The sequence below is a fragment of the Cryptomeria japonica genome, chromosome 3 (assembly GCF_030272615.1).
Source record: "Cryptomeria japonica chromosome 3, Sugi_1.0, whole genome shotgun sequence".
NCBI lineage: Eukaryota > Viridiplantae > Streptophyta > Pinopsida > Cupressales > Cupressaceae > Cryptomeria > Cryptomeria japonica.
The window spans coordinates 810,695,609-810,767,697 of NC_081407.1; the positions used below are offsets into that span (position 1 = coordinate 810,695,609).

The 72,089-nt window shown below is 35.2% G+C and overlaps 2 protein-coding genes across 8 annotated transcripts; one reads left to right on the plus strand and one right to left on the minus strand.

Annotated features, from left to right (window-relative positions):
• The first annotated feature begins 41,475 nt into the window (after positions 1-41,475).
• On the plus strand, positions 41,476-51,589 carry LOC131054384 (serine/threonine-protein kinase AFC1). Of its 7 annotated transcripts, none has more exons than XM_057988886.2 (13): positions 41,476-41,860; positions 42,041-42,221; positions 45,133-45,159; positions 45,298-45,451; positions 45,630-45,678; positions 45,814-45,928; positions 46,239-46,330; positions 46,568-46,715; positions 46,853-46,917; positions 47,031-47,128; positions 47,739-47,844; positions 47,979-48,121; positions 51,036-51,589. In XM_057988886.2, exons 1-13 carry the CDS (start codon positions 41,777-41,779, stop codon positions 51,139-51,141), a joined length of 1,368 nt encoding a protein of 455 aa, XP_057844869.1. In that variant the 5' UTR covers positions 41,476-41,776; the 3' UTR covers positions 51,142-51,589. The 7 variants fall into 7 exon arrangements, with proteins under 7 accessions (XP_057844869.1, XP_057844870.1, XP_057844872.1 ...); XM_057988887.2 differs by lacking the exon at positions 51,036-51,589 and adding an exon at positions 49,281-51,028 and having other exon boundaries at positions 41,477-41,860; XM_057988889.2 differs by having other exon boundaries at positions 41,478-41,860; positions 51,050-51,226.
• A 10,371-nt stretch (positions 51,590-61,960) lies between these two features.
• Positions 61,961-62,481, minus strand: LOC131054356 (uncharacterized). Its single transcript, XM_059217727.1, has 2 exons — positions 62,180-62,481; positions 61,961-62,021 (listed from the first exon to the last, which is right to left on the minus strand). The coding sequence occupies exons 1-2, from the start codon at positions 62,479-62,481 to the stop codon at positions 61,961-61,963; spliced, it is 363 nt and encodes a 120-aa protein (XP_059073710.1).
• Positions 62,482-72,089: the final 9,608 nt, after the last annotated feature.

Below are 72,089 nucleotides of genomic sequence, written 5' to 3' on the forward strand. Positions count from 1 at the left end.
GAAAGGATCTATTGCTATTGGGGATAACTCCTTCAATGATGTGTTGTGTGTGCCTCATTTGATGAACAATATTCTTTCCATCTATCAAATCACTCATGGGGCAACAAGGAAAACTGTGGAGTTCACACCTGATTCAGTTATCATTAGAGACTTGGAGACTAGAGTTTTTATTTCTGTAGGGGTGGTGGATCATGCCTCTCGATTGTACTCCTTTGCAGATTTTGTTTGTATTGATGAGGATGATTCTTCACATGATGATCACACTTATTGTGATGATTCAAATATCGAGAAGAACTTTGGGTACTTGAACTTGAGGATTCTCACATGTGACCCCATTCTTGAGCCTTGAATTTCATCTCCTCCTATTGATATCACATCTCCTCTTGCACCTGATGATGTGGGTATTGCAATAGTTTTGCCTTCTTGTAATTCAGTGTAGCAAGGTATTTCTTGTCTTCCAACTTTAGTTCCTTCGGATGAATACTTGACAGACATTGCAGGTTTATTTGTGGAGTCCCACATTGCAAATTTGGGAGACATCATTGATTATATTCATCTTCTCTTTGATGAAGATGATCCTTCTTCTATTTTTGTGAGGGAACACTTTGACCCTCTTGTTCATTCTCTACATGATCATTCTTTCGAGGTTGATATGATTGTGGATTCTTATGTACAACACTTGGAAGAGGTCTCTTTATCCTTAGAGGAGACATGAGAGTTTTTGGATCTTGTTCTACATTCATCTCCGCTAGATCTTGGAGTGCCTTTTTCAGTAGAGTGGATCAGTACACCTGATTTGGAGGGGGTAACTTTTAGCATCAACATGGGGAAACTTTAGTAGTTTTCAGAGACTTCATACATCTTGAGTTTCTTTCCTACATCTTCCCTTCATGATTTGGGAGATTTCATGGATACACATTTGGTTTTGTTTCTTCCCAAGGGGAGGAACGTTGTTCGACAATGGTGGAGCAGTTTTTTCATTCATTTTTTAGCTTCTACCATTGGTGCAAATTCTACATTTAGGGGGGGCTTCTTGGTCTCTCTTCTTCTATCTTATGGGGGGAATTTTTCCTCACATGGGGTTTTGTCCTTCTCGTATTTCTTTGAGAGTTATTTTGTATAGTTTCCATCTCTCTTTTGGGTTAAGTTTTTTCCCATTGGGGTTTTCTCTCTTTCTCCGTTTGTGAGAGATTGCATTGGTTTGTGTGCATTTGTACATGGGTACCTAACATGGCCTAGTAGCTAGGACCCATCTTGCATTGTTGACTTAAGTCTACATTCCCCTAAGTTGCACTTAAGGGGGGGTGTTGGTGTAAATTATGTCTCATAATTACACTTTACTTAAGTTGACTTAGGGTAATGCATTCCATAGTAGTTTGGATATGAGACATTTAGGGAAGTGTGCACATAGGAATGATGTATGTAGGAGAAATTCCACCCTTGTGGTCTTATCTTGTTGCTACATTCCACCTTTAGTGGGTGATCCACCTCTTGTGGAATATTTTATTATTTATCCTACCTACCCTCAACTACCCTTGTATCTCATTGAGCCACATGCCATGATTGTGTCCTCACATATCCATATGGTCTTGCCTTTATAAGCAGGCTCATCTACATTTTATATAATTTTTAATGATCAAGCTGATCGGTATTTTGCATCTTGATTAGAATACAGTCTATTCTTCTCAAATCTATTGTCTCTCTTTTGTGTTATTCAATGTGCTCTTGATCTTGGCTATTTTCAACAAATTCTTACAATTTTCATTTCATTTTCTCATCTTAGTTTTGTTGATTCTTTCTCCTCATTATTCTCTCATCAATCAAATATCTTTTTTTCGAATCAATTCTATCATTTCATCTAACATGTTTTTTCATCAATTCTCTCTTTCAGTATTCCAATAATTCTTCTATTACTCACTAGCATGATATCGTTAAATTGGTCTCAGTTCCACAATTTTTTGACCAATTTTTTAGGGGGCATAATTATGCCCTAAATGTCACTGGGGCATATTGGGGCAGATTTTTTTTTTGTTTTCTTTAAAAAAACGTTGTTTCAACATTATCTCAAAGAGGGGCAAATGTAGACACCTAAAAATGTCTCATTGATAACAAGTTAATTATTCGTCTTATTAGTTTAATAATTATTTAATTATTTAATTAATCCAATTATTATTCCTCCTAATTTAATCATCGCTCGTCATCATATTACTAATTATTCAATTTCCCATTCTATCATCAATTAATCATTTAACCTCTTCCTAATATTAATTAAATATTTATTACTTAATTAATCATGATTTAATTCCTTTAATTGAATAATCTTTATTATTTAATTATATTAAATTTATAAATAGTTAAATAATTTCTTTAAATTATTTAATTTACTAATTTATTCTTCTAATTCAAATTTCAATCCCCCAAATTATAATTCTGTCTAATTCCAATATTCTTCTAATTCTAAATTGAATTTCCTCAAATTCCAATTTCAGTTAATTTCAAATACATGTGCATTTCAATTTCGCGATTTCGAAAATCTAAATTAAAATCAAATTGAATTTCTAAATCAAATCAATATCATGCAAAATTCAAATTGAATTCCCAAATCTAGTTCAATTCACATGCAAATGGAATAGAATTTCAAATTAAATATCCTACAACACATGCTAAATTTATAATTAATTGATTAATTAAATCATTTTCTCAATTCTCCTCCAATCATTATTTTTCTATCTTCCAATTAACTTTTTTCTAACATGTCATTAATTAGTTCTCTTTTATCTATTCAATCATCAATTCAATCAATTGAGTTCCACCTCTCAATCAACAATTCAACTATCAAACAACTTTTTAGCTCACTTAAGTTCCACCTCTCAATTAATCTTCTCCAAAAATCTATAAATTCAACATCAATTCTCTATTTTCAACAATCACGAACTTTGAATCTTTGTACCATCTTTATGCAGGTTAGCAACGCAATGTCTGAGAGCCAGCATCACTCAAGGAAAATAAGGACAATGGAAGCAATTTGCATTTGTGTAGCAGGGGATTTTACTTGATTATTTTACATCCTTGTTGTTATGCATGCACGTTTTCATTAATTTATTACAATTTGCTAACTAGAATAGGATTTGTGATTTCATATTTTATTTTAGTGAAGCCATGATGAATTTTACTGATAAACAATATGTATATAGAATGAGTTATTATAGAAGCTTAGTTAAAGAAATAATTGAAATTGAGTTACTTGTAGGATATGCATGCTTGAGTTGTTAGAAACTTGATAATCTTTATGGTTAGATTTACGTATATGTATGTGATAGTTAGGATAGTGCTATGCTATGATATGTATCTTTAGTATGCAGGAATAACTGATTTGGTTAATCTCAGGGTTAGGATTATTCGTGGATGGGAATAACCTAGTGAGTCATTCTATTATCAACCTTATGGGAATGTTATGGAAATAGAATAAATGGTCAGCTTACCAAATAGAGAAATGAAGTGGGTGGACATACAACTAACACTTGAAGTACTGGGTGATTAATTTTTTGGCCAAAGTAGTGTAGGTTGCCCTTGTCTACATTGTTGGTTCATTGTGATCTAGGTTTACATAGTAGATAGGGAACATCATACATGTAGGTTGTAGCCAGTATATGGTAGCTCTAGTTGTGTGGGACACAACATTGTGCTCATAAGGCTATTATTTTGATGTCACTATTGGTCAAAAGATTTGTCACTTTAGTTTTATACTTTCTTGCCCATATCAATGACAATCTGACCAACAGTTGAGTAACATGCAATAGTATTTGTAAGTGCTCTCTGCTTATACAAAGCGCAACTACCTTCGAAAGATATGCAATGAATGAAAACAAGGTATACTTTTCACCAGAAAGCGGAAAAGGTAAACTGACACCTACTCCTAACCATGAAAGTAGATGCAAAAGATTGGACTTAAAATGAAGTGAATATAGATAAATTACACAAAGGTTATTTATTCCACACCCATAGATGTTACCCAGTAAAAGAAAGAATAACAGACTCTTTTCAAAAGATAAAAGATGATTTAATCTGAATTCAAAGCTCCAGAATTAAATACATATACAATTCATTATAGCAGAGTAACATTAAAGAGTAACTACAAAGAAACACGATTCATTGCAATTTATAGAAAACATTATAAAAAAATTAAAGATTTAAAAACATCTTCTTTATTTATTCACTGTCAAAACATGAGTTCACAGACTCAGCTCTCTATACAACAAGATTGTATCAAAATATAAGCTCCTTCCCCCCTTTGCCCACTCTTTACTATTATCTAAAAACCCCTTTTTATAACTAACATCCATTTGCAGTTTCAAAGTAACGGTTTCTGGGAAGGTACCAGTCTTGAAAAAGACTATTTCAAAAATTACCCTAAGCAAAGCAAAACTCGTCAAAAACATTTTAAATACCAAACCCATACCATAAATAATCCTAATTTTCTACTTCTTCATCGGGTATTGGATTCCTACCCACAATTTGATTTTTAATCATCTTTGCCTTTGCCTCTTCTTCAATCAACACCTAGAGAACTGCCACAAATTCCTCTTCATTATGTATGTATTCTCAAGCAAAATTGGTCAAATCGAAGAGGATGTCCTCTTGCGTAGACTCAACATCAAGTTGTATCACTAGAGATTTCCCTTTGAGCACTATCTTCCTTGTCATCTGAAAAGCTAATTACTAGGGTTTCTTCTCATAATTGTTCTTCTTGCAACCGTTGTTTGTGATTTTTAGCCTGTTTCGCAATTTTACCTAATAAGGAGATTGTCTTTCTAAATTTTGCAAAACCAGTTTGTTGTTTCCATGCAAGGGCATGCATCCCTTGGATAATATTCTCTTGTTCACTATATGGCCAATTTAGGTCAAGACCAACAACCGACAATTGGTTATCGCAAGACAAAACCATTCTGACAAAGGAATTTCACTATCAATGATAGTGCGCGTTACTTTGGTTAGCTCAAAGGGTGGTGCATTAAATTTCATCTGCAAAGGCGACAATATCAAATGCTATGACTCATGCCACAACCTTTATGTGCCTTTAGCTGTTTAATCAACCATTAAAGAGGGTACTTGCAAATCTTCATTTGATTCATTTCTTGGAAATTGTGTAATGTACGACTTCCAGTTGACCTGGGAGCTGATAGAGCATGCAATTTTTTTTTGAACTCTCTGATACCCTGACATCGGCCTCTAGTACCAATCATTGGGAAGGATCGAACATTTTGAGTAGTGTAGATTTTCTGTTGTCACCTGATCACCCGATAGATAATGGATCCTCCTTTGGAATCGCGACATCGGGTCAAACTAGAACTCAAGGACGTTTAAGGTTTTACCGATAAAGAAGACTACCAATAAAATGAAAGCAAGGATTTTAAATTCAAAAATGGAGGGGATGCTAACAGTCACCAAACCAATCTCTTCGTCGAAGGTTCAGGTAGCTTCTATTAGAAGAGGCACAGGGGACTGTAATGTCTTGGTTGGGTGGAAAAGTGCTTGAGTGATGCTCTTCCTCATGCAGTTGTCAGTTGATATTTGAGGATGTATGCCAACAAGGACATTTGGATCATTTGTATTACTTATGTTTCATTAAGCTCATAGAAGCTTTGTATGTATTCAAATATTCCTAAAGTAAATGGGACCCCTTTTGATGATTCACCGCTATTGGGTGAAAAGGTGCATTTGTGTGGTATAAAAGAAGGTGTGTGGGGAAAGAATGAGGCACTCATTTTAAAGAAATATCTTCCTAGTTTAAAGCAGATTTGAAGTATAATTATGAGTAGATTTAAATGAGATTTATGTGCTGATTTAAAGGAGAATTATGAGAAGATTCGAAGGAAATTTATGAACAAATTTAAAGAATATTTATGATTAGGTTTAAAGGAGATTCATGATTAGATGTGTTATCCTTGAATTTAGTTCACTCAAATAGTGGGATGACCCACACGTAATTTATCCATTTCATTTCCCACATCCTCTAAGCCAAACCCCCTCATGCGTAGTCAGGTTCCTTGAGAAATTTTCTCATTTGGATTCCTTAATTTGTCTTACGAAAATTTGTTGAAAGTTTGTTTTTGAGAGTAGGTATTTTTCCTCTTCATGCATTTCGGGTTTTAAAACCTGAAATGCACTTTTTATTGTTTGCATGTGTATTTCAGGTTTTGAAACCCAAAATACATTTCACCTTTGTCATAAATTTAGGCATTTTGTTTTTTAAAGCCCAAAATACATATCCTTCTAGCATTATGTATTTCGAGTTTTAAAACTTGAAATATATTCTGCCATTCAACCTTCATGCATTTCGATTCTTAAAACCTAAAATGCACATCTCTCATTGTACATGTACTTTGGGTTTTAAAACCCAAAATACACATTCATCACCAATGAACATGCACTTTGAGTTTTAAAATTCGAAGTACATGTCTTGAGTCCATTATTTGCCACATGTGAATTGAGTTTTAAAACCCAATGTGCACCTTACCTCTACATCACACATGCACGTCAAGTTTTGAAACCTACTCTGCAACCTTCTGAATCATTGCAACTTGTTTGTGTAGGCTGGGTTTTGAAACCCAACCAACACATGATCTATCTACAATGCATATTGGGTTTCAAACCTCGACCTACACTGTAAATATTACACTCGGATTTTGAAACCCCTTGAACATGTTTTGCACCATAAGTCCATCCTATGTGCAAATCGGGTTTCAAAACCTGACTTGCATAGATAGTCTAGTTTTAAGTGCAAATCAAATTTTGAAACTCAATTTGCATGTTTTGCGCTATGCTTTTTGTAAATCGGGTTTAGTATTACAATTCCATTCCAAATGTCTGCTACTAAACACTATGACCAGATGACTCTGAAACACATGCTACCTTGTAATGATATGAAGATTTTCTAAAGAAGGATGATGACAATGAAGACGTGTCTTCAAACACTTGGTTTATTTTCATGTTGTTAGTTATGCATTATGTAATTTATTTATGACATTTTACATGTAATTTGTAAAATTATAATTACATGTAACAATGACACAATTCCAAAGTCAAATAGGACTCTGTTATTGAATAAGTAAAAATTACTTGCAACTTTCCCTCTCTTTTCTCAATGCTTTCCTTTATATAAAGAGGAGGCCTCGTTGCAAATAATCATCTTTAATTTATGCATCGAAACTCTGTTGGTCTAAGGAGCAATTTGAGACTTTGAGCTTAAAAATTTCAATCAATGTATAAAGCAGATTGGCATCAAATCTTTGTTTTGGATGAAGTGAGATTGTTCTTATGTCATTCTTGTTTCGTTGTCTTATATTTTTTAACATGTACTTTGTGGTGAAGGTAATAATTTAAATATAACCAAATCAAATATTGTAGACTTTGAGCTACTCTATTATGATTGAAGATATTGTTGCGCAATTGATAATATTGGAAGATTTTGAGCTATTTTCTATTATCAAATTGGAATAATAAAACTGGGTCATGTGTGTAAGTCTTTGTTCAGCTCATATATTGCAATATTGTTAAATTTAATCAAGTGGTAGAAAAAGTGAAAGACTTTGAGCTTGCGTTAGTTTCTTGTTTCTAGTTATTTAGGATTTGCTGGTACACTTTTCAGTTATTCTTACGTCTAGTTGTTTCGAATATTGATTATTGTGGCCCAAATTAGTATCAAATTGTAACAAGGAGGAAATCTATTCTGAAATAGGAGAATAGAAAGAATACCTATCTTGAAGAAAGAGGGTAAGGTGAGTGTATTGCCCATTGAATAGGTTAGATAATATAGTGTAGTTTTAGATACTAGTTATTGAAACACCACAAGAAGGCAGTCTCCCCTTTGTGAGCAGAGATATAAACTCACCATAGTTGTGGCTAAATCTACCATTTTGTAATCAATTACTTGATTACAAAATATTCACCCAACAAGATGTAAACAATAGTTACGAGCAAATTTAAAGGAGATATATGAGCAAGTTTAAAGGAGATTTATGAGTAGATCCACAAGTATATTTTATGAAGGAGGTCAACATGATTATCATGCTTTGAAGAAACAATATTGAAGAAGAAGATTTGGAGGTTGGCGCCTTGTAATAGAAGAGATCGACATCTCTTGCTAAGTTGGTGCTTAGTGGTGGGGATTGGTGTCTCTAGTGGGTTGGTGACTATGAAGATTTGTAAAGAGAAATTTAATGTTTTCTGGGTTCGGACAATATATCCAAGTAGTCATTTCTTCGTGGTTTTCTTCCAAAAGGGTTTCCATGTAAATCTTGTGTCTCTTAGTTGGTAGATCTAGCATGATTGTTTTTTCATGGTTATTGACTTTTAAAATAAGTAATTTTTTATCTTATATTGATTCACCCTCTCTTAGTGTAATTGTATGTGCTCATCAGAAGAGGGTCAATAATGAAGTGATAGTGGAAGATTAATGTTCTAGTAAACAATATTGTAGACCCCATAGTTTTAAGACACAAAACCATCTCAAAGATCATAAGAAACTAGGCCTATGATAATTCAATAACAAAAATACAAAGACAAAACAATGTATGATGACCTCACCTTCTATTTACAAACATACAGATGACTAAGATGATAAAATGCATGAAGCATTACACTAAGCATTTTACAAACATATATGGTACCATGTAAGATTATATTAATCACAAAAAATAAAGAACTCGACAAAAAAAACACAAAGCAATGCTTGGCAACCTCACTTTCCATTTATAGCTACATGGAGGAATGAAACAAAGAAATACATGAAGCATTGAATTGGACATTCTAGGAACAAATAGAGTGCCTTTGAAGATTATAATAATCCTTAAAAAAAAAGGAATAAAAAAAAGAAAGACACAAAGCAATGTATGGTGACCTCACATTCCATTTACAACCATATAAAGGACTAAAGCCTATTAATAAATATATATAACCCCAAAAAATGAAGATCAAGCAATGATTGACAACCTCACCTTCCATTTAAATAGTGAAGTGAATAAATGTCTCTTATAAAAACAACATATTAAAGCTAAAAAAAGTTGGTTCATTGCCTCAGTGTGGTTTAATAACCTCACCTCCAATCACATACCCATTCGCCTTGTGCAGGCATTGAGAAAACACTTACCAACCATGAGCGAAGGCAAGTGGAAGTGAACAAGTTCTAGTGCCAAACCAAACAACATATTGTGAAGAAGAGAGTTAGTAATATAGTGGTGGTGTAAGATTAATGTTGTAGTGTACAACATTGAAGGTTCCAACATTTTAAGATTTGGTGCCATCTCAAACATCAAAATTTAAAGGAGTGCAAAGTAAATATGATGGGTTGGCAATAGAGACTGAAATGATGTACGATAAATGTTACCATATATGGATGAAAAATTTCCGCCTATTGTTTGATCTAGTTGTATGGTGTACAAGTATGGGGCATATTGGTCTTTGTCATCAAGGACCACATGGTCCACCTTCAATCAACATTGAATTTGGTATAAAATTATGAGACCTCCTCTTCTTATTGTCCTTGGAAGAATTTGTCAAATATAGCAAAGATCTAGAGCACAATGAATAGTACAAGAGAGAGACAAAATATTTGATAAGAATAAACTATATTATAATCAAGATGCAAATACTATCAACTAGATCATTAATGGATCATTAGAATTACATACAATATAGATGAGCCTTCTTATAAAGGTAATACCATATGGATATGTGAGCACATAATCATGACATGTGGCTCAATGAAAAACAAGGGTAGGTGAGGATAGGTAGGAGAAATAGTAAAATATTCCACAAGAGGTGGATCACGCATCAAAGGTGGAGTGTAAAAACAAGATAATACCACAAAGGTGGAATTTCTCCTACATACATCATCCCTATGTGCACACTTCCCTGAGTGTCTCATATCCAAACTACTATGAAATGCATTTCCCTAAGTCAACTTAAGTGAAATATAATTATGAGACATAATTTACACCAACACCCCCCCTTAAGTGCAACTTAGGGGAATGTACACTTAAGCTAACAATGCAAGATGGGTCCCGACTACTAGGCCATGTTAGGTACCCATGTACAAATGCAAATGCATGTAAATCAATTGATGCAATCTCTCACAGATGGAGAAAGAGAGAAAAACCCAATGGGAAATAACTCCCCCCCAAAAGAAAGATGAAAACTATACAAAAGAACTCTCATAGAAGTATGAGAAGGACAAAACCCCATGTGAGGAAAAAGTTCCCCCCATAAGAGAGAAGAAGAGAGACCAAGTATCCCCCCCTCAATGTAGAATCTGCACCAATGGTAGAAGCTTGAAATTGAACAAAGACATTGCTCCATGATCATCGAACAACGTTCCTCCCCTTGGGAAGAAAAAAAACCAAAGGTGTATCCATGATGTCTCCCCAATCATGAAGGGGAAATGTAGGGAAACAACTTGAGATGAATGGATTCTTTGAAAACTACTCAAGTATCCCCATGTCAATGCTAAAAGTTACCCCCTCCAAATTATGTGTACCTATCCACATTGCTGAAAAAGGCAATCCAAGATCTAGTGGAGATGAATGTAGAACAAGATCCAAAGACTCACATGTCTCCTCTGAGGATAAAGAGACCTCTTCCAAGTGTTGTACATAAGAATCCACAATCATGTCAACCTCAAAGTAATGATCATGTAGAGAATGAACAAGAGGGTTAGAGTGTTCCCTCGCAACAACTGAAGAAGGATTCGTCTCCTTCCCCTTCCTCGTAGTCAAAAGGAAAGGGACAATCTCGTTGATCTACTACAAGTATCCAATATCTAGAGCACAATAAATAGTACAAGAGAGAGACAAAGTATTTGATAAGAATAAACTATATTTCAATCAGGATGAAAATATTATCAACTGGATCATTAGAATTGCATACAATGTAGATGAGCTTGCTTATAAAGGCAAGGCCATATGGATATGTGAGCACACAATCATGACATGTGGCTCTTTAAGGAATAAGGGTAGGTGAGGGTAGGTAGGAGAAATAGTAAAATATTCCATAAGAGGTGGATCACCCACTGAAGGTGGAATGTAACAACAAGATAAAACCACAAAAGTGGAATTTCTCCTATATACATCATCCCTATGTGCACACTTCCCTAAGTGTCTCATACCTAAACTACTATCAAATGCATTTCCCTAAGTCAACTTAAGTAAAGTGTAATTATGTGACATAATTTACACCAACAGTCCTCCATGTGACAGCTGACTTGGACACCTCTTTATTTTTTTTGAATTTATACTTGATCACATCCCTAATGTAAAAGAAATTAATTATGTTGATAGGTTTTAAACAATCACAATAAAAACCTTGGTAACAAAAAAACTCTTCAACATAAAATTGACATCCTCTTGCCATCATTGAAATAGAAGGAAATAGAATGTAATGCATGCATTAGAAGCGTATTGGCAATAAATAAAATCCTTGGCAGGTGTCAAAATGTAATTCATAGAGGCAGTGAAAGAATCGCATAGGGTAGTGGAAGAGTGGCGTTTGCAGTATATGATGTGATGACTTGTTTCATTGATATCCCAATAGAGGCAGTGTAAGAGTAAATCTTGAGTTGGATTCATGGAGCCCAAAAGCTCTACATTAGAAGAATCCTCCAAGTTATCAGTTGTGTGCGGAGACACCATCAAAGAGAGGCTGCCCCTACTCGTGTTTGGAAAATTTGTAGAGAGGTTTAGGGAGATCAAGGAGGAAGTCACATATGCCATTTGTTTGAACTCATTCAAGAAAGATGACGAAATAAGAGATATTTATAAGAAAGAAACAAATTTTAATGTCCATGAGGCCAAGGATAGCCTATCCAATCAAAATCAGCTTTTGCAGGTCGGTTCTTTGCTTATGCAAGTTGATGATGAGTGCTCCCAGCTTCTCGATATACTCTTCACTAAATAAATTAAACCACGTGCTATCGGTCAATATATTGACAAACTTATCCCTATTGTCTTTAAATGCATCACACTCTAAGATAAAATTCTTTTTAGTTTCCACACTCTCAAAGTTACAAAATGTGCAAATTCTCTTCCCAAATTTCTTTTGGCCTTTTCCATTGCCTGGTCTCACATTGAAGTTGATGAGAGTTGGTTCTAAGTTGAGCAATAAGAATTTTATCTCTCCATGATATATTATCCCATATGTAAACTTTTTGAAGATGATCGTAAGTGGGGTTGAGCTCATTGATATAGTATTGTTTCTTTCTTTCTAGCCCAAAACCCCAAATTCTCTTGTAGAAATTATCCATAACAAAGGCCTTTATCTCCTTGTTATTTGTGGGGCATGAATTCAAATAAATGTTCCATTTATTCAACTATTTGATGTTTTGTTGCATCCATGTCTTCTTCCTTTTGCATAATATGTCATTAACAACAACCTTAGGCCATCTACCTTCTCCCATTTGCTCGGATCTTTTTAGATAACTAATGAGATGTGCCATAACAATTGCTTCAATTGGGGTAACTCTCATTTTGCTTAACATGACATCATGTAGAACTCTACTTTTAATTTTGAACTTGCTTGTGATTAAACGTTTTTGAATTCTCTCAATTTGCTTCCATTGTGAGATTGAGGTACTATTGGCCCAAATTTCACACCCATAGAGGACAACTGACAACACTAAAAGCCCGAAAAAGAGTTTGGAGCGTTTTCTAGTCTCATAACTTTGCCTCCCTGCATCTAGTTTGAAGAGCATAAAATGCCTTCCAACGTCCAAAGGTTCTTTTCTTCCTGCAGCCTTCCCAATTAAGATTTTTATTGAAATCAATTCCAAGGTATTTGTAATTTGTAACTTCTTCAAGAATGTTGCCTTCAAAGTAAAACTTATGTTGATTTGGTTTCCAACTATTTGAGAAAACCATGACTTTCATCTTGTTGATGTTGACTTGCATTCCCACCATGTTGCAAAAATGCTCAAGAGAAAATAAATGCTCTCGCAAACCAAGGGCAAATTTAGCAATCAAAATGAGGTCATCCACATAAAGGAGTAGCCTTATCACAAATTCACTTAGCTGAATACCCTCACCATTCTACATGTTTAACCATTCCTCAAGCTTGTCAATATATAAGCCAAACAAGGTGGGGGATAGAGGGTGACCTTGTTTGACCCCAATATCACTCCTAAAGCTATTAGAAATTCCATCTGAAGTTCTGATTTTCACTTTAACCTCCTCATAAAGTCTATCTCTAAGATGCACAAGAATACCAAGTTCTTCCATTCTGTTCCAAAGCTTATATATAGGGACCATGTTAAAATATTTTTTAAAATCAACAAAGCAACAAAATCCTTCTTCCTTTTTCTCCCAGACTTTTTCAATGATGTGTCTTGAAGTAATACCTAGTCAATTTGTCAAGTGTTTAGGTCTGAAACCAGCTTGACCTTTTGCAAATTTATGATTTTCTTCTGCCCATTTACTGATTCTACTTTCAATCATGCTACCAAATAATTTTTCAAACAAAGGATTGATCATAATTGTCCTATAATTGGAGGGATTATTAACATCGTTGCTTTTGAAAAGAGGTATAGCTAGACTAGTTGTCCAATCTTTAGGGGAACCTTGAAGGATGATGTTGTTGAATATTTTTGTAATATGAGGAGCAAGGAATTTCACGCTCCAGTTGAGATACTCTACTTGAAGCTCTAGTAAGTCTTTCACTTTACCAACACCCAACTTCTTAATACCCAACTTGACCTCTTGCACGGTGAAAAGATTTGTGGCAATGTTGACCAAGGGTGAGGGGACCACCTCCAAATCATGTTCATAAAGTTGCCTTGCATAATCAAACTATTGTGTAGTTGTGATATTATTTGCAATCTACTTCTTTCTTGGTTGAAGCTCTTTCCAAAAAAGCTTGGGATTTTTTTGCTAAGAAAATTTAACTCTTCTCTCCTTGTGATCATAAAATCAACTTTCTTTTTCTTTAATATCTATTTGTAAGCTTTGATGTCTATCTCTTTTTTATTTGACTCCCTTAAAATTCTACTAGCCATTTTGCACTCCTTATCAAACCAAGCATTCACCTGGAAACAATTTGTCTTAGATTTTTTTGTTTTTTGTTCTTTTACACTATGTGAGAGCCACATGGATCGGATTTGTTAACATAAGATTATCGAGACCATGAAATGAAGATTTCTCCACCTTAAAAAGCCTCTCCAATGTAGCCTTGAAGATACTAGCATTTTATTGAGTCAAAAGAATTCTGCCCTTTGAATGAGGTTGCTGAGATGGTTGAGTTTTCACCTCATATTGCTTATTTTATGCCCACACAAGACTCAAATAAATCAGTTTGTGGTATGATTTTAGATCCCATAAGTTCTCACCAATCACAACTTCCTCTATTTTTTCGCATAAGTTATATGAGCAAATTGCATAGTCAACCACACTTGTCTCGTTGTAAGTGTTGTAAGTGAAACTACCTTATTTTTCTCATCTAATCAGACCATTGTAAATAATTACATAAAAAGTGCCACAAAGTGTAAGCAACTCTTCCCCAAACTAGTTGCATCCTTTGGTGTCTTCTGACACTCTTTCCCACTGATGTTTTTCCTCTTCTATGAGTCAAATAGGATTACAATCACCTTTACAACTGAGAATGCTAGCTTGTTCACTTGTAGTTCTAGCATTAAACCCCCCCACAAGGAGGACATCACCATGCCGAGAAAACACATCAATGTCCCTGTTTAAGGCTGCAAAGAGGTCTTTGTTATCTAGATCATAATTTTTATAAGTTTTAGGTCTTTGTAATTGCTATCTTGTATTTTATATATGTCACTTGTCATAGTCGAAGAGACATGAAAAGGTACACAAACAAGTAGGTGGGGACACCTCATGACCAACCATCATAATTTTTCACCGTTATTTTGGCCCTAGTACTTCTAAATATTAAGGCGTGAACAGTTTGACAGAATGCCCCTAAGAGTAGTGGTCTTATAAAATTTTAGAATGCACGAAATGGATTTGTAGAATAAGCTTAGAAACTTACAAGAAAATGTGAATGACATGTGTAAAGCTTGTGCCACGATTTATGTCCACATCCTCACCCTCTTTGCACACCCTTGCAAATGGCAAGTCTCCCCACACCAATTTCTTTGCAGCCCTACAACATGCAAGCCAAATGTGTAAAACTTAGACCAAGCGCATGGACAGTTTTTGTAGTCCAAATGCATGCAAAATCTAGAAGCATAGACAAGGCATGTGAAGTGTCTTGCAAATTTCATGTACTTGACTATAAGCCCGTATAGGGATTATTATGGCTGGAGAGAGGCCACGATAACTGAAATTGCTATAGTTGTTATGAAGCGGGCATTCTAGGTTATTGAAAATCTCTCAATTTCATTTTAAGAATGTTGTAAGAGAAATGGGTTATGGACCATGCTAGATCCTTAAACAAGGTCTATAATAGAAACTAGAAAGTGGTTCTCTTTCCTTTGCCTTGAATGGAATGTTGGCCATCAAAATTGTTTGGTAATGAAAGGAGGGTTGACTTAATCTCGTGACATTGATGCTCAATGCATTGATTTAGTTTTAGTCAATGGACACCTCTGCAAATGCTATTAGGGGAAGGGCATGTTACAAGATTTGTTGCTTTTCCAACTTCCTAACATAGTTTGCATTCTCTCTCGTGTGTATTGTCCTTTCGTTGTTGGTGGATATATATTTGCTATGTTTTAATATTGGGAACAAGGGTTAGGATTTTTTGTTTGCATAATTATGTCTCTCTATCTAGATAGGCTAAAATTAAATGTTAATTAGCTTTTCTATGTTTCTTTAATTCATCGGTCCAAAATTTTATTTTGGGGGTGTAGAGATTATATGCAAAAGATGGTAAAAAAATCAGTAATTTTTGTTTTAATTGGTGAGAAGGGAGTTGACTGTCATTAGGCTATTATGAAATGTGCATAGATCCATATTGTCCTCTTGGAATGTAAAAGAAGGCCTCTCTTTTACAAAAGTTTTCTTTCTTCGACATTGTGACATTTGTTCACTTTGTTGTTGAAAATTTTATTGGCTTGTGACTATCAACAAAGTTGCGAGGTTTTGGTATGTTGTGGTTGTGAGTTTTGTATCAGGGATTTGCTTTTATATCATTTATTTTATTAAATTATAGATTATGTTCTTTTTTGCCTTTTACTTTTTGATTTTCACATTTTTTGTTTAACACAAGTCATAATAGCAACATTGAGAAAATGAAGTGATATTGATAGACTATTATTTTTTGGGTGTAGAGATAGTCATAAAAAAATTCATTACTGAAATGACAATACTAAAAGTAAAGGTTTATGATTTTTTAATTTTCCATCTATGAGATGTATGTCTCATGAAGATATGTCTCATGATTATGAAATTGAAATGTCTTATAATAATACATTTTTATTCTCTTCTCGAGCGTAAGAACTCTACATTAAGTCTACAAGCTTCCCCTCAATTGCTTTTGGCTTTATTATGAGAGTAGATATAAAACTTTGTCTATAAAACATTGCACAAAATATTGGAATATTGTCATCTAATGGTTTTCATTGCGTGCATTCAATTTGTTTGATATTTCTCTTAAAATTTTATATGTAGCTAAGGCTTTCAAGAACACACGCACATGCATTTTAATATTCAAAAAAATTAAAATTCATGCTTAGATCAGTATGCTACTTGTTTTTTTTTCCAATTCTATATTTTACCTTTATGAGATGTATTGTTTTTGATAAAATATTATTATAAAATGTCATGATGATTTCAATTCATGAAAAAAGGGTGTTTTTTTTCTCTATCAATTGAGATTTTGTAATTCAAAAATCTATGTGAATAACCTTGTCTTATTTTGAACTTTCTTTTGTCATGCCAAAGTCTAGATAGAATAGTCCAAGGGAAATTAACCGAGTAAAAGTTATGCTAGGTAGGCTATAACTTGAAATTTTTTAATTTATTTTTTTAAATAATAATTAAAATTCACTCTAATATGACCAAGGAATCATGTATAGGCTGTGATCTAAAAATATTATGTGTATAGAGCATCCTCACTAATCCGCGATCTTAAAAATTATCTTTTCTAATAAACTATTGCAATGTGTAATGATTAATAATTTATGCACATTGCAAAATTAATAGAATTGCATGAATTTTTAAATAAAATAACTGTTGTAGTCACATAAATCTGTCCACTTAATTAAATGAATACTTAGTATTTATTTAATTATTTAACCATCAATTAATAATTAATTAAATTAATATTTAATTAATTCATCTTAACCCTCTTCTCCTATTAATTAAATAAATTATTCAATTTATTTGATTTAATTCACTTAACCAAATTCATACCATTAATTAAATAAATAAATCATATTTGTTTAATTAAATCTTCTCTCACATTTAAATAAATTAATATTTATTTAAATCCCCCAAAATCCCACCTCTCACATTTAAATAAATTAATATTTATTTAAATCCCCCAAAATCCCACCTCTCACATTTATTTTAAATAAATCATTTATTTAAATCACCTTTATCCTCCACCCACTTGCATTTTCCTACAAATGCAAGTTGCACAATTATTTTAAATAAATAATTTATTTAAATCACCTTTATCCTCCACCCACTTGTATTTTCCTACAAAAGCAAGTTGCACAACTATTTTAAATAAATTATTTATTTAAAATCCTATTTATCCTCACCCACTTGAAACCTTTAATGGTTTCCCTTAAAGTAGTCAAACTTGATGGCTTTAAAGTCTTCAAACTTGATGGCTTCCTTCTATAGTCTTCTTAAGACTTTAATGGTTTTCCTTAAAGTCTTCAAGCCTTTAATGGTTTCCCTCAAAGTCTTCAAGCATTTTAATGCTTTATCTTCATTTTTCTCATTTAAATAAATTAATATTTATTTGAATATTTATCCAAATGCAAATTACACCATTTAATTGAAATAAATGATTTTATTTTAATTGAAAATACCAAAATTTCTCCCACTTGCATTTTCCTACAAAATCCACTTGTATGCCTAAACCCCTTCTAGATTCTTCTAAACCCTTCCTAATTAGCCTAATCCATCCCCTAAATATTGTCACATTCCTAAGCAAATTGGAGTCACTTCTCAAAGACTCCAAAGTCTTTGAAAAGCAATTAATGCTTTGTGTGTTCAACAAATTAACCCTCAAAGTCTTGGATAACCTTTGAAAGCTTCCAACCTTCAACCACTTAATCCCCAAAGTCTCCAATAACCATTAATGGTTAATTCAACCCTCCCACATGGTTAAAACATTTGTTTTGACTCAACCTCTACCCAACCCAAAGGTCTCATCAGGCCATTAATGCTTTGACCATGATTATCTCTTAAACATTTGCACCTTGGATTAACTCTTAATCTAATGGGTAATCTTAATTTAGACTTGACCCTTACCTTCTAGATAACCATGAGGTCTTCTCAGGCCTTTAATGCCTCCAACCTCTTCTCTCAACCCAATCCTATGTTGAAACTTGTCACCATTTTATTGGTGCCAATTGTGCACATGGATCCCCAACTTTCAATCCTAACCCTTGTTAAGATTGCTCAATCTTAACCCTTCATTTCCCTATTTCTTCTATAAATAGAACCCTTCTCCTCAAGCAAAAAAAAAGCATTTTAGAGTATTGTTGTTATACTGGCATTAGCATAGAGCTTTTTCATAGCATCACTATCTACTCTTGCATAGTATTTTCTTATCATATTCAACCATCTTGAATCTCCATATGGCATCCATGGCTAGTGCTAAAAGCTGAGAGCTACACTCATTTGGGACTTGGAGAGGAGAGAAACAAGGGAGAAGCATCAAAAGGCATCATGGAAGCATCTTAGGGAGGCTCTTCTCCTTTCTTTTATTTTGTTAAACTTCTTTCATGCTTTTTGAAATCTCTCTTGATATGTTTGGAATGGTTTTTAGTTCTTTGTTTTGTTTTTATGGTTGAAACTAACTTATTAACATTGAACTTTGTTATTTCCTTGTCCCCATTTCCATGACATCATTTGGTGAACCCGACGTGAATCGAACACACAACCTTCTGATTCTTTTGTTTCTAACACTAACGTTTGTTTCTTGTGCTCTTGTGTGTGTTGCCATCAAACAGATTTTCTAATCCTTTTTGCAGAGCATCATTTGGTGAACCCGACGTGAATCCAAACACCAAAAAGATCATTTTTTTTTTTTTTTTTTTTTAACCAATAACATGTTTGAATGTTGAAAATGTCACACAGGTTGCGATTTTGACACTGTTTTGGTGCGTTTGGCATTATTTTGGCACTATTCCCCCTGTTTCAGTGCTTTTCCCTTCTCTGTCTTTCCCTTTCTTTTAATACGTTTGTGTTAAATAGTGTCTCTGTTCAAACGCAGACTAGCGCTATTGTAACAAAATGTTGTACAAATCACCTTGTAACCAAAAAAAAAAAAAAAATTAGGTTTGTAGAAGCCCACCAAATAGGCAGATTTTACTAACTATTTTTCTCTTTTGTGCAGATTTAAATTAGATTAAAGAGTAGATTTATATTTTTTACTAACTTGTTTTTGAAGTTGGTTTTAAAAATGAATTCACTTTTTATTTTGGTTTAAAATTAACTTCACATTTCAAATTTGGGCTTTTGAAAAAGAATCACACATTTGTTTGGGGCTCTTAAAAAGAATTTCATTGTTCAAAGGTAAAAAGAACCACAAACTTATACAAAAACAACTTTATTTTTTTTTTGCAAGTTAGGAAACAAACTTTGTTTTGGTGCTTAAAATCAACAAGGCAAATTTTATTTCTTGCATCAAGATAAAACTCACAATCCACACTTCCATTTTTGGTGCAAATAAAATTCACAATCAACTTGTCTCATTTTCAAAGCAATTTTACTTCATGCAAACGTTTTTTTCATTAAGTTGACCAGGATTTTCAAATTCTAGTTTACTCAAACAATTGCCTTTGAAAATTAAAAAGAACACCATGATTGTTGGAGCAACATCTCCAAATAGTTAGATCACATTGCAATGATAGATTAAAAAGAACAGGTGTTTTTCGTGCTTGGCACACTTGTGCAAAGAGTTGGTCGAGTGGTCCTACCTCTAACACACACTATCCTCTCCCTTGGCTCTCGTGGTCCTAGGTGCAAGAGAAAAGTGTTAGTAACACTCAAATTTTATCTTTTTAAGAGAGGCCTGCCAAGGGATCGATACTCTTGGGAACGACCTCGAGCGGTAAATCCTTCGAGCCGCTATAGAAATCAGGTGAGAGCGAAAGCTGTAGCCTTGGGTATAGCTGTTCCTACAGTGTAACTGGCCGAAAGGACAAATGGGCCCCACCACCAGTTACAAGGCTCTTAAGTGAGTCACTGCAGAATGAACTTATGTCCAAAGCCATCGAACATGACTAAACACCTTTAAGTAGTAGCCCACCTGTTCTATTGATTGAGGATATTTGAGGTATAATTTAGTGCAAGAGCATAGAAGGTTTTGCTCCCAAGATACTCACCATACATATTTCCTTGAGTAGAAACATAGCTTTTTGAAAAGTCACTTGTGGCTTGATAAAAGTGGTGACTCCCCCATCATAGGGATCATCTATTTGTTATGCTCGTGCAAGACTTAGTATATCACATCCTTACCTGCCACGGCGGGATTCATAAGGTATGTAGTACCAAAGTCGAAGAAATATCAAGATGTGGGCTAAATTTATCACAACTGGCCATTTGACCATAGGGATAAAGAGTGTTTGAAGTGTGTTCGTTTTACAGACCTAGAGCAAATTGAGCCGACTTCAGGGTTTGGAAATACACCTTAAAATACATCTAAAGGAAGGGTCAAAAACAAGTCCAAGAATTGGGTTGATCTAGACCCATACTCATTTGTGCCTTTGAGGCTACAATCTTGTGTTTGTGTGCTTGCTTTGTTTTCTTGTCAAAGAAAAATCAGAAAATCAATCCCAAAAACAAAGTATTCATCCAACATCTGTCAACACAACCAAAAGTACCAAAAACAAAGTACAAACAACAAAGAGACAAAATTTATGACCATTCTTCACATCTTGCGAAAGAAGAAGTGTCATCAGAATATTACCTTGAAAAGAAGACCATTAAGCTCAAAGGCTTTGATCAAAAGGAGGAAATTCTTCTATCTCAATAGACAAATCTTTGTCTCACATAGAGTCTTTCTACATCGCATGCGTCTCTATCTTCAAGGTAAAACAAACGAGTTTAATTCAGAATCATTAAACCGCAGAGCTTTTATGCAATATAGAGCTCTGAGTTATCACAAAAATCAAGGAGGAAAGATTAATCCCAATTTCTTCCCAAACATTTGTATCACCTACAACATAGCTCGAGAAGTGCCACCAACACCTGAAAGGGAAGAAGAAGAGTTTGTTCCATTTGTGACACAAAGTTTTTATTGAAAGTTGAAAAACAAAACATCCATCATCTCACTCATACATCATCACTTCATCATCAATTCATCCCAAAACTCTCAAAACATTAAGAGGTTCTTGTCCCAAGATTCCTTTTTTAGATATTGCTTGAAATCAAACACATCACATCACTTTTTAGATTGTTTCTACATCTAGGATAAGCTCATCCTAAGAGACACATCTACGCAGGTTAAAACTAGTTCATGAGTGAATCCTCTCATTGCTAGGTAGTCAAAATCTGTAACACATCTCAGATTTCTCTACACCTTATCACATCAAATCTTATCACACAAACAAGCAATTCAAAGAAGGAATTTCGGTTGCATTTACCTTAAAGTGCTAGAGATCTACATACAACACAAATCACCAACCAATCAATCTTTCATTTCATCACCACTCATCATCATCTTCAATCAACTTCAAACACAAACTTGCAAACAAAATGGCTCAAACCCGATCACGATCAAGGCAACGAGAAATAGAAATTGAGGAAGAAGAGGACAATCTCAATGAATTTCAAGAAGCACTTGGAGGAAATGTAAATGATGAAAACCCAAGTACTCCTACTCCGTCAACAATCGAAAGGGTTCAGCATAACCCTCATTTTAACAGATTATTTGATGAAATACTAAGGAGCAATGCGGATGCTCACTTTTTAAGACTCGCTCAAGAAGGAGCCAAACTCCCCTCTGACTTTGATCTTGCCCAATTAAGACAAGCATCAGAAAGACAAAGTCGCCATGAGGAGGAAAGGCGTAGAGATCCCATCAGATATAACATCCCTCGAGGTAACCCACCACCTCCTCCTCCAAATGAAATGGAGATGTTGCGGCAACAAGTCGAGAATCTCGCCCAACAACTTCATAGTGGTGTTAAGACCAATCAATTCTCACTCAACGACATCTGTCCCTATCCGTTTGATAGGAATCTTTATATGCCACCCTTTCCACGCGGGTTCGAAACACCAAAATTCGAAAAATATAGAGGAAAGGGAGATCCCCGCGATCATGTCCGAGAATTTCATTCCGCTTGTCTTGAAGTGGCTTATGAGGACACATACCTAATGCGCCTTTTTCCCCAAAGCTTGGGAGGAACAACCACATCATGGTTTTCCCGACTTCCAGGTGGCATTAGAACATTTGAGGAACTCATCCAGAAGTTCCTATCTCATTACTTTTATAATATTGAACGCGACATCACCATGGCTGATCTATGCAACACCAAACAAAAACCAGGTGAATTATTCACAGTATTCCTGCAACGATGGCGCCAAATGTCTAGCAGACGTTCTCTTCAGTTACCTGAACGAGAACTAGTGGAAATTTTCATTTCCAACTTAAACGAAGAAATGGAATTTCACCTGGATGTCAAAGACACAGACTCTTTTAACGATATGATCACCAAGGGTATAAAATGTGAAAGGGCACTCATCAAAAAAGGACTCATCAAAATTTTTAATGAACCAAAGGATGGTCCTCGCCCGCGCTTCAATAGTGATAAACCAAACTTCTGGAACAAGAATAAGAATATCGTCAATGATGGGGTTGTGGATGCTCCAACTATCCAAAATGCACAACCTGTGGTTCGGTTTGCAGGACAAAATCCTCCACCTCAAAATAACACAAATGTTCCTCCTAATCAAGGTCGCATCACATCTCAGGATGAACCAAGACCTCGTCCACAAAAACAAAAACGCACATACACTCCCTTAGGGGAACCCATTGAAACAGTGTTGCGACAACTCCTTTCTCAGAATTTGGTCACTCTACCTAAACTATCCAACTATGAGCCTCGGGTCAAACCAGCATGGTGGAGAGATACTGAACACTGTGAGTTCCATCAAGGACAAGGACACAAGACAAGTAATTGTCACCGATTGAAAGATCTCATTCAAGATCTTATTGATCGAGGAGAAATTGAGATTGAAGGACATGATCCAAAAATGACAAATAATGATCATTTAATGTTTAAGAATCCACTTCCATCACAAGATCAAAGGGGTCCTTCCACTTCCCGGCGAGGCACTGATACCACTGATTATACACAGGCTGCGTATAACTACACTGTAAATCACCTGTATGATGCCAGTGAACAAATTGCAACTATAACCTTCAAAAATCCCACCTCAAATTGCAATGTTGTTACGCGTCGCGGCAAAGTCACCATCAAGGCAGCTCCACAAGGCACCACCTCTGTCCCAAAGCAATATAACCTTGTGGAACAATTAGACAAAACCCCTGCGCTCATATCCATTTTAGAACTATTACGCTTATCACCATCTCATAAAACAATCTTGGATCAAGCACTCCAAGAGGCGTCAGTCCCTGCAAACCTGAATACGGACCAGTTTCAAGCCATGGTTGGAAATCTAAAGTCATCACCTTGTCTCACTTTTTCCGAAAGTGACAACTCCTCCTTCCAACAACCGCATAACGCCTCACTCCACATTGAAGGCTTTATCAACCAACACAGGATCAAGCGAGTCTTGATAGATAATGGAGCAGGCCTAAACATTTGTACACTACAGTTGGTCATAGCATTGGGATATGCAATAGAATCAGTGGATCCTCGCAAGAAGATCACCATCAAGGCCTATGATGATGCAGAGCGTTCATCCAAAGGAGCTGTGGTACTACCAATCCGGGTTGGCCCTGTGGTAAAGCACATAATTTGTCAGGTTCTGGACCTTCCTCTGCCATATAATCTATTATTAGGGAGACCTTGGATACATGCCATGCAAGCTGTTCCATCTACCTACCATCAATGTATCAAGTTCCCACATAACGGTGTAGAGATCACAATCCGGGGCGATGCAAATCCCTTTGCATTTTGCCATAATATCAGCCATCAACCAGAAATTACTGTTCCTAATAATAGGGAAGCCATTTCCTCCACATCATATGTAAATCCCGCCTCTCTTGCCAGTTCAAACACCCCTATACCCAAGCAAGAGAAGCTTAAGATGAAAGTCGCAGAGGAAGGTCCTGGGGAATATAACTTGAGTCAGCTCTTTTGTGTAGGACAAATGCCTACTTCTCCTAGAACGCATGGTAAACCCCACCAGTTGCTCCAACAATCCATAGTCACGCCTGCATGTGCCTTAACGCCTTTCATCCTTGGAAAGAGTCAAGAGGAAGAAACACAAGATGAGGACCTAGCGGACTGGATCTATAAAGATCCCATCACCACTGACATACCGCGAGTTACACTTCCTACAGAACAGTATGGCAAAGGCCTCCTCATTATGCAAAGAATGGGGTATGATGGTCAAAGTGCTTTGGGATCCTGCAAACAAGGACGACATGAACCTCTGCTACCAGAATTCAAACCCAAAGGTAATACAGGCCTAGGCTTTGAAAAAGAGATCCTTCCTAAACTCAAATTCAAAGGAAAACCCAGCAAACCATTTTGCCCACCTACTGCAAAGAGGACATCTTTCATAATCAAAGCGCCATCAAGCAATATTGCCACTGCCCCATCGAGGCTCATGACTCCACCGCAACCATCACCAGTGCCAAACATCCCACCAATCGAACTAGTAATCCCATCCATAGCAGTAATCCCATCAATAACACCAATATCAGCAGCAACTATATTGGAACCCGCAGCAGCATCTATGGCACCAGTAGTTCTAGCAGAAGCCACTGAGTCACCATTACCGATACTTCCAGTGACCAATCCATTAAACCCCATCACAATTCCTGCAACACCGATCACTACAAGGATACATAAACCAATCACACATGTCGTGTTTAACTCCAAAGACATCCCAGTATGGTATAGCAATCGGATGTTGGAGAGTGATTCAGAGACCGACTCACATGAGTGGGAATTCGATTCAGTGCAACTTAACACTTCAGATGAGGAAGACACATCACCACCTCCACCCCGCAAAGACATCCCTGTTTACGGAGAAGCACAGATAAAGACCACTTGGGTACCTGAGCTGGAAACATCTTCCACAGACCCTACGTCTCATCCTACGCCTGATTCTGACAGGGAGAGTACCATCAACGACCTTCACCACACTGTCTTAACCCTCACTGATACATCTCCCGCACTTAACTTAATCGATGACGTAATGCCCATTGTCCACCCTGAACTCATCGAATGGAACCAACCAAATCCCCCATGTCTTGACCTCTTCCAAAACGATGAGGCTATCATTGACTTTTTGGAATTAAGGGATAATCTACCAAGCGGGGATCACAAAGCTGGATTCGCCATTGAACTTAATAGCGCAGCATACTTCGGGGCAGATGCCAAACCCTTCAGCTGCAAAAATATAACATTAAAACATGGATCTTCCAGTGAAAACCACACTGTGGCACTGTTTGATCCAACAAAAGTAAAAAGAAAGAGCGTATCCAACGGTGAAAACCTCTCTGAGGCACTTGAGGATGAAGGGTTTGACATTCTCCCTGCTAGTACACAACAGGAACCATCGACGATTCTCATTGAGGAGACTAAAGAATACAATGTGGGGACTCCTGAAAACCCTCATATCATACATCTGGCATCTCTTCTCACTCCAGAGGAACAACCTCAATTTATAGAGTTCTTCCAACAACGTCAGATCAACTTTGCATGGTCATATGCAGACATGCCTGGGCTTGATCCTGATTTAGTCATGCATCACCTCACCGTAGCAAAAGGAGCCAAACCTGTCAAGCAGAAGCTTCGTAAGATGCATCCTCAGATTGCCGTGCTAGTCAAAACAGAACTCAAGAAACTCCTGGATGTTGGTTTCATTAGACCAATTGATTATGCAGAATGGATCTCCAATATTGTGCCTGTCGGCAAACCAAAAGGGGGCATCCGCATTTGTACTGACTTCAGAGATCTGAATAAGGCTTGTCCTAAGGATGACTTCCCTCTACCAAATATCGACATCATAGTAGATTTGACAGCAGGACATGCCATGCTTTCACTCATGGATGGCTTTTCGGGATACAATCAAATAAAGATCGCACCAGAGGACCAACATAAGACAGCCTTCACATGTCCATGGGGCACATACTGCTGGAATGTAATGCCTTTTGGTCTAAAGAATGCAGGAGCGACCTATCAAAGAGCAATGACCACCATCTTCCATGACATGATGCATACTATGATGGAAGATTATGTGGATGATTTACTAGCAAAATCACTTACTAGAGAAGGACATCTTCACATCTTAGATAAAATCTTTGATAGACTGGAACAATATCATGTTCGACTCAACCCAAAGAAATGTGTCTTCGGAGTGACCTTTGGGAAGCTTCTAGGATACATTGTCTCAAACAAAGGTATTGAGGTCGATCCAGCAAAGGTTAAGGCAATAATGGACATGCCACCTCCAAAGAATATCAGTCAGCTAAGAACACTACAAGGACGGCTTCAATCTATCCGCAGATTCATTGCACAATTGGCTGATAAGTGTCACCCATTCACACACCTGCTACACAAGAACATCCGCTTTCAATGGGATGACAGATGCCAGCAAGCATTTCAGGCGCTTAAAGGCTATCTCATGAATCCACCATTGCTGATGCCACCAGATCCAAGTAGACCATTATTGCTCTATATCTCAGCAACAAGTACAGCATTGGGTGTACTACTGGCACAACATAATGCAGAAGGAAAAGAGTGTGCTATTTACTACATCTCTCGCACACTTGTGGGCTATGAACTCAATTACACACCTATTGAGCGAGCTTGCCTAGCAGTAATCTTGGCAGCCACTAAACTGAGGCACTATCTATTAACACACAAGGTGCAACTCATTGCAAAGATTGATCCACTCAAGTATTTACTTAGCAAAGCAGCATTGACAGGTCGCTTGGCCAAATGGGTGATGATTCTAAGTGAATTTGACATTGAGTATGTGGACCGTAAAGCTATCAAAGGTCAAGTTATTGCAGATCAGTTGGCTGATGCACCTCTCATAAGCGATCATCCTCTCATTTCCAATTTTCCAGATGAAGAGATATTCATGATTACAGAAGCACAGTCATGGAAATTATACTTTGATGGTTCATACACTAGGCACGGCTCGGGGGCAGGCATTCTGTTTATCACACCTCAAGGTGATAGCATCCCGAAGTCTTACAGGCTCACATTTCCATGCACAAACAACATAGCAGAGTATGAGGCCTTGATCACAGGACTCAGATTAGCCATACAATGGAAACTAAAAGAACTACAAGTATATGGCGACTCACAACTGGTCATTCGACAAGCAACAGATGAGTATCAGACCAAAGATGATAAACTCATGCCATATAAGCAAATGGTGGACAATCTAAAGACATCATTTACTACTATCACTTTTGAGCAGATACCAAGAGAGCAGAATCGAGCTGCTGACGCCATGGCTACCATCGCATCTTTACTAGATCTTCCACAGAATTCAACACGCTACGAGTTCTTGGTAGAACAGCTTTGGATTCCCGCTTATGATATCCTGGAATCTGAAATGATATGTCACCTTGTCGGTTCTGAATCCCCATGGTATGGTGAGTTCTACACCTATCTCCGCGATCACACCCTTCCTCCCGACCAATCAAATAACCAACGAAAAACCTTCATTCGCCAAACTGCTCGATATACCATTATTGCTGAAACCCTATACCGACGTAGTCTTGATGGTACTCTCCTTCGATGTCTGGAACAAGATGAGATAACAAAGGCTTTGGAAGAGGTACATGAAGGAATTTGCGGGACTCACTCAAGTGGTCCATCACTAGCCAAGAAGATCATGCGAGCTGGATACTATTGGCCCTCTATGGAAAAGGATTCCTACTACTTTGTCAGGAAGTGCAAGAAATGTCAAGTTCACGGTGACCTGATACATGCACCAGCACAAGAACTGCAACCAATCACAACACCATGGCCTTTTTGTCAATGGGGTCTTGATCTTGTGGGTAAAATCCATCCATCTTCATCCAATGGCCATAAATTCATTATTACCGCCACCGAATATTTCACCAAGTGGATCGAAGCTGTTCCACTTACCCAAGTCACCGGCAAGCAGATCGCCTCATTCATCCTCAATTACATCATCTGCCGGTATGGTGTGCCCATGTCCATTGTCACAGATAACGGTCTTTCTTTCAAAAATCAGGATGTCCGTGAGCTTTGTGATAAATTTCATATCCAACACCGCTTTTCCACTCCCTATTACCCACAAGGCAATGGTCAGGCCGAAGCATCCAATAAAAACATATTGAGAATCCTAAAGAAGACAGTCAATGATGTCGGTCGTGATTGGCATGTTCAATTGAATCCAGCGCTATGGGCATATCGAACTAGCATTCAGACCCCTACAGGTGCAACTCCTTATTCATTGGTCTATGGTGCAGAAGCTATCTTACCTATTGAGGTTGAGGTACCATCATTACGAGTTTCCTTGCATAATCTCATCGATGATGAAGCCTACAGAGTATCTCGTCTTCAGGACTTAGAGTTACTTGATGAGAAACGACAAGCTGCATACAACCATCTCAAAGCCTATCAGCAGCGCATGAGTAGAAGCTACAATCACCGAGTTAGACCTCGTACATTTGAGGTAGGTGATCTTGTTCTTCGAGAGAATCCTCGCAACCAACCAAATAGAGAACATCAAGGCAAGTTTGAATCAAACTGGCTGGGCCCATATGTTGTCACTGCTGTATTCGGGTCCGAGGCATATCAGTTGGCTACTTCAGAAGGAGAACCGCTTGCAGATCCAATCAATAGCATGCACCTCAAAAGATTTTATACCTAAGGTGTACAGAGCATCAGGCTCCCCTACATATCAGAAAAATACCAAAAACATTTAGAAAATGTCCTGCAGAAAATATAAAAACATTCAAAAAAAGTAAAGAAAAATCATGCATCCAAATGGTGAACAACCACTCCGGTGGCACCTTGGGTAAGTACGATGGCGAAAACCTGGCAAACAGGCGCCACTCGTAAAGGCTATGGCTCCATTGTCTTTCAGGCTTGTTGCGATCACATTCATACATACACACATCCATCCATCTAACCATGGCTTGTTATTTTATCTGTAATCCAAGAAAGTACTTCATGCGTCTAGCATCCCGCTTTTTCATAAATCATGTCCAACTTGGGGGCAATGCCCTTACAACCTATTGATGGAAGTGGATTCTACATTGTCTTATATATCATTATGCTCTTCATTTAGGCAATCTTCAGAAAATATCAAAAACATTCAAAAATGACTCTCAAAATACCAAAAACATTCAAAATTGTTTCACAAAATCAAAAAAAAAAAAAAACGTCAGAAAACCCATCAAAAATCACACAAAAACATGGCAACACATTGTACATATTCATCCGATCAGATACAAAACAAACATTGACAAAATACTCACACAATGACCATTTACCAATCAAACCACACAATCGACATTAACAAATCCAAACCTGTCTTTAAACAAGGATGCATCCTTCCTTACCAAAACAAAGACAAGATGACGTTTTCTTTGACAAGAAAATTATGTTAAGCTATCAAATACTTGGTTGATTTGTGAGTACAATCGTTCATTTATCTGTATCGGGATCTTTCAGCATTGTTTTGTATCATTTGCGTATTATTTCCGATGAAGTTCTGGGGCATGTACTAATGGTGTCTACGTGGGAAGTTCACTAGGCTATGTGATATTATGCCAAATGCAATCATAGATCACTACGGCTTGCTGACTACAGCGTATACCTCGACCATATGAGCATGAACCATTACCAAGGATCCATATTCTTTTATTCTTTATGTATATACTGTTTGTTTGCAGGTACAATGCTCATTCTTTGGTTCCTCCTCATCCAATTTGGATAAAGGTTTTTATTTCTTAGTACGGTATGCACTTGTCTCAGGATATGATCAGCCTAAGATCAAGGAGGACGATCCAAGTCATGCATGAACGGAGATAATCCTTGTCTGTTCCGCAAGCAATACTCAGGTCAACTTGATCCATTATATCAAGTTGCTTGTATTAACTTGCTATATCAAAATCCATGTAAGAAAGACTCTGGTCATCTTGAATCTTTATGTCAAGTTGCTTGTATTTTCTTACAACATTTTAAAGCTCAATGATGAAAAATAAAGCACCATGGATCGTCATTCCATCTCATTTGTATATATTGCATTTCGTTGCATTCCACCCATCCATACATTCATAATAGCTGCATATCATGCATACATAGTCATAATAATGCATACTCTATTTTACTCATCTTCTTCCATAGGACTCGGTCCTAGTCCTCCATATCTTCTATTTAACATCAAATCCCCCCTCACCCTCCCTATCTTGATCATCAACATCATCCTAATCCCTTCATCACTTCCCATCCTCACTCATCCACAAAATTAAGCCAGTTACTCTGTCTACACAGATACATCGACTCCCACACACCTAGACTATCAACAGATACTCTGATCAAGTATCTTCGGGTCTCAACAGGTAATCGGTCATGGTAATCCTAGACTACATCAGGCATTTATCATAATGACCTAGTCTCAACGGGGTTGCCATGATTCTCCACAACCATCCATCACACACACATACTATCAATTGATCAACCAATCAAACACAATCCAACGGACAATTACATCAATTGTCTACGTCTCAACGAGTATTTTTCTTCATATACCTTGACTTCATCGGACAATTACATCAATTGTCTAAGTCACCATCAGGTCACTTTGATTCACTTACTCAGACTTTATCATGTCCAAGCGACCAACTGACATCAACTGTCACGCTTTGACTTGACCGGGGCAATTCAACCGATTGCACCAGATTGTCCAACCAATTTTGATCAATTGTATAGCATCAATCAAAACCCCACACTACATCTGTTATGTATCTCTTGCATGACCTCAGGGTATTCGTTGGCTTGTTGTTTCTTCATATTCACTCCATTTTCTCCCATTCTTTCATCATTAGTTCTAATTTCTTCTATTCTACCTCCCCTCCACTTTTCATTCTTTTTCGAGAGATCGCCCGATTTTTCAAAAAAAATTCGGCCCATCTCTCGAGGGGGCATACCACCCATTAAATTTATATTTTATGGGGCATTTCTTCACACCTATTTTTCTTTCTTTGAAACGACGCGATAAACTGCACCGTCTCAAAGAGGGGCAAATGTAGTCACATAAATCTGTCCACTTAATTAAATGAATACTTAGTATTTATTTAATTATTTAACCATCAATTAATAATTAATTAAATTAATATTTAATTAATTCATCTTAACCCTCTTCTCCTATTAATTAAATAAATTATTCAATTTATTTGATTTAATTCACTTAACCAAATTCATACCATTAATTAAATAAATAAATCATATTTGTTTAATTAAATCTTCTCTCACATTTAAATAAATTAATATTTATTTAAATCCCCCAAAATCCCACCTCTCACATTTAAATAAATTAATATTTATTTAAATCCCCCAAAATCCCACCTCTCACATTTATTTTAAATAAATCATTTATTTAAATCACCTTTATCCTCCACCCACTTGCATTTTCCTACAAATGCAAGTTGCACAATTATTTTAAATAAATAATTTATTTAAATCACCTTTATCCTCCACCCACTTGTATTTTCCTACAAAAGCAAGTTGCACAACTATTTTAAATAAATTATTTATTTAAAATCCTATTTATCCTCACCCACTTGAAACCTTTAATGGTTTCCCTTAAAGTAGTCAAACTTGATGGCTTTAAAGTCTTCAAACTTGATGGCTTCCTTCTATAGTCTTCTTAAGACTTTAATGGTTTTCCTTAAAGTCTTCAAGCCTTTAATGGTTTCCCTCAAAGTCTTCAAGCATTTTAATGCTTTATCTTCATTTTTCTCATTTAAATAAATTAATATTTATTTGAATATTTATCCAAATGCAAATTACACCATTTAATTGAAATAAATGATTTTATTTTAATTGAAAATACCAAAATTTCTCCCACTTGCATTTTCCTACAAAATCCACTTGTATGCCTAAACCCCTTCTAGATTCTTCTAAACCCTTCCTAATTAGCCTAATCCATCCCCTAAATATTGTCACATTCCTAAGCAAATTGGAGTCACTTCTCAAAGACTCCAAAGTCTTTGAAAAGCAATTAATGCTTTGTGTGTTCAACAAATTAACCCTCAAAGTCTTGGATAACCTTTGAAAGCTTCCAACCTTCAACCACTTAATCCCCAAAGTCTCCAATAACCATTAATGGTTAATTCAACCCTCCCACATGGTTAAAACATTTGTTTTGACTCAACCTCTACCCAACCCAAAGGTCTCATCAGGCCATTAATGCTTTGACCATGATTATCTCTTAAACATTTGCACCTTGGATTAACTCTTAATCTAATGGGTAATCTTAATTTAGACTTGACCCTTACCTTCTAGATAACCATGAGGTCTTCTCAGGCCTTTAATGCCTCCAACCTCTTCTCTCAACCCAATCCTATGTTGAAACTTGTCACCATTTTATTGGTGCCAATTGTGCACATGGATCCCCAACTTTCAATCCTAACCCTTGTTAAGATTGTTCAATCTTAACCCTTCATTTCCCTATTTCTTCTATAAATAGAACCCTTCTCCTCAAGCAAAAAAAAAGCATTTTAGAGTATTGTTGTTATACTGGCATTAGCATAGAGCTTTTTCATAGCATCACTATCTACTCTTGCATAGTATTTTCTTATCATATTCAACCATCTTGAATCTCCATATGGCATCCATGGCTAGTGCTAAAAGCTGAGAGCTACACTCATTTGGGACTTGGAGAGGAGAGAAACAAGGGAGAAGCATCAAAAGGCATCATGGAAGCATCTTAGGGAGGCTCTTCTCCTTTCTTTTATTTTGTTAAACTTCTTTCATGCTTTTTGAAATCTCTCTTGATATGTTTGGAATGGTTTTTAGTTCTTTGTTTTGTTTTTATGGTTGAAACTAACTTATTAACATTGAACTTTGTTATTTCCTTGTCCCCATTTCCATGACATCAACTGTCTTTACAATGATATCTCTCGACATCTTCTACATATAATTGTTTAAATATAGATATGCTAGTCTTTATCTGACATGAAGCTTCACAGAAGGGAAGAACACCATTAGCTCTTGTAGTTCCAACAACTGTTCACTCTTTGTGCACCCAATCCCCTAATTATTAACTTGAAAAAAAAAAAAAAGATAACTAAAAACCCATTTTTGGACCATAATTGGCCCATTTGTGCACGATTCCTCGATATTCATGTGGGTCATTTGTGCATAAGTATTGACAATTTTAAGTGCATGATTATTGTGTTGAGAGAGATTGTTGGGAGGTTTGTTGAGATGTGTTGTTGTCATTGATGTTAACATATCTCTTTGTCTAAGACCAGTGATGCAGTGAAGTTCAATGAGTTAGTTTGTTCAGCGTATCAAGTGTGATGTTGATTAGATGTTGCAGCTTTCAGGGTGTGTTGAGGATTGTTTATAGATGTTTCAGTTCAAGTTTCAAAGGTCCATATAAAGATTTAATTGAGTTATGGGTATCTGTGTTATGTCGGTTTTTTTGTTGTTTAGTGGTGTTAGTGTTGCAATATTTTACTCCACATTGCTTCGCATTATAATATTTTGTTCTGCAGATTTGGAGGTATGTTTGGGACATTGGTGTGTATCCTTAATTCAAGTGGTTCGTGGTTTGGAGGTCTGCAAGTGATTTTTTAAGGTTGTCAGTCATTACAATTAGTGTTCCTAAGGTTCGGTATGAAGATATTGGTGATTCTAGTTATTTGTGTTGGTACAGATGTTGCTATGGTAATTCATGATGCTTGTGGATGCTTCTAGATCATGTGTCTTCTGTGTTGGTGGTTTGCATTGATCAGGGAGCTCATAATTGATGATTTTCTTTGGTATATTGGTATTCTTCATGATCTTGGCTGACTGGATGCTTGTAGCGTGTTGTGGATGTTCAAGGCATAATTCTTGGAGGTGTTTCGTGTTTGAGGTAATGATTTGGGTCCATGCTATGTCTTAGCCGACATTGCTTTGGTCCGCATGTGATAATATGTATATGATCAACAACTATATCATTGTAATTGTTTTATGTGTGTTGAGCCGACTTTGTTGATCTTTCCAAGGTTGATGCCATGTATAAATAAATATAATACTCTTGTGTGAGGCATGAAGAGTGGATGAGTGTGAGTACGTGAGAAAATAATGTATTGATCTTTGGAAGCAGAGAAGAAGTGTGAAGAAGAAAATGAAAGTTGTTATGTGCTTAACCAAAATTGTAACCAGACATCAAGGATGTTATTTCTCAGTTCATGATTTCTGGAAGCAATTTGTGATTGTTTGTAAGGCAGTGAGTCTTCCTTGGGTTGTAGTCCTTATTATTTTGATCAATGAGCTCTAGGCAGTGTGCCTGAATGCAAGTGCATTCCCCATTGTAATAATTCTAACAAAATATATAGTTTGTGGGTTCACTCCCACCGTGGTTTTTCCCCTAACAGGGTTTCCATGTCAAAAATCTTGATGTTATGTGTGTTTATGACGTGTTGTTGATTATGCTTTCATGTTTAATTATCAAATTTGGGAACGAGTTCAAGTTGTGTAGGTTTTTGGTGACAACTGATTCACACCCCCTCCCCCCCTTAGTTGTCTGTCCTACTTCTATCATTCAGTATCAGAGCATAGAGGAAGTTGAATATAATATAATATTAGGACTAAGGAAGCATTATTGAGTGCTCTGACTGATTCTAAGATGACAAATGTTATGGAACTGAAGACTGCTCATGAGATCTGGAAGAAGTTGGAAACTTTGTATGAAGGTGACAGTTATGTGAAGATTGCCAAGTTGTAGATCCTTAAGGGTAAATATGAGATGTTGAAGATGAGAATATTACTTCCTTCGTACAAAAAGTGAATGAACTGTGTGTAATATCAAATGTGCTGGTGGAATGTTGGAAGAATCAGAGATTGTTGCTAAAGTGCTTAGATCATTGCTTGCGTCATACACGCACAAGTTGCTACTATTGAGGAGATCTAGACTGTGACTAATGTGACTAGGGACATGTTGATTGGTAATCTTTCAACCTTTAAATTGAGTAAGTTTAGTGACTCTCTCCCCAAGACAAAATCTGCATTCAAGGCCAGTGTTTTTGAAAAGGGTAAGCAAAGATATGATCTGGGAGTAAGGAGGATATCCAGATATGAAGGAAATTGAAGAAGAAGAGCGAGAGTTTGAGGAGATTGAAGTCCTTATTACCAAGAGATTACCCAAAGGAGTCGGTAAGTATGAAGGAAAATTGCCTCTTAAATATTTTTCTACCAATAAGATAGGTCATTATGCCTCAAGGTGTCCGAAAAGAGTTCCTAAGACAAGACCTAACAAACCTATATTTCAAAAGAGATGTAATTATGCTGCTGATGAAGGTGTGATAGATGATGAATCTGATAAGGGAGGTTCAAGTGATAATGAATGGGTTTTTATTGCTATCAAGGAAGATGATCCAAATCCTACTGACTTTGCTAGCTGCATGAATGTGGAAAGTGCCTTGGCTGCACAAGTTGAAAAGAAAGATGAATGGGTGATTGACAGTGGACGATCTCACCATATGACAGGTGATAAGAATAAGTTTGTGAGTTTGGAAAAATAGGCGGTGTTGTAAGGTTTGGTGATGATAGAGCCGATATAATCCATGGTAGAGGTTCCATTTCTTTTGATGGTAAGCACGATATTGATGATGTCTTGTACGTAGAAGGTCTAAAGCATAATATTTTGAGTGTTGAATAGATGGTTGAAAAGGGATATTATTTCAATTCAAGAATGGCAAGTGTAGAATCTTGGGTAGTAATGGAATTGAGATTGCATCAAAGACAAAGACAAAAGGTAATATCTTTCACTTAAATGTTGCTGGTAAAAGTTGTTTGATTGCTCAGATTGACAAGAGTTGGTTGAAGGATGTGTCATGTGAATTTTTATAACATTATCAAGATAAGTTCTACTCAGGCAGTGAGAGATCTTTCTAAGTTGATGAAACCTACTAACCCTATATGCAAGGAATGCCAGCTAGGAAAATAGACCAGAGTTACCTTCCAGAGCAAACAACACTATTCAAATGGATTGTTGGATCTTGTGCATACTGATTTATGTGGTCCTTCTAGAGTCAGAAGTTTGTAGGGAGATAGATATTTCATGCTGCTAATTGATGATTATTCTAGGATGATGTGGGTTACTTTCTTGAGGGAGAAGTATGAAGCTCTAGATAACTTCAATATTTTTAAAGCTATGATTGAGACTGAAATGAGTTTGAAGCTGAAGTGTCTGAGATTTGACAGAGGTGGTGAATTCACTTTTAGTGAGTTCAATACATTTTGTGAAGAGCATGGAGTGAAGCTCCTAGAACTCCCCAACAAAATGGAGTTGTGGAGAGGAAGAACAAAGCCATTCAAGAAGTTGCTAGAACCATGATGTTGGAAGGAAATGTTCTGCATGCCTACTGGAGAGAAGTTGTGAGTATTATTGTTTACACTCTTAATCGAGTGCATATTAGAGGTGATACCGTTAAGATTCCTTATGAACTATGGTTTGGTCATGTTCCTACTATTAAATATTTCATAATTTTTGGAAGTAAATGTTATATCAAGAGGGATGAAGATCTAGGGAAGTTTGATGCTAGACGCGATGAAGGAATATTTCTTGGTTATTCTACCAAAAGCAAGGCCTACCAATGCTATAATAAGAGATTGCAAAAGATAGTCGAGAGTGCAAATATCATGATGAAAGCAATGAAAGACAACCCAGATCCTTCGGATATGATTTAGATGATCAGAATGACAACCCAGATAAAGGGAAGCAAACTCAAAGTCGGAACCAAGTGCAGATCATTCCAGAAGAAGGAACAATTGCAGTTGATGAAGAAAGAACACAAGAAGCTGAAGTTCGAGGAAATCCTAAAATTCCTCGATATGTAAGGTTGAATCATTTTGAAAAATCAGATCATAGGAGATAGAAATAAAGGTGTTCAAACAAGAAGAAGAGTTGTTGAAGATCAAGTTGAGTATTGTTTGATTTCAAAGATTGAACCTAAGGATGTGAATGAAGCATGTAAAGGTGAACATTGGGTAAAAGCAATGGAAGAAAAGTTGATGTAGATTGAAAGGAATAATATATGGGATCTTGTTCCCAAACCTAAGGACAAAAATGTAATTGGAACAAATTGAATGAGAAAGATGACGTTGTTAAAAATAAAGCCAGACTCATTTGTAAAGGATATTCACAAATGAAAGGAATTGATTTTGAAGAGACTTTTGCCCATGTGGCGAGAATTGAAGTTGTAAGATTGTTTCTTGCTTATGTTGCTTACAAGAATTTCAAAGTCTATCAAATGGATGTCAAGTCAACATTCCTAAATGGTGAATTGGAAGAAGAGGTGTACATTGAGAAAACAAATGGATTTCAGTTGTCTAATCAAGGTGATACGGTTTGATGGTTGAAGATAACATTGTATGGACTCAAGCAAGTCCCAAGAGCATGGTATGCCAGATTGTATAAGCTTTTGTTGAAGCTAGGATTCAACAAAGGTACTGTTGATAGTAATCTATACTTTAAGATTGATAATGATAACATTCTGATAATTGAAGTTTTTGTTGATGATATTATTTTTGGTGGAAATGAGAGCCTATGTAAAATGTTTGCTGATGAGATGCAAAATGAGTTTGAGATGTCTATGATTGGAAAGATGAAATTATTTTTGGGTTTGCAAATTACTCAGTTAGACAAAGACATTTTTGTATCTCGGTCCAAGTATGTGAAGGAGTTGTTGAAAAAGTTTGGTTTGGAAGATTCAAAGCTAGTTGGTACTCCTATGGTGATCAGATGTAAGTTGATTAAAGATGATAATTCTCCTAAGGCAAATTAGACTAGATACAGATCTATGATTGGTGGATTGCTCTATTTGACTCAGACTAGACCTGATATCATGAATGCAACTTGTCTTGTTGCTAGATTTCAAGCTGATCCTAATGAATCTCATGTTGTAACTGTCAAAAGAATTTTCAGATATTTGAAAGGGACAATTGATTTTGGTCTGTGGTATCCTAAAGATGATGAGTTCACTTTGAGTGCCTTTAATAATACTAACTGGGTAGGAGATGTGGATGATCGAAAGAGTACTAGTGGTGGTGCATTTTTATTGGGAAACATATTGGTTTCATGGTTGAGCAAAAAACATAATTCTACATCTCTATCTACTGTGGAGGAAGAATATATTGTTGCTACAAACAATTGTACTCAAGAAATGTGGATGAAACAAATGTTGAAGGATATTAGAGGTGTGTATGATGAGCCTATTGCTATCTACCATGACAATTCAAGTGCAATTAACATTTCTAAGAATTCGGTGTTGCATTCAAAGGCTAAACATATATCCATCAAGTTTCACTTTTTGAGAGAGAAGGTAAATGGGAATGAGGTCAGATTGGAGTATGTGTCTACTAAGGAATATATTGCAAATATTTTCACAATGCTTTTGCCTAAGGATACTTTTGAGTATCTCAAAAGCAAGTTAGGGGTGATTGCCCCTCTTGGTTAGAATTAAGATGCATTGATTTGCATCAGTCTGGTGCATTTCACAATCATATCTTGTGATCCAGATTGATGATTGGTGGCTGCTACTCAGGGGGAGTAGTCAGTTTTTTGAGTTAGATGTTTAGATTCGAGGAGAAGAGTAATTTTTGTGGTTTGATTGCAAATATGTGCCTTTAGCATTGATGTCAAAGGGGGAGAGAGAGAGTCATGTGAAAAATTGTGGAAGAGTAGTGTGCAAGGTCTCAGGGGGAGCTGTTGTTTCCTTCTTTGTCATTGATTGTTTTTCACATCATATGTTGCCATCAATGCCAAAGGGGGATTTTGTTGAGAGAGATTGTAGAGAGGTTTACTGAGATGTGTTGTTGTCATTGATGTCAGCATATCTCTCTGTTCGAGACCAGTGATGCAGTGAAGTTCAGTGAGTTAGTTTGTTAACATATCAAGTGTGATGTTGATCAAATGTTGCAGCTTTCAGGGTGTGTTGAGGATTGTTTATAGATGATTCGGTTCAAGTTTCAGAGGCCTACATGAAGATTTGATTGAGTTATGGGTAAATTTATGTTATGCCAGTTTTTTCTATTGTTCAGTGGTGTTAGTGTTGCAGTATTTTTCTTCGCATTGTAATATTTTGTTATGTGCGATTTGGAGGCATGTTTGGGACGTTGGTGTGTATTCTCAATTTAAGTGGTTCATGGTTGGGAGGTTCGCAAGTGATTTTTAAAGGTTGACAGTCATTACAGTTAGTGTTCTTGAGGTTCGATATGAAGATGCTGGTGATTCTAGTAATTTGTGTTGGTGTGGATGTTGCTATGGTAATTCATGATGCTTGTGGATGTTTCTAGATTGTGTGCCTTCTATGTTGGTGGTCCGCATTGATCGTTGAGCTTGTAATTGATGATTTTCTTTGGTATATTGGTGTTCTTCATGTTCTTGGTCGTCTGGATGCTTGTAGTGTGTTGCGGATGTTCGAGGCATAATTCTTGGAGGTGTTTCGTGTTCGAGGTGATGATTTGGGTCCATGCTATGTCTTAGCCGACATTGCTTTGGTTTGCATGTGATAATTTGTATCTGATCAACTACTATATCATTGTAATTATTTTATGTGTGTTTAGTTGACTTTGTTGATCTTTCCAAGGCTGAGGTCATGTAAATGTAATAATCTTGTGTGAGGCATGAAGAGTGGATGAGTGTGAGTACGTGAGCGAATAATGTCTTGATCTTTTGGAAGTAGAGAAAAAGTGTGAAAAAGAAAATGAAAGTTGTTATGTGCTTAACCGGAACTGTAATCAGGCATCAAGGATGCTGTTTCTCAATTCATGATTTCCAGAAGTAATTCGTGATTGTTTGTAAGGTAGTGAGCCTTCCCTGTGTTGTAGCCCTTTTTATTTTGAGCAGTGAGCTCTAGGCAGTGTGCCTGAATGCAAGTGCATTCCCCATTGTAATACTTCTAATAGAGTATATCTTTTGTGGGTTCACTCCCACTGTGGTTTTTCCCCTAATAGGATTTCCACGTAAAAAATCTTGATGTTATGTGCATTTATGATGTGTTGTTGATTTATGCTTTCATGTTTAATTATCAGATCTAAGAATAAGTTCAAGTTGTGTAGGTTTTTGGTGACAACTGATTCACCCCCCCTCTCAGTTGTCTATCCTACTTCCACCATATTGGAACATCTTTAAGTACTGATTAGATGACATTTTGAAATGTGTAATTTTTAACCTTTGCTTGCATATCGAATCCCATAGTGTGTATCGTTACTACCCAAAAATGAGAACAATAGCTACAAACAATTAAATCACATATAAAACATCAGAAAAAATTGTCAAAATATAATATATCATTTAAAATATGTAGATATGCAAAATTAACTATAATGACTACTGAGATGCTTTTGCTAAACTCTACTTATTCTTTAATCAGGTAGCCTGAATAAACTGGGTTAGCCGAGGAAAGGAATTGCCAACATCAGACTCGTCAGAACAAAAGCACACTGACTCTATTTTTAGAAATACTCCCCCACACAACAGATGCAAATGCAGTAGATGGATTAGTAGACGGATCATTGGCAGACGCACCCACAAGCTCGGAGAAACAAGATTAGCAATATTCAGAATATTCATATTATATATTTGCCATTTGAACTGATATGATATAGATATAAGGCCTTTCACCTAGAAGGAAAAAGAATCCTAAGTGCGCTCAATAGAGTTCAAACCCTCAAAGGGGGCAGACACTAAACCAATTCTAATCGCCCTAAAATTATATTGGATCAGCCATATTGATAGGGGCCCTCGCCCATATAATTTTAGGGGCATCTCTCCAAACCAAAGGAAAATCTATCCAAGGTTAGATAATCTACCCCACTATGAGGCCCTCTCCCCCACCTCTCTAGTTATGTTTGGCGCGATTCGTTAACATAGAGGAGACTTGAGTCGCATAGAAGTCCGGCAATTTCCCTCCTAGTCAAGATAAAAGAAGTAAACATGCGAGGCTACAAATTAGAACGCATGATACAATTAAATATAAAATGCTAGAGCAAGACTAAAACTGGGAACACAGCGAGAAGCGTTTAATGTACGAACCGACGGATTCTCCCCTTAGGATTGCAAGGTCGCTCGTTTCCGCTGCTCAGATCTGTTCAACCCATTTCCCTATTCTTCGTAATTTGTCAGCGCATCGAAAAATCTGCTAAAAAAAGTGTTCAAACTCGTCGGGAAAGGCCGAGTTTTGGCCAGATCTTAGTTAGCTTCTGCTATTGTTGTTTTTGTGATTGTGTAGATTAATGGCCGCCACGGAGTGCGTGACAGAGAAACGGCCGAGGAAACGCGCGAGATTGACTTGGGATGTCGCCCCACTTGCTGAAGAGGTTTGTGTGTGGTTTTACAAACCCTAGATCAGATGTAGTCACGGGTTCGAGCCCCTCGCGAGACAGAGAGAGGGGTGTTGATGTTGATGTTGATGTTGATGTTGATGTGTTTGGATGATTGGTAAGTGGTCTAGGTCATATTTGACTGTGAGAAATGGGTGCGCTGGATACTGTGTGTAGGCTCAGCCAGCACCGTGTAATGGTGCCGCCCAGCCACGAGTGCGGTTTGATATAGAGCGTGCTCCTCCCCCACTCACTCCTTCAGTCAAGGCTTCTCACCGTGCCGCCTCTCCTCCTTGGCGTCCAGATGACAAAGATGGCCACTATATCTTCCAGCTCGGAGAAAATCTCACTCCAAGATGTAATTCTTTTTTCTTTTTCATTGTTTATTTCTCTGCTGCATATACTAAGTAATTCTGTAGGCTAGATCTGTGTGTTGTCCAGCACAGGTTAAGAAGCATATTTCATATAAGTAATCTGCTTCCTTGCTTGGTATTTTTTCCCCTCTTTTTAAAATTTTTTTTCTGGCCACGGAACTTCACCTTACCCTAGATGAAGATACCCTAGTCCCGGGCTTTGCATTACATGATCGTGTCACCCGAGTTATGGTTCACCTTGTTGGCTCGTGTGGATTTTAATTTCATTCATTCATTCAATCAGTTTTTGAGAGGATTTAGTCTCTATGTATACTTTACTTGTGGGTCGTCTTCTTGGCATACTGGGTTTCTTTTTTTTTTTTGAATTGATAATAATGTACCATGAATACATTACCAGTTCAAGCTGAAAGACAAATGGGTTTTGAATTCGAGTCATTTATTTTAAGAGGCCTTGATACTACATGCCTCTTTACACTTGAGTTGTGGGTGGCCTTCTTATCATACGAGGATTTCAATTTCAGTCATTTTATTTTAAGAGGACTTGGTATTAAATAACTATTTCGACCTATATTGAGTTGTAGGTGACATTTTTATATCATATGGGCATTTGATTTCAGTTATTACAGCACTGCCCCGGTAACTTTCTTTCTCTCAGTAAGAGGTCTTAGTGTTGCTTCTTCACGTCCACATCAGTTGTGGGTTGCCTTCTTCGCATAAGGGGATATTTAAAATTCAGTCATTTTATTTTGTGGCAACTTGGTATTGCCCATTTTAACTTGATTCGAGTTGTGGGCGGCCTTCTTATCATATGGGTATTTGAATTTCAGTTATTCGACTTATGAACCCATCACTTCCCAATTACATAATAACTTCTTGGCCTTTCTCTCTAATTTAATTTTTTTATTGCCTAAAATTTTCTTACTAGTTGGCATTTTTTAACTGTTAGATCTCGGATATCATTGGGCCCAGGTCAATAAGGGAACACAATGGCCTCATTTTTCACCGATTTTAAAATTTTAACTTTGACTGTTGGGAAGTGTTCTGTTATGAACTACGATTTCATTCTTATCAGACCCATGGGTGAATTACCCCATCTAGCTTCGAATTATACCTTACATAGGGATCCTGATCCAATGAATTTATTTCATGTTCTTCAAAGGATAAGTGCCATTAGTGATTTCTTTTAAATTGTTTCCTTATTTAAGTTTTATGTAATTGGGGAACTCTGCAAGAGCCTTCTAGAGTGCCAACTCTTTCTTTTGACATGGTTTCCGATTCAGGCCACATTCCTGAAGGCCATCTATGACCCAATCTTTGTATTAACTTCCAATTCAATAGTTTCTATGCAGTCATACACTCCTTTAACTTATCTTATGTCTCCAGCAAAATATCAAAATTTTCAGGGTAATATTTCGTCTATTGATTATTTTTCTCTCTTTGAGCTTACTAGCGAAAAATTACCGGCTGACATAGTTGGTACGATAGAATTGTTTTCCTATGTTATTTTACTTTGGGAATGAGAAACCAATTTTCTAATGCCACCTTATGAACGTGAATGTGATCCTAAATCTTCTCCACAACTAGTTATAGTTAACTAAATGACAAGCTGCCAGGAAAAAATATTGCGATTAGAGAAATAAACACACAAGATTTAATCCTAGGAAACCCCTCGAAAGTGTTGAACCAGTTTTGGTAGTGGTAAACACACTACTTCTGAATTATTTTTAAGGCTAGACAGATACAATGAGATGCCAAATATTGTGGAATACAATCTAATCCTCAGTACGTTTGGATCCATTCAAAATGTTTAGCCAATGTCATGAATTACAATGGAGTTCTACTTCTTTATAATCTACAGCACTCAAATTTATCTTCCATGATACAATCCAACTCCTTGTCCATATATAGATGCTGGGATATTATTGTGCAATAGAAGGTCCCATCAGCGGAACTGGAAAGATAATATTTGACTATTCGTTTCAAATTCTATATTTCTGATAAATGTTTTGAAATTGCTTCCTGCATGGACCGGTGTTGTTATTGTACGGTACTGAAAAAACCAGGTAATTACTGAGAGCTACAACTTCCGGAAGTGATTCCTCTGATTAAGTGAGACCCCTATCAGAACTACTCACCTAAAGCCTTAGATAACATGCTTGAATCTCTGGAGATCCCAGGCAACAAAATAAGTCGTATTCCACAGGATTGGCTTTGTTGCTTGGAAGGTAGCCATTTGTTATCCTGTCATGCACATCTGCTAAAAGTAGGCAAAGGTTTGTGTCAGTATACAATCTATAGCTTCACATGCTATGTTTATAGCTATTGAGATTTTCTGTCTTATGGGGATTATTAGTTGAAATTGGCCATTGTTTTCATCTTCACAATTGTATTTAATCTAAATTAATCATTGAGCATCAACTCTTCCAGTACTTCTGTGCATGCTGGAGTGATTGGGAATGTGGTCAAACTTCTAAGTTTACTCATATTTTTAGGAGATTGTGGAGAGTCTACAGTGAGCTGATCCATTTTGATGTTTGATATGTGTTTATATTTCTACTTGTCTGATCTCTTTACAGCTTGTAGGTGTTGGAATTTTTTGACTTCTTGTTGATTTTTTTCATTAGTTAATTGTTGAGTGTGATTGTGGAATTTGTTCTTCAAATTGTCCTATGGTGTATATTATGTCATTGATGCTTTCATCAAAGCCATAGTTTCTCTCCGAGTTAATATGGAGTTGGTATTTACATTTATACTTTTGCTCTTTGTAGTTGTCCAACTTACTTTTAGAATGCAGCAGTTTCCGGTAATGTTGCCCATTTACTTTTAACCTTCAACATCCATTTAATATTCTTCTTTTAAGCTGGGTTTAATTTGGTTTTCTTTTCTCTCTTGCAGACAAAATACTCAGCAAAATGGGGGAAGGTATGTCCCTAATTCAGGCCCATTGGAGATTTTCTTAATGTCATAATCTCCTGGACAGTAATACTTTTGCAACTTGTTTGATGGTTGTCAATTTTTTTAGCTTATTTATTAATTTGTTATACCTTTTGAGCTTGTCAGGGACCTTTGGACGTGTGTTAGAATGTTGGGATCGGGAAGCTAGAGAGTATGTGGCTGTTAAGATTGTTCGCAGCATACAGAAATATCGTGATGCGGCAATGATTGAAATCGATGTTCTTAATGTTCTTTCAAAGCATGATAAAAGTAGTTCACGGTATGTGCATATTTTTCTCCTCTAATGTGTATGCGTGCTTTAAAGTTTTTATATATGCCTTAATTTCTGTATGGTATGTGTTTAATCTTTTATGAAGATATGATTTTCTCTCTATTATTCCCTAGCTCTTGAGAATAGGATCTAGGAATATGGTTGGTTGACTTTTAAGTTTTTGCAGATGTGTGGATATACGGAATTGGTTTGACTTTCGGAATCACATTTGTATTGTGAGTATTAAACAATACTTCAGTTAAAGCTTTCTAAGAATATCTGATATGGTTTGTGGGCCCTATGAGCTTCACTGAGTAATAGTGTGATGAGTGTTGAAGCCTTTTTTGGATGAACTTAAATGATGTCAACAGGTTTGTGAGAGGCTTGGACCAAGCTTATTCGATTTTCTACGCAAAAACAAATATCGCCCATTTCCTGTTGATCTAGTCCGGGAGTTTGGTCGACAACTTTTGGAATCTGTTGCATGTGTGTAGATAAGATTTGTCCTTGTTGTTTTCCTTCTGCATCCTGGGGAGAACATTTTTTCTGTTGATGGTTTTGGTCTTATGTATCGTGAGTTCATGTTTGCACTAGTTTTTGCTTTGCTTTTGCAGTGGTGGCAGTAAGATTGACATTTAGTCACTCAATGCACAAAACAATTGATAATGAATCATGATGATGTTTGAGAATTTCTGTGATGGTTTAAGCAATACATTTTTGGGTTGGACTTGATACGTTTGTCTGGAAGGGTTTGGACAAAGTTCATTTTCCTAAAAGTCATTCTTCTCTATGGCAGATATGCATGAGTTGCACCTTATTCACACTGACTTGAAGCCAGAAAATATACTTCTTGTTTCTTCAGATTATGTAAAGATTCCAGATTATAAGGTAAGTGTATGTGGTGGATTGTGATTTTTCTTTGTGCTATAAGAAAGTTATGGAACGGGGATATTATTCTTGTCTCATTTCCCAGTTATTAAGCTTAGCACATTAAGTTTTGGCACATCTGTTACTTTTGGAAGCACATGTGCTAGCTTTGTTTAAGCCGTGTACTATTTTCTATGCTCCATTGTATGTTTTTATATCAATGCTAACTTCACTTCCATGGTTAAAATGCATTTACAGAGAACTTCAGAAAATGAAGTTTTTTTCAAGCGATTACCAAAGTCAAGTGCAATTAAGCTCATCGATTTTGGAAGTACGACATATGAAAGTAAGGACCATAGTTCCATTGTCTCCACAAGACATTACCGGGCACCTGAAGTAATTTTAGGTAGGATATCTGAGAGGATTTTTAAATTCTAGTAAATATTGGCAGCTGAGTAATGATTGTTTTATGACATGGATGTAATCTCACACATGTTTAATGACTTAAATGCTTAGCACACTTAATATTTAAGCGTTGTCCAGGTCTTGGATGGACATACCCTTGTGATATTTGGAGTGTTGGATGCATACTTGTGGAGCTTTGTTCTGTAAGATTCATTAGTACCATCTTATAGAATTTTTATGAATTGTTTGTGTGACTACCTGTTGATAATGTGTTAAATGGGATTAGAATCTTGGACCTGTTTATCTTAATCTTCAGGGAGAAGCTTTATTCCAGACACATGAGAATTTGGAACATTTGGCCATGATGGAAAGGGTCTTGGGGCCATTTCCTGAACAAATGATTAAGAAGGCAGAGTAAGTCACTCGTTTGTCTGTGTGGTGACCACTCTTTATATTTGGAAATCTATTTCAGTATTTTTTGCATGCTTTCTTCTTCTTTGCATTTTTTATAATTAATGCATGTAAACTAGGAGCCCTCTTCTCTTGTGCCATTGTGCAATTTGTATTTTATTTTGGTTTGTTTGGTTATTTTCTTCTTTGTTACTTTAGATTTTGCCTTGTGAAGATTTAATAAAAACATTGAAAGTTAGGCATGAATTAACAGAGAAATTAAAGACAAATTTGCAAAGATTGAATTGGTCTCTTCCTACAGTTTCAAACAAATCTGTATCATTCCTTTTGTCACAATTCGTCCATTGTGATTTAGTGCCCATTGGAGGGTTAATAGGAATTTCTAGTATAAATGTTTAATTTCTTTTGCATATCTGAACTTGTTGAAAATATTATAATACGAGTTCATGTGAAATGTCTGCAATCAATAAGCATTGAAACATTTATCTTTGTCATTATCCCTGAAAATTTTACTTTCCAAAACATACATTGAAAACTACTTGACAGTTTTTTAGACTTATCTCAACTATATTTACATAACTAACATTAACATATTGATATTCTATCATTACAGTCGTAGAGCTGAGAAGTACTTTAGACGGGGTACACGATTAAACTGGCCTGAAGGAGCAGCTTCACGGGAGAGTATAAGGGCAGTTCGGAAGTTGTTGGATCTACCAGTAGGGATATGTTTTCAGTTCTCCTTTTTTATGCACTTGGAATTGTTACATGCTTCTATTGGGATAATTTTCTATGTGGTTCGCTAAAATACATGGTTTGTGCTCTTAATTTGTTTTGGAACACTTTTTTGCAGAATCTGGTAATGCAGCATGTAGATCATTCTGCTGGTGCTCTAATAGACTTGCTTCAAGGTCTTTTAAAGTTTGAGCCTTCAGAACGGTTGACTGCTCGGGAAGCACTGAGTCATCCATTCTTTACTGATGATTATTACAGAAGGTATGAAAATGCTTCATACTGTTGAATGAAATTAGGAATTATTTTACAATTAACTCTTACATATTTCTGATGAAAAATTATTTAACATTTTGTTGTGGGTCAAGAATACCCAGGACAAGGTGACAGATTTGATTGCTCTTTCAATGGAATTTGTTCCTCTCAATTTTACAGCATTTTACAAGCAAGTATACTTCCCCTCACGAGGTAAATTATGGCCAAAGGTTATACCTTGCTGGCTAATGCTTTAGCCAAAGCCTGCTGTAGAAGTCCCATGTATAATAGTATATTAGTATACCAGTTATTCCAGTGGTTTCATATACAATTTCATTCTTGAGCTGAATGAAAAATTTGAATGAAAGCTGGTTGTTTTATGTGCAATAGATAATAATTCTCTTTTATGTAGCCCAAGGACATATATTTCTGGTTTTGAGCCTTTTTTGGGTGCAGCATCTTGCGTTTGTCAGTAGATTGCTTTTGGTTTGATTAAGTATTTTACCTTCATAAACGGCTGCCTTGATTTGATTGACCACTTTGGGAGAGGTCTATAATTTTTTTATAATAAAATCCATTAATGTTGAATGTTTTTTCTAGTTCACAAAATAAAGGAAAAAATGATTGCCATGATCATGATTCGCAGTCAGATATTTTTTGGTGACTGGCAAGTAACATGACTACTCTCATCTTGATGCAAAAGACTAAGCTGTTCTCATGTCAATGGTTAAGATGTGACTGGGACTGTTTTACTTTTCATCTCTCGGAACTTTTTTCTTCTGAATAAAACTGATATGTACGTGACTTAATTTTTGTCCTTGTCAACTTGTTGCCTTGTCTGTGTAACGGAATGGTTCAACCTCAAATTTTTTTCACAATTATGTTTATTAATTGCATTTTTTAAGGAAGAGGAAAATGTACTTGTTATTGGCTTTCTGATTTTCGTGTGTTTCCAACAATGAGAATGAGGCATGCACTTATGTGTAGAATGATGATTCTCTTTGGACGAATGGTTAATGACGGCCTACTTTTAAAGGCCAATTTGTTTTCTGTATTTTTATTTGGCACCAAGTGAAATATGTTATCTATACTACAAAACTGCACGGTTCTGGGGCTTTGAAATATGTGGTGGTTTTTAAAGTGATATTTCAAGGATTAATGTTGTCAGCTGGAAGCGGAGCTGCAGGTGTGCAAATACTACAAGGACCATCTCAAGCAGGGGATAAGCTTATGACTATATTATATAGAAATACAACCAATAGAAGGGGGGTATCAGGATAAGATGAGGACCACATATGGGTTCTTAAGAGTGAACAATCCTAATGACTGAGTATTAACCAGTAATTGGCTTTCAAGGTAATGGTTGTTGAGCACATGAAACTAATGATATTTTTTATAAAATTTATTTCTTTGTAAGTTTGGCATTTGTTATCAATTACCAAGAGTTGGAGATTACATTGGAAGTGCTATATGATGTTACCAAGAAACTTATTTTTAGCAGAGTTTCAAACCCAATGCACTTTATTGTTTATTTTGAGCGTCTGTGCGCAATTTTTATTTAGATGTCTTTATTTTTGGGAAATTTTGCATATTATGTAGTAGTTATTGTCTTACAGTTACTTTGTCACTTGCGTTGCCTATTATCAGAGTTTAACGAGGTAAACCAAAAAGTACACAAGCATCTTTCTTGTTAAGGTAAGATATGGCGAAATCAACCAGTGGACTTAGGTCTCTCTCCCATGGAGATTTAAGATAGTAGGTGAGTCCAAATAATTTATCAACCATAGTATCACTCTTGTGCAAAACTCTCCTATAATCTAGTTGCAGTACGGTTAAATTTTGTAACGTAAGACTTCTGGCCATTCTCCTATAATCTAGTTGCAGTACGGTTAAATTTTGTAACGTAAGACTTCTGGCCATTCTCCTATAATCAGTTGCAGTACGCTTTAATTTTTAAACATGGGACTTCTGGCCTATATCTATCCGTAATTTTCTGTTTGTGTATTAGTCCACAGAGTTATTATATTATCATTGATATATTTTTATATGTGAATTTGAACAGGGCATATTATGTGCCCCCTTTTAAAGACCAAACTCTCATGAGCAGTTTTTTTTTTATCGACCACCTTATGCTTATTTGATAACGATCGAGGTCTGAGATGACCCACAGAGCACAGAATGAGCTAGATTGATATTGTGAGAAAGATAATATTGAAAATTCTAAAATTGATAGAGATCAATAACAGCAATTCAAAAGAATCTTATTAGTTAAGCACCAAAAGGTGATCTGTAAGTGTTTGCCTTTGGAGAGTTTTACTAGATGATTTTCATCACAAGGTTTGAGGATAGCTTAGCTTGAATTACTTTGTACTATCCATTGTTAGCTAATGGAGTGTGTGTTTCTTCTGGTGTCAATTTTTATATGCATGTTTACCCTTCAGAATTAAGTTGGATTATAAAACAGACAAATTTCCAGTCCATGGCAATAGCTTGAAATGTTTTTTCAATTTGAATTTGAATCTTTTTTTTCCATGGCTGTCTATTTTCTTAATCCTGATGATGATGGATCACGGATTGTTATTGGAAATGTTGATGGGAAGAAGTGCATACAGTCAAATCTGAAACATTTTAAGGTACAACCTAATTTATCTTTATTTAATGTAGGTGATGGTATGAAAGGATTCAGGTTTTGGAGGCCAAACATAATAGTACATAAAAGTACAATCAAGAATAGAGTACTAAAAATATGTAGTTCGAAATGTAAGACGTAAAGGAGGATGTGTAATTGATTACGAATTAGTAGAAGGAACAAAAAAGAATAGCATTAAACCTTAATTATGAGGACATCGGTTCAAGTAAAAAGGAAAACCAAGAGTTCTTATTTTTGTTTTTCTTTTGTTTAATTTGCTATTGATCGTTGTAGAATTGTTGGGGCAGATGCTTCGATTCAAAGGACAGTACATCTTGAAAAAACGTTATGGACTGAAATGAAGGGGCAGAGCTTCGATTCAAAGGACAGTACATCTTGAAAAAACGTTATGGACTGAAATGAAGGGGCAGAGCTTCGATTCAATGGACAGTACAGATCTAAGAAATGAAGGGTATTAGATTGAAACACGATAGGGGACGTGGTTATTATTTTTTACATTGAACAAAACAAATTAGAATAAACCAGCATAATCAGAAATACATTGCAGTCACAAGAAGTTTGGAAAAAAATAGTCACTTCATCAAAAGAAGTTTGGAAAAAAATAGTCACTTCATCAATTGAAGCACTGTTTGACCATGGCCAAAGTTGTTTACATTCATGAAACTGTATTCCTTGTTCGGTGATTTGTTGGAGCTGAACCATGACTTTATTATGTCGAGAGGCATCTACAATGGCATCAAAATGTCCGTAAACAAAAATCCATTTTTGAAACAATTTGACATGCAAATGACAGGTAAATGCATGAAATATGCCATGTTTCAGTTTTATGGAGGTGTTATTTCATTACTTCAAATAAATTAGAACCCTCACCACTTTTCTCCAACTAGATTCACAGCTTTTTGCATGCAGCAGTTTAATGGATTTGTACTCTTGGTGTTTAGTATTTTAGAAGAATATTTATTTTAGAGATTACTCTTTTCTATTATAAGATATCTCTCGACATATTTTACATATATTTTTAAAATATAGGTATACTAGTTATGCTGAGAGGCATCTACAATGACGTTAAAATGTCTGTAAACAAAAATTCAATTTTGAAATAATTTGACATGCAAATGACGGGTAAATGCATGAAATATGCCATCTTTTGGTTTTGTGAATGTGTTATTTTATGATTCCAAATAAAATAGAACCCTGCCACTTGTTTACAACTATATTGAACTGTTACATTCAAATGATAGTGGAAGAGTGACATAATATTTAAAAAAGAACAATCAATAAAATCAAGTATCGTTGAGATTGTGTGGAGGAGTGAGCTTGCAATGTCAGATTCCCTTCTATTATAAGATATCTCTCGGCATAATTTACTTATATTTTTTAAAATATTTATATACTAGTCATTCTTGTTTGATAAGTTCTAGAGCTGTTAAAAATAAAGCAATATGAAGAAAGATGTAAGAATAAAACTTCAAGTTGTCACTTCTGATAAAAAAAATGTTACTGTTGTCCAATTGAATCAGCAATAATCTTGTTATGCATACTAGATTTAAAATAGTTTCTTTTCAATTAACCTCACATTGAAAATCGGAAGGCATTTTTTAAGCATAGCTATCTATTCTTTTTAACAAGTACGCGACCTGATGGATATGTTTCATATTAGGGGCAATAAGGGTTATTTGTTAGGAAAAAAATAATAATTGGAAAACGTGATTTAACAAGTTTAACGAGGAAGGTAGACAATGACTTTGATTAGATATTTTTTCACCATCAAAATGAACTCGTCATTTTTTGGGGCTGTTTTTTTGGTTTCTTTTAATTTTAAAGCGGAGTCTAGGAGTTGACCACACGATAACCATTAATTCATAAGGGGCATATATGATTACAATGGTTTTAGTTCAAACACTTTTGTGGATAATTGTTTTGATTTATTAAAAGTTTCATGATATGTGATTGAGTTTTTGGTGTAGAAAATTAACGAGTATAATTGTTCTTTGTTTTACATATTCCATTTTTAATCATCACTTTTTCTTTGGTTTTTAATAAAAAATATTATATTGATGTGTTCATTATAAAAAATATTATATAGATCAAGCATCAGTGAGGCTTTGCTTAGTTTTAATACAACTCTTGATATTAATCATATTTAGAAAAACAAATTGTCTTGTAACAATAATTAAGAGTACGCAAGGGTTTAAGGGAAAATTCACACTGAATTTCAATAATATTTAATAAGATAGGTAAATTTAATTGTTGCTATTGAAAAACTTATGATCAATAATGTTTTCACTATACATGGTCAATAAGTAGAACTTATGATCAATAATGTTTTCACTATATATGGTCAATAAGAAGCATTATGGGTAACATCAGCTGTGGTCCTTAAAAGTACATTATTATTAAATAAATTGACTACATGATAAGCATTAATGCAAGGGAGTTATATGTTCAGAATTGTTGTGATCAAACATTGCTTTCTTTCTTAAAGGTAGAAAGGATAGATGACAATAGTTAAAGAATGATTTGTTTGGCAAAGAAAGTTATCATACTTAGATAAGACATATTGATGTATTATATTATTTTGTGAGAGATTTGGGTGAAGACAAAAGGTGATTTTAAGAATGTTGTTAACATGTTAGTGCATAGGATTGTTTGGTGTAGAAAATCAATGGTCGCAACTATTCTTAGTAGTTGATTTATGTATACATGGTCTTAAGAGATTGACTAGACTTGTATATTTTGCATGTTTTACACCTTACATGTGCATTTAATGACTACACTTTTGGGGGTTTAAAAGGTAGCTTTTGGCTTGTATTGTAATACTACTTAGTGATTTATTGTATTGATATGTTCTTAAATATTCAAATATAAATAAAGATCAAACTTATATTCCATTTTTTCTTATTAATCCTCATACATTCTGGTGTAAATAATTATTCATTTTGGATATTATTACACCCTACTTAAGTTTACTTAGGTACATGCATTTCATAGTAGTTTGGGTATGAGACACTTGGGTGTTTGTGCCACATTGGGATAGTGTGTAGAAGAATTTTCACCTTTTATGGTGTGATTTTGTTGTTACATTCCACATTTAGTGGGTGATCCACTTAATGTGGAATATTATATTGTTTCTCCTACCTACCCACACCTATTTCCTACCTACCCTTGTTTCTTATTGAGCCACATGTTATGTTTGTGTGCTCACATATCCATATAGCCTTGCCTATATAAGGAGGCTCATATTCATTGTATGTAACGAACAATTAATGATCCAGTAACGAACAATTAATGATCCAGTTGATCAGTATTTTCATCTTGATAGAATACAATTTATTTTTATCATATATTTTCTCTCTTATTTGTGTTTTCCATTGCCTCTTGATCTTGGCAAAATCTCACATGGTATCAGAGCCATTAGAGTGTCATTGGTTTGCTAATTGAGAGAAATTTGATGTTATTTGGGGTTGTGTATTTTGGAGTTTTCTATTGCAGGTTATTATTGAAGCTTGATGGGTCAAATTTGAGGTTACCATTGCATTGAGTAGGACCAAGAAAGTCAGTTTTGCTTTTTGTTTCATCCAAATCGGACTTCAGAGGCCAAATCTAGAGGCATTTGAAGTTTGACGCTGCGGCGAAATTTTTTTAGAAATTATAATTTTGCAGGCATTTTTCAAATAGCGATATCTCATTCATCCGGACTTGTTTTTTCAAGCAATTTTTTTTTGTTTTGGGGTAGAATTTTGTGATCTGTACAGTGGTGTAGGAGTTTTCTAATTTTTGGATACAAGTTTTTCGGAAATTGTGAAATCCCGATTTTTACAACTTTAGAGGCTTCGTTTGGGCTCATATGGACTCCTTTTCAGGTGCTGTTTTTTTTCTTTAAAGTGCATATTTTTTCATCTACTTTCATAATCTGTCATTTGTTTGCAGTGATTTTAAGTAGAAATTGTACTTTCTATATTTGACCATTTTTGACATATTTGGTATTTGCATTTTGCTTGGATTTCAGTTTAGATCACTAGTAGTATTTGTTGAAGTCTCTTAGATCTCATTTTGAGAAGTTGTAAATTGAAATTAGAAGTCCACTTTGCCTTGTTTTGCAAGTGGCCCATTCTATACACACTAAGTATAAAGTGCCAAAATCACCACTTTGGGCTTGATTGAGTATTTTGGGGGGGTGTCTTGTGTGATTGTGCCTCTCTATCTTATGTTTTTTCATTTTGGTGCTATGGGTTCTCCTAAATTTCCACTTTTAACTCCTCATAATTATGCATCATGAAAAATTAAGGCATGGAGTAAACTAATGGGAAAAAGACTCATTCATTATGTAAATGAAACTATCACAACACTACCTAATCCTAAGGTTGATCATAATGCTCAAATTGAATGGCTTACTAAGAATGCTATGGCACTTGGAACTCTTAGAAAATATGTATCAGATGACCTCATTTTTCACATTGATAAGTGTACAACAATTAAAGAGGCTTGAGATATTTTTAAGAAATTGTATGGTCATGTCACAAAAGCAACTGAGCTAAGAGCAAAGCTAAAGGATTGTGGAATTGACTAAAAAAATGCTCAATTGGTTTCTAACTTGTTGGACAAACTTCCTTCAGAGTATGTAGCCTTTGTATCTAGCTTTTCACACCCATAGGTTAGCTCAAGGTTCCTCATACACTTCTCCCTCATTTGATTCATTCACAGAGATGTTGATACTTAAGCAATCTAAGTTGACTACGATGGGGATTCTCAAATCTTCAAAGTCACAAGCTTTGGTGGCTAACAAAGGGAATCAAAGTAATCAAGGAAAAGACAAGAATCAAAAGCAACCTAAGTCTAAACCACAACAAGATGGAGCACAATTTTCCTCTCCACAACAAGGTGATTCACCATTCTCACTTAAGAAGAAATCATATAAGGACAATATTTTTTGTGGATATTGCAAGAAGTCAGGACATGATGAACATCATTGCTCTAAGAAGGATATTGATGAGTTGAAGAATCTTCTTGAGAAGAATAGAATCAACCTACCTTCTAGAATGTTTACATCAACTTCTTCTTCCAAGGATAAAGGAAAGGATCACTCTTTTGGGATAGATAAAGGAAAGGGACAAGCTCTTTGTGCTACTACACGTCATGATTCAGGGAGATGGCTTCCAAATTCAGGGGCTTCTCATCATATGGCATCTTCGCAGTCTATGTTTTCTACATTTGAGCCTTGCCACATACCGCAGATTTTGATGGGCAATCATACATACATGGATGTGATTGTGAAAGGATGTATTGCCATTGGGGATAACTCCTTCAATGATGTGTTGTGTGTACCCCACTTGACAAATAATCTTCTTTCCATCTATCAAATCACACATGGGGCAACTAGGAAAATTGTGGAGTTCACACCTGATTCAATTATCATTAGAGACTTGGAGAGGAGCTATCATTGCGACTGGGATGGTTGATCATGCATCTCGGTTGTACTCTTTTTCAGATTTTGGTCCTATTGATAAGGTTGGTTCTTCCTATGTTGATGATTCAGATTTTGAGGAGAACTTTGGGCATTTGAACTTGGGGATTCTCACATGTGACCCCATTCTTGAGCCTTGCATTTCATCTCCTTCTATTGATATCACACCACCTATTGCACTTGATGATCCAGCTAGTGCGACAGTTTTGCCTTCTTATGATTCAGTGCAACAAGATATTTCATGTCTTCTAGCTTCAGTTGATTGGGATGCCTACTTGACAGACATTGTAGGTTTGTTTGTGGACTCCTACATTGCAAATTTCGGAGACACCATTCATGACATTCATCTTCTCTTTGATGAAGATGATCCTTCTTTGATTGTTGTGAGGGATAACTCTGACCCTCTTGTGCATTCTCTACATGATCAATCTTTAGAGGTTGACATGATTGTGGATACTTTTGTACAACACTTGGAGGAGGGCTCTTCATCTTTTGAGGAGACATATGAGTCTTTGGATATTGTTCTACATTCATCTCCACTAGATCTTGGAGAGCCTTTTTCAATAGTGTGGCACAATTTACCACCTTTGGAGGGGGTACCTTTCAGCATCGACATGGGGACACTTGAGCAGTTTTCAGAGATTCTTTTCATCATGAGTATTTTTGCTTCATCTTCCCTTCATGGTTGGGGAGACTTCATGGATACACCTTTGGTTTTGTTTCTTCCTAAGGGGAAGAATGTTGTTCGATGTTCATGGAGTAGTTTCTTCATTCATCTTCGAGCTTCTATCATTGGTGTAGATTCCAGATTAGGGGGGGCTTCCTAGTCTCTCTTCTTCTTCTCTCATATGGGGGGGACTTTTTCCTCACATGGGGTTTTGTCCTTCACATACTTCTATGAGAGTTATTTGTATCTAGTTTTCATCTCTCTTTTAGGGGAGGGTTTTTTCCCATTGAGTTATTCTCTCTTTCCCCACTTTGTGAGAGATTTCCTTGCATTGGTTTTCATGCATTTGCATTTGTACATGGGTACCTAACATGGCCTTGTAGCCGGGACCCATCTTGCATTGCTTAGTTGCATTGTAGACTTAAAGTGCATTCCCCTAAGTTGCACTTAAGGGGGGGTGTTGGTGTAAATAATTATTCATCTTGGATATTATTACACTTTACTTAAGTTTACTTATGTACATGCATTTCATAGTAGTTTGGGTATGAGACACTTGAGTGTTTGTGCCACATTGGGATAGTGTGTGTAGGAGAATTTCCACCTTTTATGGTGTGATCTTGTTGTTACACTCCACATTCAGTGGGTGATCCACCTCATGTGGAATATTATATTGTTTCTCCTACCTACCCACACCTATTTCCTACCTACCCTTGTTTCTTATTGAGCCACATGTCATGTTTGTGTGCTCACATATCCATATAGCCTTGCTTATATAAGGAGGCTCATATTTATTGTATGTAACAACGATTGATGATCCAGTTGATCAGTATTTTCATCTTGATAGAATACAGTTTATTTCTATCATATATTTTGTTTCTCTTATTTGTGCTTTCCATTGCCTCTTGATCTTGGCAAAATCTCACACATTCGTTTTAATATTTTCTTTCTAGTAACTTTGGATTCTTCACTACTATAATATAATCTTAGTTAGCATATACAACTCATTCTTTTTAGTGAGCTCATCAAGCACTACAATAAAAAGAAACATTTCTTTTCAAAACTACGATAAATGAGCATGTCAAGCATGACAAAGTTGTGTTTTGCAAACTCGAGGGATGACCACATGGGTTTTACCTCGATAGAGGAAGTGAATAATGGAGATTAAGATGCAAAAGAAGATGTTAGAGATGTGTGCGATGCTTGGACAAATGTTTGGGTGGAGGAAAACAAATTCTTAGTCTACCTATGGTTACTCACCTTTTGATGTGAATGGGCTAAGGATATATATATTTTATATTAAACGATCTAGTTGATGAGGAGAATGAACTTCCCTTTGATATCCTCTTTGATGCCTATTTGAAGGTGAAAAGGTTTGTTGGGGAGTTTATGGTGGAGGTAATATATAGACTTTTAGGTTTGCAAAAAGTGTATCTTCTCCCTTATATGGGCGTTTCCTTTGTATATGCCCATAATAATGTAGATTTTTCATTGCCCATGTCTTCTACTCAAGAAGTCATGGGACTTCAGTTTGAGTATGTTGAGGATGGTGCTATTCCTTCACCTCATATTGTTCTTGTTTTGCCCCCTAGGATTTCAAAGGAACTTTGTCAGTTGAATGTTTATGATACTTTGATCTTGCAAATTGGTGTGGATTGTGATGCAATGGATGAGAGTTTTGATGCTCTTGTGGTTGCTATTTCTACTTCAGACTATGATGTGTTGTTTGAGCTTCTTGTGGTTGCTATCTCTTCACATTTTGCTACTGTCCTTGCTTTGTCCCCTAGGGTTTTGGAGGATCTCTGTGTGAAAGAGGTGTTTGGTGTGTCTATGGATGAGGAGTAGTTTCAAATTGATATTCTCGATTCCCTTCTTCTTGAGTCATCAACTTGGTTTAGTGCTCACTTGTTGGAAGATTTCATGGATTCCCAACTTTCAAACTTGGCCCTTGATTGTCTCTTTCAATCCTGACCATCCATTGCCTTGTTTTTGCTATAAATAGAGCTCTCATTCCTCCATTTTTCATATATCCAAGTCTTTAGCATCATACTTATACTAAAATCCATCCAAACTTTAATATGTCATTTGTGCTCATCATTTAACTTCTCTTTAAAACATGAATTAATCTAAATATGCTAATTTAGAGTATGTGCCTTATCATCTAGCTTAAATCATGAACTAATATAGTATGCTAGGATAGTATTGTTTACTAATCTTTTCATCTTATAACTAGTTTATTGCCTTTGTAGCATCATGCATAGCTTAGGATGCATCTCATATTAAAATCAACAAAAACATCCCTCATTCTTGCATTTGCCATTCCTAAACCATTTTGCTCAGTGATCTGAGAGCAAAAACATTGGTTTGAGGGACCGTGTAAGATAGAGAACCATGGAACCATCCTTGGGAAGCCGAGCCATGCTTCATGACTCCATAGCTTGCACCAAGAAGTCCTGTGGGTGTGTGAGCAAGGCTCCATAGAGCTCAGTTTTTCACATTGAGTTCTATCGGCCCGCTTTTCCCGCATACAACACTTATATAGGAGTTTAATCTCCTATATTATAGGAATCACTAGCTAATAATATGAGTTGTTCTAACAACTTACATACCTATAATCTCTTGTACAACTAATAATATATATTATCCTATAATATTCTAACGAACCACACTAACAATATTATATTCTAACAATAATATTATGTTGTTTATCAAAAACTTTATAGCTAATTAAACACCCACGTGAACTCAAATTCTCAATAGATAAAGCAAAAATATTTACAACATTTTTTTAAACAACCTCGACTTTGTGTTGGATGGTTGTGTAATGTTTTCTCTTTTGTAGTCTCTTAGCTGCTCCTCTTGGTTGTTCTTTGGTGTTTGGTGGTCATTCATGTTATATTCTTCTCTTTTTATAAGGTTCTAGGCCCTTTTAAGACCCTGCTTACCTAATGAAAAAATTGTACTTTTTAGTTAGTTTTGATGCTTTACATTAATTTGAGTATATTACTCTTTAGATTAATGATTTTTGTAAAAAAAATATTGTATCATAACAATGATCAAGAATGCATCATATTTAATGGAAAATGAACACATAGCATATCTCAATGATAGATAAGAAAAAATACAAATCTCATTGTTACCTTTGAAAAATGTATGATAATGGTACGAGTTTTTCTTATCTATCAATTTTTCATTTGAAAAAGATATTTGAACACAAGAATAGGACAACTATGATCCTTTAACAAACATAAATGATCCTTAAAAAACATAATTCATGAGTTAAGGAATAAAACAATCTCAACGTATGGTATTCAAATTGGGTAAGTGTGAAGGAATAAAACAATCTCAACGTATGGTATTCAAATTGGGCAAGTGTTAAGGAATAAAACAATCTCAACGTATGATCTTTTAAGGCCTTAAGTTTTGAAAAATTATTATGCATGTCAAGCAACTATTCACGTTATTGTTGCTACTATTTCGTTCACAAGGAATTAATTAGGGAGCAATTCTTGTTGAGTGCAAAATTTTGACATCATAAGGGATGACACAAAGTTCTCAATTGACTAATGAAATAAGAATCTTTCAATCTATAACCCTAAGCTTTAGAAAGTTGATAATTACAAGAGTTATGGGTAACAACTATGATTCTTTAAAAACATCATTACAAATTCAATAAATTTAAGTCTCATTTTAGAAAAAACATAATGAAAGATTTAATTAATTAAAAAGTTTTAATATAAGATTTAAATTTGGGAAATGTCAAATAACTATTAGTTTATTTATACATTTGTTCATAAAGAATTTATTAAGAATCAATTCTTAATAAATACAAAATTCTAATATCATAAAGAATGAAATAAAATTCTTGAATCCTTTCACTGAAAGGACAATCTCTCAATATCAGCACTGAAACGAAGAGAGTTGATGATTTATATCCAATATCATTATTACAAAACAGAGTTTAAATATTTATCTTCCAAACTAAAAACTGCAATATACCAAATAAAAAAATTACTATCCATAAATTGATAAAAAAAGTGAGACATACATTCATATAAAGATATTAGTAGCTTTACAGAGCCTCCAAAGGATACCATTGTCTCAATTTATGTGGCTCTGGATTATTGTTGATAAAAAACTGTTGGGAGTTGTCATCTTATAACAAGACTAATTAGTTTATTACAATTTTTATGCCTTCAGAATTAGATATCAAACTGACAGTTTTCTGATTGATAAGTTCAAGCTTTTGTGATATACATTTATTGGGGTTCTGACAGTCACATATATGTACCTCCTGACTGTTGATGATGACAAATTTATCTTGTCATTTGGTTCTGTTGTGTAAAATGTTTTTGTCCGCTGACAATTACCTATGATAAACTGCCTAGTGTCCTCCTGTGACAGGATCAATCAACATACTGGCCATTGATCCTCTACATTTCTAGATGGCACAATTCTACTTTTCTCAAATCTCCACCGTATATCCTCAATGTATACTGGTTTTAAGAAATCTTAAAATGTTTATCCTTTCAACAGAAACAAATTCTACCAGATGCCATACTACTATATTAAACCTCCACTTAAAAGGTGTAAAGAGGAATCTTCACAACAGAAACTCATTACTTCCTCTGAAAGTTGAAGCCATAATTCAAAGGCATCTAAACAGAACTACTGTTAAAGTAAAAGAGAACTCCAGCTAGCATCAATACAAGCACTACAAGCCTTGTAAGAGAAGTGCAGAGTATCAAAAAATTGAAACTGTATTCTACTTTGCATTTAGCATAATCAAAGCCTGCAAATATACTAGCCTAGGGTTTACTGAAAGTTCCCTTTGTTCTGATAACAGGGTCTCACAGTAACAGTGCCTGTGATTTTCTTCTAGTATATGTGTGAGATAATTAGAAATTTACAAGATAGGTAAGAATTAGACAGACCCTGGGACTGAGCCTAGCTCTGGACTTGCATTTCAGAAAGCAGATTGCCCTACTTATGTAACTATGAATCCACACAAAAAGCTGAAGTGGGGTTTTATGGGAGAAACTTACTTTTACTTAAGACTTCACCATATTACTAATACTTCTCTGCAACAATCTGCCATATTCGCATCAGATTGTCCTCTGCCATGAAAAACCTATGAAAAAAGCCTTCAGCTTGCAACAGAAGACTTCTGAATTGGGCTACTGGGCTAAAAGGTCTCGATGACTGTAAATCTAAATCCACATGCTTCAATCTCTTGACCAGAGGGGAAACCACTGGTCATGGAACACAGATTGGTAAGATATCATGAACAGCAACAGCAGCACCACCATAGCCACACCCCAGGGAGAGCTCCCTGCCCTGTGAATTGCATCAGGCTCCACCCGGGGCAATATTCCAGCAACTGGTCTTCCCACAGACAGCCAACGAACAGCCAGCAGTAAAATCAGGGGCACAATCATAAACACTATCTTTAACTGATCCATGCTTTCCTCCAGGGTGGATTCAAAAGTCAAGTACCATGACATAAACAGCAACATCAGAACTATGAATAGAAAGAACAATAGCTGAAAAGGGGGAGCGGAATTAATCCCATATCCAGATGTGGTTGCCATTTCAACTCACAGAAGACACCTGTGAAACTGAGCCTAGGAACTCTGTCCTGTGCTGCAGTTGAAGGCTTAGTTATATACAAACAAATGAAAAGATTAAGGTATTGAAGTGGGTTTGCTGGAGGGCATATATATCTCAATCATTATAGGCAGACCCACAACTCTACTAGCAGATTCCATGGTTTCTTACCACCAAAGGAAGGGGGACAGATGGTCTAAAAGTTTTATACTCCACCCAAAAATTGGCGCTTGGACGGTGGCTTTATTTGTGGGGTTTTAACCTCCTTGCAAAAGTAAAATATTTCAAATCAATGATGATGAAAGTAGCATCCAATTCCTCTGTAAAATGGGATTTTTTTTGGAAAATTATAGCCGAAAGAGGGTTTTGTAGCCTCAATCAAATCCTTAATTTTTATTATTTTAAGATTATGCTTCTTTTGACAAATAAATTTGCGATTACAATAGCAGACAGGTGGAAAGTCAAGCAAAGCAGCATGATTTAAGGTCAAGATATTAGTAGGTTTTTCAAGTTTGTCACCAAGCGCGTACCGACCAATTTGGCCTATGAAACCCTTCCTTGTGGAAATTCATAATAGATTTTTTTTCACACTCTACGCGTAAAATGGATCTTTTGTATACAAAAATCTTGTTGGGTTGTAAATTAAATAAATTACAAGGAATAAATAATTTTATTTAAGCAAAGAGATTGACTAATGTATTTTTTTTATAGGTGTCCAATTCTATTACCGTTCAAATCCGCCAGCCTCCCAATCTAGTTGCACAAAGACTGCGCATTACACGGGTCACCCCGTAAAGAAAATTGATTAATTATTTACTAATAAAAATATATAATTTAAATAAAATAATGATAATTAATTTTAGGTTTAATTTCATTTTGATTGTGTACGTTGGTTATTGATTTTTTAAGAGAATTAAGGTTATTATATGATTTTATTCTTTATTTAATTGAATATTCATTTAATTATTCAAAATTCTGATATATATTGAGTTTTAAATTTTGATTAATTAATTGTTTTAAGATAAATAGTCATCTAGTATGGTAGATGTTATCTTAGATTGAAAAAAATGTTATTTACTAATATAGTTTATTTCTACATCTATAGAACAACATGTGTTTGAAGAGGGATGGTATCAATAAACACCATTTTAGAGTTTGCTAGGTTAGGATTGTTATTGTTTGGTTAAATAAATTTTTTGGTGGAAATGACTAAAAACAAGACGTAAATATGCAATGATGCCTAAGATGTTGATGTAAGATGAAGATGCAATACTAATGCTCTATACTAATCTTTGAAGGATAGTGCAAGTTGGAATGAGAGCTCGTAGATGAAATTTCGATTCATAAAAATGATTTAAAAATATTCTTAAATATAATGTTGCACCCACTTAGAGGGAATGCAATGTCATATTTTGAACAATTTGCTTGAGTGGGATTCTTCATGTCACTCTTTCACTTTTAGCTAGATTTGTTACATTTTCTTCATGAACTTGCTTGTCTTGGTCACCTTTAAATCTTTCCCATTTTGTTCCTTTTGCTATTCTAGTACATCATCTAGTAAAGTTGAAGGAAGATAAACTAAGTAAGCCTCAAATTACAAACTGATTTGTAAAAAATGGATTGCTCTATTATGAGAATGTTGAATGTAGGGTAAAGACTTATCCCAAGTCTTAGAAACATATCATTATAACTTTGAATATGCTATACCAAAATCTTATAGATTACTTCTATATGTGAATAAAATGATGTACTTTTCTTAAGTCTACTATCCATCAAACAAGACCAAAATTTATTAATAAATCTTGTATCTCTATCCAAAATAATGAACTTAAGAAGCTCAATAATACATCCACATAACTTTTAGTTGCTTATTGTTATGTAATTATCTTGTATAATTTTTTTTTAATGAAAGATTATCTACAAATTCATTTTTTTATGAGATACAAGAACACGACAACCTCTTCGATTGTAACCACTTTGCCTCAACCAAATAACCCATGACTTTAGAGTTATACCCATCTATTGTGAACATAAGATTTTTTCTTAGCCATATAAATGTCAACAATAGACCATTGAAGGTTGAATAAGAAATGTTTACACAGTGTCGTGATACAAGAACACGACAACCTCTTCGATTGTAACCACTTTGCCTCAACCAAATAACCCATGACTTTAGAGTTATACCCATCTATTGTGAACATAAGATTTTTTCTTAGCCATATAAATGTCAACAATAGACCATTGAAGGTTGAATAAGAAATGTTTACACAGTGTCGTGATAAGGTTGAATAAGAAATGTTTACATTCTTTTCCACCCTAACTTCCAAAAAGTAACATCAAAGGGTGGGTGAGGCAGTCGCTGTCCCCTTCTACAATCGTGTAGAACCCTTCCGAAGCAAGGTACAGTGATTTCCAGATTTTTTGTGAATAAGTGGTACGATTATTCCTAAACAACACGCTTTTATTCGACATATGGAAAAAGAGTATTGATTGGATTTTTGAAAATTATAAAATACGTACGTTTCTGATTTTTCTTCTTCTGTTCACACAGGAAAACGTCCGTATAGACATGATTTAGTGTGGTTTAGGCTTTCAATGATTCTTGTGATGTTCTATGGATCTAGGGATCTAGAATAGGTAGTCAGCAAAGAAAAGTATGTGAAGTTCAAAATATTTTGTTTACCAAATCAATTTTTTTTTCTGCATCTTGGATTTTCTATTGTGTATCTTGGTTAGGAAATCTACAAATCTTGTTATCTGTTCTTCTTCATACAGATGAGATTACTCAAGGTGTTTACATTTAACGTCTCAATATAGTTGATCTGAATATCCTTGTAGGTTGGACACTCCATGATGTAATGCCATTATGTCTCTATCACTCCTTGAGTACAATATCTACATTTTCTATCTAACCACTCCACTTTAGATATCATCCATCTTCTAGTTTCACATCTAAGTTGATGTGAGCTAGTTCTTATTTGAGCAATTAACATTTTTGCTTTCCATTTTATTTCCATTCCTATGTAGTTCTTGAGGACAAAATTTCCCATCTCCCTTTCTTTCTATGGTGCCATGTGTATAGCCTACCTAGTGTTTCTTGTGAATGAAGATTTTAGTGGCATTTTACGACCTTGTGTGTATGGCTTATGAAGAAGTGCTCAAAATATGACGATGTATTGAGTGATAGGGATTGAATGAATGAAGGTTTTTAATAACGTTCATGAGATCAGGTAGTCTATGGGATCCAAAAGGAGAACATCATAAAGATCGCTAAATAACCAACTGACTAAATTCAATGGCAAACCAAGAGCGACCACTGATCCTAGCCGATCAAGTTTATTCTACTTGAATTTTGACCAAGTAATCTGCCATCCTTACAATTCGTGCCTCCTAGAACAAAGTAAATAGATGAAAAACCTTCACATTTTATTCAAATTATTTGTTGCATGTAAAGGAGGGGTACATAGAAATGAAAATCATGTCATGGATTAGGATTTAATAATTAAAATAAGACTACGATTATTAGGGCTTTTTGATTGAAATAAAATTGAGCAAATTAATTCTAATGAAATATATTAATTGATTCTCTATCTAATCAAGTATATCAATGATGGTAGTTAATGTTCCAACACTCCCATTTTAACCAACATTAATTGGTTGTTTGTTTGTTATAATTCTAATCTTCTCACTAAATAACTTATGTTTGAGCTTTGGGATGCTTTTGGCGAACATGCTTTTAATGTCACAAAATTTTAGCTCCACTTCAATTTTCTAATGAATAAATTGGTGTAAGATTTCTATATGTCTTATTCTTGCATGGAATTTGGGATCTCTTGTAAAGTCTACACAACTTTGATTATCACAATATATGATAGTAGGTTGTTGCTACTCATATATCAAATTTATTTCAAGCAACCAGCTGAGTGAAACTATCTCCTTTGTTGTCTGCATTCCTAAGATATAGCTAGCCTCTATGTTGGATAGCAACTGATGGTTGCCTCTTGCTCCAACTCAATGAGCCATTTCCAATCTAAAAAGAATAACTAGTTGTTGATCTTCTATTATCAACATCACCAACCTAGTTAGTGTCATACTAACTTGTTGAGCTTGTACCTACTTTGTACAACAACTTTATTTCTTTGAAAATAAATTTTATGAACGATTGTCTCAAGCATTCCCTCTCAAATAGCTGAAGATTCTCTTGACAATAGTCCAATGCTGTGGTCTTGGATTTGAAGAGTAGTGACTTAAAAATCCCACTAAATATGCGATGAAAGGTATTGTACAAACCATTGTGTAAATAAGGTTTCCCACTACACTTTGATATGGAATGCTCATCATCTCGCTTTCTTCTTCAATACTCTATGGAGACATATCAACTATTAGTTTCACACTAGTCTCAATAGATACGCTTAACAATTTTCTCATATTCATCTAACAATTTTTTAAAGAATATTCTCAATATGAGTATGTTGACTAAGATGAGTCAAATAAGCACCTTTTTTTGTTGCACTTGAATATCCAAGTATTGTTATTTCTCTCCATGATTTGTTATTTATAACTTAGGAGTTAATAATTTTGTTGCATAATTCAACAAATTAAGATCTTTACTAGCAACGATTGCATCACCCATATATAATGTAATTATGAGCATCAATCAATCTATTGTTAACACATACACATTTGAATCAACATTACTTATCACAAAATCAATGAAATTTAGATACTTGTCAATTCATTGGTACCATGCTCTTGGCGTTCACCTTAGTTTCTACAAGGTTTTTTATAGCTTGCCCACTAACACTCATTTCTTAGAAACACAATTCCTTATAGTTGGTCCATATAGATATCTTCTTCGATTTCTTTATTAAGGAATGCTATTTTGACATTCATTTAATGAATTTCTATGTTAGACTCAATTATACTATTAGTAAGAAAAATTGAATATATGCGAGTTTAAACATATGTGGAAATGTGCCGTGATAATCAATAGGTTTATTAATCATGTATAGCCCTGGCTACTAATTAAGTCTTGTATCAATCAATGGCTACATTTTCTTTGAGTTTTCACTTGAACAACCATTTTCACCCAATGGTTTTCTTGTTGGAGGAAGTGTGGTAAAATCCAAATCTTGTAGGTCACCAATGACTTGTATTTTGAATTTAATGTCTCTTTCTACTTAGCTACTCAAATACTCTTTAGTATTTTAGATAAGCTATTAGATTTAGTTGTAAATTATGCTAAAGTAAAGATGAACTAATTAGATTCCCTTAATAGTTTTTAAGTCCTTACTAACCTTCAATGTTGTGTTGCAATGAAGATTATGCATTTTTTCTGTGCATTCATCATTAACTCTTTGTTCTTCTTCACCAAGTTGTATGCCTTCTTTTTCATCACTACATTGATCAATGATTCAATACAATGGTTGCACTAAATAATAAATTAGATCACTCTATAAAACTCACCATCTCCCACTTTATTTGGTACACCCATGCTTTCATACAATATTAAATATTTGATAATTACTAATAAATTGATCATTTAGTAGGACCATACACCTCTTAGTTTTTAACTCCCAAATGCGTATCCAATGAAGATGCACTCCATATTTTCATGTCTGTCTTCTTCCTTTTTCATGAGGTGTGTGTGTAAATAAGCAAAAGTGGGTTAGTGTTGGTTCAATCTTTGACAAAACTTTTTAAAGAGTTTTTTCAATTCCACCTTGGTTGGAACTCTATTTCCAAGGTGCATTATAATAACAATTGTATCAACCCCCCCAAAATTGATTGTCTAGAATGGTTTAATATGCTCCTTATTTTTTGACTAGAGTGTGAGTTTGCATTCAACAAATCCATTATGTCATGGTTTCTATAGGGACATCCTTTGTATTTGGATTATCACATCCATAAAGAATTTTTTAACTCTTTTTGAGTTAACTATCATCCATTATCACTCATAACCTTCTTTAATATATTTTATCAATTGTTTGTTTCTCCACAAGATTTTTGAAGTATTTGAACTAATCAAAGACTTCAAACTTTTATTTAATAAAGAAAACATAATTATACTTTGATTAATTTCATCGATGAAGGGAATACTTTGTTCCTTAAAATTTACATGGTTTGCATCATCTTGCATATGTCAAAATATAAGAGTTCCAATAGCTCCTTTACTTGAGCACCTTCTTCCTTTGTAAACTTTATCCTTCAACACTTGCTTAAAATACACAGTTTACACAAGTTTAACCATGATCCCTTGTCTATTTATACTAATCCAATGCAAGTTTAAGGTTATCCATGAGTTTTACATTTCACATACATTGATTTATTGAATCTTTGATTAAGTAAATCCTTGTTGCATAATATTCTAACTATTTGCAACATAATCTTCCTTTGTTACAATCTTCTCATTGTTATTCTTTAGCATGCATAAGCTTTAATCAAACTCCACTTTCTTTCTCTCATCTACAATTTTAGTAATAGAGATTTTTTTTTAGTTTACCCAAGAACATGTAAAACATTATGGATCTATTTGTATACATTTACTTAGAGCTAACATTTAAAACATTATGGATTTGTATACACCATCTTAGAGCTCTACCAAAATCACCCCTTCACCATAAATTCTTGTGACTTGCGTCTTCACCAAAATAAATCTTCTTCTAATTACAGTAGTATACGACACAAATAAATCTCTACACTATGTCACAAGTTTTAAGGCACCTAAATCAATCAAAAATCAATATACTAAAGGTTTTGACGGCTTAGTGGTGGCAAGTGTTGTTACTGTTAGATTAGACTCTTTGGATTCTTCTTTTACTATATTTTCTTGTGGGTTTGTGATGTTTTCATATGTGAGATTTGTTGCTTTCTTATGACAATTCTTTGCATAGTGAACAACCTTATCACAATACTAACATTTTAATTTATTCTTCTTTGAAAAAAATTCATCATTAGTGGTATCCATTTTTTGTTTCCTTAGGTTGATTTCTTTCTAGCTTACAAGACAATTTATGAGTTTCTACATTCATACCCATGTCTTTGAGAATAGCTTGTGAGCCTAGAGAGATCACCAATGTTTAAAATGATTATGAAATATTTTGCATAAGATTCATTATATTATTCTTTTATGATATTAGAGAACTAACTATGACTAATTGATTCAATAGAGATTTTAATTTATTGTTATGTGATGACATTATTTCATTATCCATTTGTATATGAAAGAATTTTCTCTATCGGTACAACCTTATTTTCATGTGCTTCATCTTTGACATTTGACACAATGTATCCTAAGGCTCCTTTGAGGTTTTTATATTGCTTACATGTAGTAGTTGTGAATACTTCGGATTGAGAAAAATTATTGCGAATGCCTTGCCATCTCTAGTCCCCCTTGATTAACTAACAAAACTAATATGTTCATCTTCACCTTCCATAGAAATTTTCTCCATAGATTAAAAAGTTTTCTTTGCACATGTAAGTTTTGTCCATTGAATATCTACGTTATTCTAATTTGTTTAGTGTTCACCTACTTGGTCAACCCTTTCTAAAGCATCTAAATTAACTCACTCAACAATAAACCTCTTTTTTAAAGTTAGGCCTCTTTCCAATTTATATCATGGGCCTTATGCTCTCTTCAATGTGATCTTAGCTTTAATACTATGTTAATTTTTTGAAAAGGCAACTCGTACTTGAACCCAAGACCTTACATTGTTGTTGGGTTTCTATACTTCTAATCTATTATTGCACTTTGTGATTAATGTTTTAATAGTTTGGGTGTGTCTCAATTCTCTAACACCTCCCCATGAGCCATATTCTTGGTTCTTAGGGATCCTATATAGACTCTATTTCCGTATGCAAAATATGACCCTACATATTAGTGACAATAAATAAAAACAAAGAGGAGAACATTGCAAATAGATGAAAAAATTCCTATTTTTTGTTAAAATGCTTTGCTACATATATGAAAAAGGACTTCACTAAGCATGCCATGGATCAAATATTTATTAATTGAAATAAATACTACGTGTAGTGTCTTAAATTGTATCCTTATACAATTTCATACTCACTTGGGCCCCCCTTTGGTGTTTCTGCCCTCTATGCCTTAATTATGCTTGATTTTGCTAATACTAGTGCCAAATTTGTGATCCTAATTCTCTGCTTTGACTTTTGGACATTGATTCAACCTGGATGGATTGGATTAGGGTGATAGGCACTAGAGTCTAGACCAAAAGGGTCCATTTTTTAACCAGGCTCTAACGGTCGAAATTTTTTGAGTGCGAAATGATTTTTAATGTTGGTCTTTGTAGTAAATTTCAACATGTTTTATAAGGATAGATATAAAAGAAAGTCTTATCCCCTCATTTGAAACATCTCTCTACAAGTTTCCAATTCAAATTCAAGTGAGAAAGAAATCAAGCATCATTAAGGGAGTGAAGAAGAGGTTAAATATTCATATTTCAAGTATTCAAGATTGCATCCATGATCAAATTCTTATGAAGACATCCATGAATTCCTACATCAACCTTTTTATGAAGACTTCAAGGAAAAGGAGATTCATAAACAAGGTATAACATTTAAATTTAACATTCTTTTTTTAGATCTAGCCTTAATTCTATTTTATTCACCATAGGGTTAATTCCAAACCCAGGGTTTGACCTAGGTGAACCGCTATCAACCCAACAACATTTTTCCTCTCTTGTGTATGCAGGTGATAGGTTCAAAAGAGAAGGAATACAAATATAGAAATTATAGACCGAGACAAATTGAAATAGATTTTGAAGAACTAGAAAACCTTGGACAATGACAATTGACGAATAGTGTTTAACACTTTTCCAACAAAATTTTAGGAGTAGATTCTAAGCGACATCCTAATCCCAAAACTATTTCCAATGTTCGAATATAACTCCTTTAGAACTAGGCTACATAGCCACATAGTCCATCATTTTTGAGCTCAAATTCCCATTTCCATATCTATGCTCAATGTTTGCATTTATGTTCTAAAAATATTTTTTTATGTTGATTAATCTCAATTTTGCATCATTAGTCCTAGTTTATATCATTTTCAAATCAACTTAATTTGACTAAAAGGTGAATAAATTCTATTTGTGTCTAGTTCTTTCCAATAGGTTTGAAGCCGAGCCTATTGGATTTATTCACCTTAATGTTATGTGTTGTGAATGAGTTTGATTCCTAGTTTGCATGTTTAGACTTCTAATCTATTAGTTTCATGTTTGATAGTGCATTTGCATAATTTCTAATTTGTATGCTTAGATTTAATTTTTATTGCATATAATTTTCAGATCTAGAAGCATTCATTGTTCAAATCTATCATTTCTATAGTGTATTTTTCTTAATTAAGTGGTTAATTGATCATTCTATTGGGAAATTGCATTGTTTGATCATTCTTCTTTTTGAATTATTAAAATTATAAGAGGTATTGTGAGTAAAAATATATTTTCATTAGCTTTTCCCTCTCTTTGTATGAGTCTCATTACCCTTTGTCTCAAATCTAGTATCTCGATGAGAGGAAGTTATAGATTTATAGTTTCCTAAAGGTTAAATACTAAGGGTGTTGAGCTTGAGTTGACTA

Bases quoted from the DNA above. Each gene is read 5' to 3' on its own strand.
- LOC131054384 (XM_057988886.2), top strand. From the start codon at position 41,777: ATGGCCGCCACGGAGTGCGTGACAGAGAAACGGCCGAGGAAACGCGCG. The intron at 45,929-46,238 runs GTGTGTAGATAA...TCTCTATGGCAG, and splicing joins ACTTTTGGAATCTGTTGCAT to ATATGCATGAGTTGCACCTT. The intron at 47,129-47,738 runs GTAAGTCACTCG...CTATCATTACAG, and splicing joins CAAATGATTAAGAAGGCAGA to TCGTAGAGCTGAGAAGTACT.
- LOC131054356 (XM_059217727.1), bottom strand. From the start codon at position 62,481: ATGGCAACCACATCTGGATATGGGATTAATTCCGCTCCCCCTTTTCAG. The intron at 62,022-62,179 runs GTTCATGATATC...CTTTTTTCATAG, and splicing joins ATGGTGGTGCTGCTGTTGCT to GTTTTTCATGGCAGAGGACA.